The sequence below is a fragment of the Acipenser ruthenus genome, chromosome 24, assembly GCF_902713425.1.
Source record: "Acipenser ruthenus chromosome 24, fAciRut3.2 maternal haplotype, whole genome shotgun sequence".
Taxonomy (NCBI): Eukaryota; Metazoa; Chordata; class Actinopteri; order Acipenseriformes; family Acipenseridae; genus Acipenser; species Acipenser ruthenus.
The window spans coordinates 6,605,957-6,676,165 of record NC_081212.1 but is presented as its reverse complement, the minus strand read 5'-3'; the positions used below and the strand labels follow the sequence as shown (position 1 = coordinate 6,676,165).

Here is a 70,209-nt window from a genome sequence, read left to right as displayed (position 1 = left end):
ACATAAAGAAAACAAAGCATTTAAACATGGCATACCACTATGATTTACATATTTATAATCGATAGTCCAAGCTTAAAAAACAACACACGAGAGAGAGAGAGGGTAAACGCACATTTCTGCAGGTTTCATTTTTATTATTAAAATGATCATATTCATAATCTATAACTGAGCACTTCCGCATTCATAATCCAAAAGGACAACTGCTGAAGGACAATGGGTTGACTTTATCATTATACCTTATAAAGGTGTTTTTTGGCCTTATTAAAATACATTTTTACCATTACAGACCAGTTCAATATTACTCCCTATGTCCTCTAATAACAATGTGCCTTCCTTTACAACCTGAAGAAGGTTAAACCTTACAGGCCCGTGCTGTATGTTGAAAATACTATCTCTATGGGTGTTCCCTGTATAAAGCAGATCCGAGTTTTCCATTTGGCTTTGATTCTGTAAGCTATTGTGGAGCTTGCAGTTTGCAGTTGACATTCTTAAGCTCCAGGGAATAGCTGGGGCCTGCTGTTCACAGAGAGACGCCCAGGGTGGCCAGAAAGCTTCCAGGAGGGAGGCAGTGTCAGTCTGGAGCAGCTGAAACTACCTTTAGGGAATGCAAATAAGCTTGTGATCATCCAGGAATTACAGTATATTACAAAATGGGCTGTGATTGTGGGACACTGAAAATCTTAATCAATGAGGTCAATTTCCTTAAAGGCATAACAACTTCCTCCCCCTATTGTAACAAAGACTGTTGTAAACGTTGGACACACTTATCATACAATTAAGATATTGAGGTTGTGTTTCTTCAGCTGCCAGCAACGTTAATCTCATTATGACAGAATGGTTGGGATTGTATGTCCGGTCTATTGTAAATGTATCAGCTGTGAGCATCATGGCAGCATTCCTGTATGCAGGGTCTAATACATTCCTTTTCATTCCATTACTTTTGCATGTCCCTTCTCAGATCTGAAGGTTGATGTGTTAAGATGGGAGTCCAGGCTCCTTTCCAACTAGACAGAGAAGAGAGGAGAGAGGAGAGAGGAGTGCTCCCTCCTCTGGTCATTCTATCTTCCCAGGATGCCAGTGTAGAAACAGGTGAGGCATCGATCTGTCTGCTGGTCTGGCTGTGTGTGTGAGTATGTGTGTGTCGTGTGTGTGTGTGTGTGTGTGTGAGCTGCACACAGTTCCCTAGGCTTGCAGTATCTGTCCATACAACTTTCTACTGCAGATGAACTCCCTTGTTCCCCTTGTGTGCCATGAAACCAAGTTCTAAGCCGCAAAGTGGCTTCGTGCTCCCTCAGCTTAAGATAACTTCCATTGATGTTCCTCTGTATATATATATATATATATATATATATATATATATATATATATATATATATAGCCAAAAGTTTAGAAACCTGCTGAATAATGTTGAACTACATACCACTTTGTAATGTGACATTTTGAAATCTAACATGAAATACTGTACTACTATTATGGCTTCCGGTAGACTTTTGTGATATCATTTTGCAGTTTCTTTAATTACATGATGATAAATAAAAGATCTTAATTATGTTCCTATAGTTTTTTTTGTTTTTTTAATGATGTCTCAAGCCTAAAATTCTAGTTGATGCCACATTTTTGACCATAGCTGTTTAATATATGCTTAAGTTCCATTTTCATTGCTCCCCACATCATTATAAATCTGAAGTTTTTAATCTTAACACATTTTCTTCATAACTCAATAAAACAGCTGAAAATAATTTCATCAGTAAAAAAAAGAGCACTTTCATTCCTAAATGTCAACTCTGTCATATTATCACCATCTCACTTCCATTCTGAATACATCTGCAGGCATATGGCATTTCTTTTATGAAAAGACTGCAATCAGATTCTTTGAGACGCTTCTGTTTCTGCCATGTACAGTTCCTTTGACTCATTCCAAATCCAAAATAACATGTTGATTCTTAATGGGCTCAGACAAGCTATATTATCCCCTCTCTTGTCACTAAGGACGATCATTAAAATGTTCAGATCTAGAATAGAGAACTGGAGCCCTCCAAATCAATGCTGATACAGAAACATCTACTGTACAGAAAAAAAAACTGTAATGCCATTTAAAAAGATGAAAGATAGTGCAGTCATAATTTATGGAACTAGTATACTAACCATAACTAAATGACTGCAAAACCTACACTTATTCAGGCCCCACCCTTACCATCCAATCACAAAACACAAAGGCAATGCAGTGGTAATCATCATGGTGGTGCAATGGTTATTTTTCTATGGAATAGACAAAGCAATTGGTAGCAGTATTTTAGTATTTTGACTTGCCAATAGATTCCCAATGGTATAATGCAGACTATGCACTGGTAATGTATTGCAGTACCGCACAGTGCGTTGCCACTGTGTCAGGAGCCACTGAGCCCTGGCCTTTCTATTTAATTCATTGGGCTGATATGACAAGCTATTGTGGAATCCCAACAGTATTTTGCCCTGTTTCATTTTCCATTTTGAGTGTGGATTTCTAATCTCTGATATGTTCTCATTCTGTATTTCATCTGGATGTTTGATTCAGTATTCTGTTGTATGATTAGCAAACTGGAAACACAGTGAACATGGTGCCACACACACAACAAAATATCATTACAACCTGCCCCACTATTGCCTTGATTTTCCTAGGGGCTGCTGAGCTGATCAATCCCAGAATGCCCCCCTGATGTCTGGATTGATCTCCTGCAGGGGTGGCTCAGTCAGGGGTCCTGCTCCCAGATCTTTCAGCTTTAATGAGAATCGCTCACACAGAGGGGCTGGATTGATAACACCGCTGTCTGAAGTTCTCTGTTATCCACAGATCAGACACTGTGCTGTGCTTGTATTACACTCTTTTATATGCACGCCTCAACCTTTAAAGGTTAGCACCAAGCAGACGTTTTAATACAAAAAAATCAACAGGGCAGGCTGGGGCACATTGTTTATCATTTATTTATTGTCTAGGTTAAAAGATATTGCAACATCCTTTCTTTTTTTTTCTCTTTTTTTATTTGTAGTATCCAATCATTTTTTTTTACCCCAGGTGTGGTAAAGTGTAGGACGGTCAAGGCTGGTCAACATCAGGAATACAAACCCGCACTTTTAATAATTCACAAATATACAAAGCTTCAAAATAAATAAATCCCCCAAAAACCCAAAGCTACCGTGTTTTCCTTCCTTTCTCTCTCACGCTCTCCACTCTATACTCCCCACTCTCCACTCCCCACTCTCCACTCTCCACTCCCCACTCCCCACTACCCACTCTCCACTCTCCACTCTCCACTCTCCACTCTCCACTCCCCACTCTCCACTCCCCACTCTCCACTCTCCATTCTCCACTCCCCACTCCCCACTCCCCACTCTCCACTCTCCACTCCCCACTCTCCACTCTCCACTCTCTATTCTCCACTCCCCACTCTCCACTCCCCACTCTCCACTCTATACTCCCCACTCCCCACTCTCCACTCCCCACTCCCCACTCTCCACTCTCCACTCTACACTCCCCACTCTCCACTCCCCACTCCCCACTCTACACTCTACACTCCCCACTCCCCACTTCACACTCCTACACACTTTCTCACAAACATGTTCTTTATTCTTTTATAGGGTGTAGTCAGGGGTAATTGACTTCAATCATTTAAAATTCCGACCTGGCCACATTCCACACTTTTCTATTAAACAATAAAACAAACAATCAAACAATGAAACATTTTACCGAGCATGTGGCATGTTGGCCCCTGGCTGTTCCTCTGCACCTGAGCCAAGATGCCACAAAACCACAAAACATCTCAGTGTGCACCCATGTGCAGAGCCTATGCTCTGTCACACCCAGTTTTTTACAATGTCAAATTATGGTCCCTCACTGCAACTCCTCACAGAAAAGGCTTCAATGCTGCCTCCAAGCCAATGGTCTCTTCACACCCAGCAGCCTGACAGTGTATGTCAACGAGACACCAGCTCTTGGAGAATGAAGGCCAGCTGCAGGTGTCCGCTTTACCTCACCAGGTGCCTGGCCAGAAGGGGGCTGCTGTGAGGTTAGGTAGTCCATGATGAATTTGAACTCCCCACGCTTTGTGAATGCCAGGGCCAATGCAACGCCCAACCCATCGGATCCCCAGCCAAGACCTGGCACAGCCAGAAAGCTCAGCTGAGTTCACCTGATGGCATGACTCACACTGCACACCACATGCTATGCCTGTGACAGGTGAGACACTTCTTACATTCTTACCGTGCCTCACTTTATGCTCATAAATACATTTCTTTTGATAACCTCATGTCAAAATACTTATTCACCCTTGTGCTTGCCAAACCAGTGCTAGAATTCCATCTGTGGGCCTCGTACACTAATTCAAAGTGTCATCAAGTGGAATGCAGGTCCAGAATATTTCCTGTTGAGAACATTTTGGACAATCTGACCTAAATTATTAAAATACATTTTTTAATTAAGAAAAGAACTACATTAGTTCATTTAAAATGATAGAATCTGCAACTTGAATTAATACCCATCAATGAATGGAGTGTACATGCAATCATATGTCTGACCCACATAATGCGGGTCACTTGGGAGGTCTGAGTGTCACATGTCTCAAAGTATCCCAGGATCCTCGGTGGAAAATGTCCCATTCCAAGACCCCAAGATGAAATCCAGCACAGGTTAGGCTTTGAAGCACCAAGACAGTAGCTTATTAAAAACTGGTCATGGCTGTTTTTGCATTGCTCATGGAAAAGGGAGCGGTCATAAAGTAATTCCTTAGTAACAGGTAGGAGGTGTTGCTGAAACCACCACTGCTGTGGTGAAACTGGCACTTTTCATTTACAAATAATGCACTTGTGTAATGCTTAAAGGGGTGACCCTTGGGTAGTGGAACCTCCTATTTAAAACTCTTGTTCAGTCTTCATTAATAATTTAAATGACTACTGTACGTTCTCCTTCTTACTCCAGTAATTCCTCTTTCAATTATTTTTATAAGGAATCCTGAAGACTTTCTGGAGACGTGACCTCAACCGGTATGACTCGATCTTTCCAGAAATATCGCTAATAAAAAGAGAAAAACAGCAGTTCAGGCCCATTCACCTAAATATGCAGTCTTTCATCCTTAATGAATACACACAACCAAACAAAGACAAACACATAGCTGCCTTTGACTGGTGTGATTAACCAGTGAGCTTTTCAGTTTTAACATGACATCATGCTAATGAACTTGGATCTGCGTGCAGTCGTACCACTCCCAAGCAAACTGAGAGCAGGAGGACACTGTGCTAAATGAGAAGGTGCGACACACTGTGACAGGAAGGTCAGCCCTGTGGTGTTGTTGATCCTGAAGCTGAAAACCCGGGGCTGTTTCACCTGGGTGTGACATGTGTGACCATACCCCTCTTCATGTTTTAAATCCAGCCCTGTCTGTCGTCACATCAGGACAATGCTCACAATTAAGATTGGGAGGGTTCCTGAGCACTCCCCTGCTTTAAAAAAACAAAACAAAAAACACCAAAATAAATAAAGAATGTTTTTAACTGCACCTCAAAAAATTGGTTTCAGTCTCATTACAAGTCCTGTGCGGTCAGGATCCAACAAAGCTGTCTTTAGTCACCCTCATTCCCCCTGAGAGATTCAAACAGAGGGATCATTTACACAGGAGGGTGATTAGCACTGATCAGCTGTACTGAGAAGCTTTTAGTACATTTTACCTGTCCTCACGTTATCAGAAAGAAAGTTTTGGCAACAATTCCCCTTGGAATTTTCAGGCAAAAACTGTAAATTAGGGGCCCTAAAATATATATATATAAATTTATAAAACACTTCTTAGATGTTGTCGCTGCCAAAGAGAAAAGACAGCAACTTCCGCTAAATAAAAGTATCCCAAACGTGTCTATCAATGTATTATAATTTATTCATTAAAACAAGGTAAAAACAGATATGCTGACACGTTTCATATTGAAAGCAGGACTCATTAGATCCATTAAATACACCCAGTGTTTATGGATCATTTAACACAATTACCCGATTATTAGAAATAATGATATAGCAATCAATGCATTCAATTCACATTCCATATTCTTAGCAACAGTCTGCTACATATATTATTAAACATATACAGTACTGTGCAAAAGTTTTAGGCAGGTGTGAAAAAATGCTGTAAAGTAAGAATGCTTTCAAAAATAGACATGTTAATAGATTATATTTATCAATTAACTAAATGCAAAGTGAGTGAACAGAAGAAAAATCTACATCAAATCAATATTTGGTGTGACCACCCTTTGCCTTCAAAACAGCATCAATTCTTCTAGGTACACTTGCACACAGTTTTTGAAGGAACTCGGCAGGTAGGTTGGCCCAAACATCTTGGAGAACTAACCACAGTTCTTCTGTGGATTTAGGCAGCCTCAGTTGCTTCTCTCTCTTCATGTAATCCCAGACAGACTCGATGATGTTGCGATCAGGGCTCTGTGGGGGCCATACCATCACTTCCAGGACTCCTTGTTCTTCTTTACGCTGAAGATAGTTCTTAATGACTTTCGCTGTATGTTTGGGGTCGTTGTCATGCTGCAGAATAAATTTGGGGCCAATCAGATGCCTCCCTGATGGTATTGCATGATGGATAAGTATCTGCCTGTACTTCTCAGCATTGAGGAGACCATTAATTCTGACCAAATCCCCAACTCCATTTGCAGAAATGCAGCCCCAAACTTGCAAGGAACCTCCACCATGCTTCACTGTTGCCTGCAGACACTCATTCGTGTACCGCTCTCCAGCCCTTCCGCGAACAAACTGCCTTCTGCTACAGCCAAATATTTCAAATTTTGACTCATCAGTCCAGAGCACCTGCTGCCATTTTTCTGCACCCCAGTTCCTGTGTTTTCGTGCATAGTTGAGTCGCTTGGCCTTGTTTCCACGTCGGAGGTATGGCTTTTTGGCCGCAAGTCTTCCATGAAGGCCACTTCTGACCAGACTTCTCCGGACAGTAGATGGGTGTACCAGGGTCCCACTGTTTTCTGCCAATTCTGAGCTGATGGCACTGCTGGACATCTTCCGATTGCGAAGGGAAGTAAGCATGATGTGTCTTTCATCTGCTGCGGTAAGTTTCCTTGGCCGACCACTGCGTCTACGGTCCTCAACGTTGCCCGTTTCTTTGTGCTTCTTCAAAAGAGCTTGGACAGCACATCTGGAAACCACTGTCTGCCTTGAAATTTCTGCCTGGGAGAGACCTTGCTGATGCAGTATAACTACCTTATGTCTTGTTGCTGTGCTCAGTCTTGCCATGGTGTATGACTTTTGACAGTAAACGGTCTTCAGCAACCTCGCCTTGTTAGCTGAGTTTGGCTGTTCCTCACACAGTTTTATTCTTCCTATACAGCTGTTTCTGTTTCAGTTAATGATTGTGTTTCAACCTACATACTGAATTGATGATCATTAGCACCTGTTTGGTATAATTGTTTAATCATACACCTGACTATATGCCTACAAAATCCCTGACTTTGTGCAAGTGTACCTAGAAGAATTGATGCTGTTTTGAAGGCAAAGGGTGGTCACACCAAATATGGATTTGATTTAGATTGTTCTTCTGTTCACTCACTTTGCATTTTGTTAATTGATAAATATAATCTATTAACATGTCTATTTTTGAAAGCATTCTTATTTTACAGCATTTTTTCACACCTGCCTAAAACTTTTGCACAGTACTGTATATATATCATCTTTAAGCTGTTGTTCAAGCTGTAACAGAGCTTGAAGTTTCGTGTATAACCTACTACTGCTGCAAGTAGTAGACAAGGGGGGTGGGGTCCCTATAGCAAAATTTGGGAAATATAAACCAACAAAATCTGCTTTGTCAGCGCACATGAGACTAAACTATAGAAGAGCACAGTAAACAGACACCAGGGATTTACAGTTTAGTGTGAAACTGAACATGAATCTGGGACACTGCAGCGTTGATGAAGAGATTCATCGCCGTGCCCTGTGCTTCTTATTCTGAGGTAGGATTTGTTCTGCTTCTCTGCTCTGTTTATAAATAGTCAGCATTCTAAGGATTCATTTCACATTGTAGTGGAGGCGATCCTTTGGTCCATTAAATCAATGAGAGCAGCAATCTGTGAAAGAAACACAGATTGCTTATATTTGGATTATATACTAGTTCATTAAAGAAACCGTAGCAGAACCATTAGCAGGTCACAGCTTTACCAGCATTGACAACACAGTGGATTGGGAACAGCTAGTAGTCCTGATTGTTTTGTATGTCCGGCAGCGATATGGAAGTGTAGCGGGAATAGCCAAGTTGTGAAGCATTGTGACTAAACAGCCTGGCACCACTGATCTTTAATTAACTAACGGACAGCACAGCACTTTCCGATTTCAAACACAGGGAGTGAACAGCTTGCCTGTACCGTTTAAAACACAATACGGTTTGACATGTAGGGGACTAAAGGGTGCCAACGCTGTAAAGCAGGTCATTCTTCCAAGAAGGCGACCTTAAAGCTCCCTCTGTGGTTCCTTCCAGTTTGCACTGAGGTGATTGAGTGATCTGCGCTGTGGTGTGGGAGCGTCTCCAGCCCTAGACCTCACAGGGAAGGGAGGGTCCCTTTTCCTGGCGATGATGGCAGATTTTGTGTTCTCACAGACTGCCAACCTGACACACTGGCAGCCAAGCTGGGGCGGGCATCGGCTGGCACTAAGCATATCAGCAGTAATAACATGGGGGGAGCTGTAATGGAGAGGAAAACAACATATTCAGGTCTATTTTAAAGATCTGAACAGTGCTGGATCTGAATACAACTCACATTTAGAACAGTCTTTAGGCTCCCTCTTCTACGCTATGTTGTGTTGCGAATCTCTCTCTAAAACACAATTAGGATTGTGGTTACCCTTTGGTGTACTAGCTGCATTTGGAGATTAGATATGTTTGAGAGCTCTGTCCAGCCTTCATGGAGTGCTTTAAGTATCTCAGATTTTAAAAACTCACCAGGATGTGATGACTGAAGCAGAAAGGTGATTCTAGAACATTAGTTACGATATTTCAAAGCCATACCGACTTGCTCTTGTACTGCAGTCTTGCTGTATTGTTCTTCAGGGTATTTAAAGTCCCTACTCATCCACTGCTATCTGGAACAGAAATCACTTTGGGCTCAGTTTTATAGTGAGCCACCAATTAACTGTGGCTAGCTCAGGTGTGTGAGCGATGGCAGGTTAGTAATGTTTCAGCACTGGAAGCATTGTGAAAGTGAGAGTGGAATGCAGCATGTGAGCCGTGTCAGGGTGGGGAGACCTACCTGAGCACATTGAGACTGAGGCTGTTGAGGTCGCTGCCCTGACAGATACAGCCTAGACCCAGCCGTGTATTGATAACCCAGTGAGGAAATACTGGGTTAGCTATCAAAGCTGTGTTGCATTTCCATCTTCATGGAATGGAGAACGGTTATATCTGCACACCATCACTTCTGAGAAATCTCTATTTAACGCAAAGGGTTAAAATGACCCGGATCTCCCCTACAGCACAGTACATGTTTGTGGAGGCCTTGTTCTATGAATGCTTTCTGGTCTAAAGAGGTTTTTGGGTATAATAGTCGTTGTTCCCTTATAAAGGTTTAACACAGTGTTTTTGCACGGTATCTTTGCAGTTTTATCATGCTTTTCCCATGGTTGTACCATGCATTTCCCATAGTTTACCCTAGTTCACCCTGTTTATTAATATGGTTTTCCATACCTCGCTCTTCTTTACAATGCTTACCTATGCTTTACCATGCTTTCACTGTGCTTTATTACACTTTGCTATGCTTTTACTATGGGAGACTTTTAAAATAGGTATTTTTTTGGAGCAGTAATCAATTAACTATATGAACATAACTGAGATCTTTTATTTAACATCATGTTATCAAGGAAACTATAAAATTATATTGCAAAAGTCGACCAGAAGCCATGATAGTAGTACAGTATTTCATGTTAGATTTCGAAATGGCCCATTTTTCAATTTTTGTCAGTTTTTCATGAAATAGATGGAAAATTACAAATCGGTATGTAATTCACATAACATTATTTGACTTTATGAAGCAACAGTAGTTCATTTTATAGGATGATGCAAAACGTTTGGCCATAGCTGTAGGTATTGAGATGTTGAGTTATATAAAGCTAGGCTCCTGTGGATAGAGTGCTCAGTGATTCATCTGTTATTCTGTGAGTTCGATCTTATGACGTGACACACACTTAAGACTAATCATTCCCCACACAGCTCTTCAGGGTCAGACATGCATTCGTTTTATTTATTGCTCTCAATAAAGCCATTCCTTATAGTCTCTGTTTTAATACAGTGAAACCTGCTTGTAATAACTGTCTCAAAATGGTCACAATATGTTATTTAACAAGAAGAAGATCTATACAGGTGTGGACAGTCACAACCGAACTACGGTCCTTGTGTAAAGCAATGGATTTGGAAGGAATATGGCACAGGCTCTGGTAGGGTACTGCAATGGATTGCTATCTGGTAAAATATGTTATTACCACTGTGTTGCCATTTTATTTGGCAGACACCACTATAGCTGCCCTTAGTGTAGAACCACAGCAGATCTTTTGGTAATGGTGCTAGGGTACATATCCAACACAAAGCAGGTGCATATTGGACTGAATTATTTATCTTGTGTTCAATCATCTTCTCAATCCATAAATAACAACCTGCAGTAACAGGGATGGAGGGAAGTTTGCCATTGACTCAGCCCCCATGTTGTTTTGCAGTATTGTCTTTACAGTGCGCTTCTTTGCATTAACGGAAGGTGCTGACCTTCGAGCTTCCTGCTGGCTCCTCACGCTCTGCAGACATGTGCTGCCGTACTCTGATTCCTCTGCAGCTGCTTGTGTGGACGGTGCCTATCTGTGAGCCTTGTGTTAGCAGGGCTGTGATTGATAAGATAGAGAAGCGCCCAGGAGGAAGCCAGAACCACTTACGCATTCCCCTCTGTGAAACAGAGAGAGAGAGTGGGAGTGGATGAGAAGACCAGAGCCCAGGGCATGTGGCCCATACCTTGCAGTGGACAGGCTCATTTTTGCCCGATATTGTTGAGGCAAAGAGATATAGACATACAGAGGGGAGGTGTAGAGGTTTATAATGAAGTACAGTATGTTTGTTGTACTGGGTTGGTATCCCCTTTATTAGACGGGGAATGCTATGGAAAGGAGCTGAACCATGTCACGTGATCACTATATAAGGCTGTGACAGGGTAGCGTCACGACCCAGGGTGTTACCGGCAGGGAGAGAGACTCAGAACACAGAATCTGCAGTGAAGCGCAATTACGTACGTTTAATTACAAATACACACTAAATAAAACACATTAACAAATAAACAGGCGCAGTGGCCAAAATAAAAAGGTCTATAAAAACACACACACAATACAAAACAAACAGCACAGCAACACACACCTTCTCCAACACCTACATTAGCTCTAACATTAACACCCGTGAACACCCTTTTTATACACCTGTGAGTGGAGCCTAATTATTAATCTTTTATTCCATTTGCAGCTCCAGCCACATTCCCATGTGTTTTATGGCAGGATTCCCCTCCCCCCCCCCACACACACGCACGTGCACCGGCAGGGCTTTCACTTTGCCACAAAGGCTAAGAACAGTTAGCCATTTGTAAGTTAGCTATAAAATCATTATGAGAGCTTGAAATGTTTAGTGGCAGCCCAGTTACAGTATTTGTAGCATCTGCATTCCTAACTATGAGTCATGGATGTTGAAGGAAATACTCTAGAAGGAAGCGATCATTCCCACTGGCAGTCGTACTCCCACTATCCTGCCCCTTTCGAACTGATCAATCTCTGCTTCTGCCTATTTTAAGGCTAAATTACTAAAAGCTAACTGCTCATGGTCTTTTATACTGGACCAAGTGAATTGGTTCAGCTCAGACTCTGAATTGCTCCTAGTAAAGTGAACAGTGCTACTGGGACCCAACTAATTCCAGTGCAAACAGGGCTGCACCGCTAATAGGTCAAGTTAGTGACTTGCAGTTCAAAAAGTGAGTGTGTCAGTCAGTCAGTAGCTAAGCTAATCTAAAGCTCTTTAGTTCAAAAGCTCTTTTCAAAACAGTCTGTGATGGCTGGCCAGCCTCCAAAGTGCACTTGAGAGGAAAAAGAAACAATAGCAACCAGTGACTTGGCCACCAGTTCGCACTGGCACCAGTCCAGCCCTTTGCCCCTGCTGCCCTTCAAGGAGATCTGCTGGACAGCAGCTAGTATCAATAAAGCAGCTCCTGGCAGAGTGGAGGGAGCCGGAGAGGGTGTCCTGCGTGCCAGAAGAAACAGGTGTCATTTCAACATTAGCGTGGGTGTTGTTAGAGAATGAAAGTTTGTGTTTAATTTGTCCTGCTGAGGGGCAGGGCGGTCAGCTATCAGGACTGCTGGCTTGCGCTCAAAGTGGAGATGTTAAGCAATCAAACCGTTTATCTGGGAGTCAGAGGAAGCAACAGGACCAGTCTCCAGTAAATCTTCTCACTCTATCATCAGCTTTTAAACTAACGAAGTACACTCTATACCAGCAACATTTTCAGACTAGTTCTGTTTTTACTTGTTTTATATCCTATTGTGTGTGTTCTCCATAATTCTTTAGATCATTATCTACCAGGCTTGCTAACTGTCCTGGCAAAAATGTCCTTTTTCAACCACCACCTTCTGCAGGTGGTTTGAGAAATGATCACTTAGGGGTGGGTTTTATTTCTCAAGAGATATTAAATGGTGAGTGATAATATTCAATGTAATGTTTCCAAAGCTTGTCCCCATTGAATCCCATTACATGTCTGGCAGGACATTTCAATGTGCGATGATGAAAAAGCAATGGGGTAACTTGTTTTAGGAATGGTACATAGTGGAATTGATTGAAAGGAGATCCCTGACCTCCAGGTTCAGAATGCAAGATAGCAGGTCACCAGTGTTTTAATTTGCACAGTGTGACTAAAAGCAGTTAATGCCACTAAACATGACTGTAGCACAAAGCTGTCATTTAGACATGACCAGACAATAAATGATAAGACGACACAGACATAGGATATCCTAAGTAAAGTTAGGATAGGAAGATAGGAAAAACCTCCAAGAAACTGTTGATACCAGTGACTAAGGAAAGACTTCCTGTGTCAATAATACAAGATAAGTCAAGTAAGTGATTTAGTCCCAGGTGAGATCCTAATTGGACCGCGAGGATTACTCGCTGAGGACAATGCAAACATCTTGTACTTACATGGATTTACAGTGTAAACACTTATCCTATTCTGCACTTAAACCTTTAGTTTGAAAACCCCCTTTGGAATCCCATGAGTGCATTACCCTGAAGAAAGCCTAGCAGAGCCATGAGGAGAGCACAGCATTACCAGCAATGACAACCCAGTGGATTTGGAATAACGTATTGCTGTGGTCCTGATACGGTAGGGTAGAGCCTGACAGTGATATAGTACTGCTGCAGTGTGTATTGTGTCCTCACACCATTAGGGTGCCACTGGCGTGTTTCAAAATACAAACACATTATCACTGAAGCTGCCTGGTGCAATGGTGTACCTCATCTAAGATGGTTCAAGACTGAGCTCTCATGCATTCTGGTTTTCTTGAATGCGCTTGTGTGCAGCCCTTGCTTGGTGTTCAGGCTTTGAGAAGACACTGAGTCCCTGGAGATACCAGCGCTGTGTTTACACATGAGCACAGGGCCCAGGAAGGGCTGCCAGATAAGACAGCCTGCCTCGCTGCCTATCGCCAAGGATGGAGCTACTTCTAGGAATGGCCAGCTGGAGCTGATAAGGGAGCTTCCTGTGAAAACAAACTAGCTTTCATTTCACAGCTGAGCATAAAAGCATGAGGAAAAGGGATGGAAAAAACAAAAGGACATATTCAGTAAATGCCAAATGACAACGGAAGGCCACTGTACGGTAGGGCAGTATACTTGGGGCAACGATACCACAATGGCAGCTACAATAGCAGTACGGCACACCAGCGGGGAGATAAGTTGGTGATACAGACTGCTGATTCACTGCAGTTCCACGGTACTGTATCTTCTACTGCATCAGGAGCACGTTGTACAATATTTGTTCCATTGCATCATCATTGCTGCTAATGATGCGGTCTGTTTATGGTTTTGCTAGGGAGTCTTCCGAGTAATACACATTCATGGTAACATTTTTCATAAATAGAAATTGAATGGTGATGCAATTCCTTATTTACTGAAGTTCAATTCCATGGTAAAGAGGCAATATGAAACAGGGCACATAACAGTGCCAATATATCAGTATTATTCCTTAGTAAGGTTTTTCATAGTCTAAATTATTACCCAACATTTCAAAAATAGTCTGGAAGCATTTACATATACTTTGTAATTCAGAAAAAATTCAAATCATGTTTTTAAAAAGTACCGGTAGTGGCTTTTGGAAAGGATTTTACTGACATGCTGGTCCACAGTAAACAATATAGACACATTTAATGACATTAAAACCTGTAAGAGCACATGTAAAGTATGTCGATAGATTTGTACAGATAAAAGTGAGATAGTAAACAGGGAAAATAGATACTCAGTCTGAAGAAACCAGTCAAGCAAAACTAGCAACCTTGTTTAAGATATAATTTGCCAAAAATCTAACAAAATAAATATGTAGAAGAGACAGATGCAGCATTATGTAAAAGAATACAGAATCACCTCTCAAACAGAAGACACAAAAAAGTAAATGAACCAATAGTTCAACACTTTATAAAAAGTGAACACAACATGAAGGATCTAGTTTGTAGATTTAGAAGAAATAGAATTAGATAATGTACAGAATAATAAATGAATATAAATGGATAAATAGACTCAATACCTTTGACAAAGGCATGTTAAACATACCGAAACGTTGGGAAGTTGGCTCTTTTGAGCAAAACATTTTTTATAAGTCTAAAATACTTTTTTGGAGAAGGCACCTACCAATAAGTTTTAATAAACACACTGAACATACATAGGGGATATGAGCACACAAATGCAGCAGCATTCTAACGGTGGGATACACAGAAGCACCTCTATTGCATATCTGTCGACTCTGTATCAACATGGAACTGAACTTCAATAAATAATACATTCTTTTTTATGCCGACCTAAAGCGTTGCCATAAGAATTTATCACATTGTGTGTTTCTTTTTTCTTTTTTCAAATCGCAGTTTTATGTTTCCTGTTCCAGTAGGTACAAGTGAAAACGCTGGCATGGCGCTAATAATGAGTGAATCATACCCAGTGTGTGTTGTGCTCGAACCACATGATTGTTAAAGTCATTTCTGGGAAAAGCAGGCCTTTTTTCTTACAGCCTCTTACCTTCTTGGCCGGCTCCAGGGAAGTTCATTATGTGAAAAAAAATAAGCATCTTGTTTACTCCAGTTTCCTGCACAGTCGGACAAACTCAGCCCCACGCTCCATTGTGCATTGTTCTGCAAAGCACATACCCGCGACTGACAGCCGTTTTCCACTTCTTATTCATTCATTGTTCAAACTTCACTATCGGGGACACTTGGGCTGCTTGTCTAGGTAGAAACGTTTTGTAAAAGAAAAGAAAACTGGCCGTAAGACAAAATAGCTCAGAAAGTGTGTACTGCCACAAACCTACTGCTATTAATAAATACTATATACGTGGGTTATAGCAATTCTATTGATATGTGATTATACAGAGGTTATAAGCTCTAGCAACAACGTTTGGAAATGTTTTAGAAATGCTAATTATTTTAGTTTGGGGGGGGGGGGGGGGGGGGCACGTGTGATTTTTTTCTGTGAGGTTTATCATTTCACCTTTGGGACCCCATAACCCTAATAATTGTATATGTCATTGGTGCTTTTTCCTTTTATACGCAAACCCAGAAGTAAAATCTATGAGAGGTTTGTGTGTTATATTTGTATGTTATGGTAGCGATAGCCACGATCTCGCGTGGATGTATGTGTGCTGAGTAAAAACATAAGTCATTTGACCAGGTGATCTTCAATGACAATGCACCGCATGGAGAGGTAATGTCATTGAGATGAGTCGTTACTAGAATGGTGGTTCATATTTCAGCACACCAATGCAACAGTAATGCAATGCACGCTGGCAGTCCAATGTTTAAGAGCAATATTTCCTTCAGACCATTGTATTGCACTTACTGGTAATGTTGTGGTCTGCTACTGGCTCTGCTGGGTGTAATAATGACCTCCTAGTCCTAATTGCCTTTTAATCCTTTCTGCAAGGGTTAACATGTACGCAGCGTGGAAAGGGTTAAACGGTTACTAGTCCATGTGTTTGCATTCTTGGAGTAAAATAGACAATAGACATTCCATGAGAAGAAAAAACCTTCCTGAACGATTGTGGTACAGTTGGAAAGCCTTTGGGAGTTCATTGTTTCAGTGTGTCCTGTCGCTGTGGGAGTGCTGTTCTCCAGTTTCTATAAAACATCCATCTCTCTTTCCTACTTTCACTCTGAAGAAGAGCCCTTTGAGGTCTTGAAAGCTTGTGATTAATTATTGTTTAGTTAGTCCAATAAAAGGTATCACATCTCCTTCTCTTTGTCTATCATATCTGGACTGATATGGCTACCATTTCATCTGTCAAGAAAAACACTGAAATGTATTTTGTGATTAAAGACATCAGAAAGTATATGCCACTACCCCCTCCCTCCCTCGCAATCACACTAGTGTTAGCGTTAGGCATTAATAATGGTCCAATCATTAGATGCCTAACAATTAACAAACTGGTAATAATGTTGATTAAAAAACAGTTTGCAGCTAAATTAAACTGAATCAATCTATTTAAGTGGATTGTGTGATGCTCGGTTGGTCTTGTCCCTTGATAAAAAGCCCAATTGTATTTTGCAAAGCCAAATGTTGTGGGCTCACACGCAGTAAGTTTAGGTGCACTCTTTGAAAACATTCTGCATAAGTTTCTGTGGCCCTCAGTTTTGGAATCAGTGCTGTAAAACACCAAAATATATTTTCCGGTGGACTGCAATCACAGATGAAGCAACAGTGAAACTCAAATGGAAGAAGCTGTCTGCTCTAATTTTAGTGCGAACCTTCACAACTCTGTCTAACCTTGATTTAACTAAATGAAACGCTGTAGAAAACGTACCCTTACTTAGTTGCACAGGTCGTGTGCATGCAGTAATAACTGCAACTTCTAATACTGATGGATCAAAAATCTGGCTGGGATATACTCTTCATTAAAGTTTTTAAAAAAAAACTGTTTTATTTGAATGGACGCCTGTTTAGTTTATCTGCTGTTAACAAGCATCTTACTGATGCATTGACAAATGTTATTTTTGGTTAATGGTTAGTTGATAAAAACATCAGCTAAAACTGTTCAGCAAACATCAGATCCAGACTTCAGGGTTATCAGCTTTAAGTCAATCTTGTAGTTGAAATGGGGCTGCATTTATTAAAAGGCATTTAATTGGTTACTATAAATTAAACTAATAACACAAAACAAGCAAATAAAGAAATAAAACATGATCCTGCCCACTGTAACGTGTGTATGCAGCAATAACTTCAGTGCTGGGTCTGTCTAACACCTGCTCCAGTTATACTAAACAGGACTCCCAACGTCTGGGCTGCTGTACAAGTAGTGTATTGGGCTCTATTTGAAAAAGATTGCACAGCAAGACTATAGCTAGCACCACTGATATGTTAACATTATTCAGCAGGTTTCATTAGACTTTTTTGAAGCAACATTAGTTCATTCTATCGGGTGGCCAGAGCTGTAGACCCTTTCTATTAAACTTCCTGTTGACAGAAGTCAGTCTATGTTTCATTATCTCTAATTGCAGAGGTAGAGTGTGTTAATGCATTAGCTTTGAGCAATACATTAGCTCTCTGGAAGTAAGGTTTGTGTGTGTGTGTGTGTGTGTGTGTGTGAGTGCATGTGTGTGTGTTTCTCTGTTTCAATTGTTTAGCGTTTTCCACGGCTCTGTTTCCAGCCATGCACGTTCCTTTATCTGAATCAGTCAATCACAGCTCCACACTGATCTCTCAGTTTCACTTCACCCAGTGTATCAGCTTTCTCTGGTCTATTACCCTTCATTCAAACACAAAGGCTTAGTTAGATATCTAATTAATACCAGCATGAAAGACCATCCTCATGGAAAGACCACTCTGAATCCCTAATGCGCATGTATTTACTGTATGAATTAACCAGAATTTTTTGACTAAGCCTTTAGCGTTTGCAAAGTGTGTACCGGTGTAGGGCCACTCCGTAGCATAAATATTTGCATACTATTTTCAAAGCGATTCCTCCATTCTTTAATTAACTCCTGTTTTTTGGAAGATGAAAAAAAAATCAAGCTAAGCGTTTGATTGGTCAAATAAAATGATATAATATGGTGTTAACTGGACATTCCTGGGTAAATGATCACAATGTGAATCCAGTCATCCCAGCGGGACTCGCTCGCCCTACAGACACATTCTTAGGATCTCAACATTTCCACTCTGAAAAGCTCTAAGATGGACACTGCATCGCTTTGTAAATGCAGCAAGACTTTAATGTGAAAATGAGTGTACTTTCTTCTCACTTACACGTTATTAAAAAGCATACTATTGCCCTGAAGAAACCCTAGCAGACCACAGCATTACCAGAAGTAGCAACACAAGGGATTTGAAACAAACATTGCACAGCAGTCCTCATATGGCAGTATAATGGCAATGCAAAATATTGATACTAATGGAAGCTGCCCTTGTGCTACCATTGCATTGGGATTATAGGTCATGTGGTTTATTTGACATTTTCCTCATATCTTCAACAGCAGGTTTGAATGCAGACTGATTTATGCCCCGCTCAACAGCCTTGGTGCCCAGTCGCTGCTCTCTGCAGTCGCTATTGTTCACTCTTCCTGTCTGCAGGCGGCTTGCAGGCTCACAGAGGGACATGGCCAGCAGCTCGGAGTGCTAGTCTTGAGCAGCCCCAGCGCGCAGCACAATAACCATTGTTTGTGAATTAAAGTCAGATTGATTGATGGTGGAATAAGAGATTAAGACTTCATATGAGTATTTCATTTGTTAATGATTAGATTCTATTTTGGGTCCCCAGTAGGTTAGGGAGGAATATTGGGCTGGGGTTAGCCCCCCTCATCGCTCAGCAGCTACAGTACTGGGGTCTGTTCACTTGATCGAAACGGTATCGAGATGCCCATTTGTTTTTGAATTGCTTTTCAATCTGCTCTGTTGTCATTGGCACTGCACCTGCATGTTGTACTATGCAGAGCTTGGTGCCTGGAATGAAAGCTGCTCTATAAATTGAATAAGCTGTTGTGGTTTTCAAAAGCTAAGCAATGTGTACTAGCAAAGCATAGTGGTGGCAGAGCAAAGCACTGCATGTTAAAGCAGGGGAATGGGGTTGTGATTTGATGGCAGGGTCACAAGGGGTTTACATACCTGTACAGTTTAAAAGTTTACCATAGTCATTATGCAGTTTCTCCCCATGCTTTTCCCATGGTTATACTATGCATTTACTATGAGTTTACCATGTTTATTAATGTGGTTTCCCATACCGCTCTGTGCTTGACAATGCTTACCTATGCTTTACCATGCTTTCACTGTGCTTTATTACACATTCCTATGCTTTTACGACAGGAAACGTTTAAAAAAAGGGGTGCATCTTGGTCACCAACCAGAAAGAGACTGTGCCTCAAACGTGTGACTGTATAATTGGAATAGGTATAACATGTATAATATTGACAGTTGAAAGATGATTCCTATGCAGACTCTAATTGAAAGACTTCTGAAATGGGTCCAGTGTATTGGAAGAGCAGAAGGAAACCACTTGCTAGTTAGCATTAAGCGACTATTATTGTTCAATTACACAAGTGATTTTTCAGTGGCTCTTCTAAGCACGATAAACTGCAAAATTAGCATGCAAAGAGTGTGTGTTTGGGGGCGGATAATGCATTACACTGTCTATAGAAATGCTGCAGTACAGTACAACCAAATATGGTAGCACACCTTTCTGTGGTCTAGTTCAAATAGAAGTGCACATGAACCGGTGGTCTGCACGGTGAAAAGCAGTCTAAAATGCAGCCTTGCTGGCTGGCACTTAAAACTAGAGGATGTGGCTTCTGTGTCCTCCTCTTCACATCCTTCCCCAGCAGTTATCAGCAGAGAAAGCAGCTCCCGGCCTGGGAGAGATAAAGGCCTGCTGACACCCCACGCCCCTGGCCAGCTCGCAGAGAGAGGGCCTGGTCCCTGTGTCACTGAAGGGTTGAACAGGCCTCTGGCCTCAGTTCATGTCACGTTGATGTTTTTGTATTGGTTTGAAGCCAGAATATTGAAAGTGGAATTAGAGATAAAATTAGACATTTCCTGACCAATTGTCCATTATATTTAGAGCAGATTAACACAATATTTAATGTGAGACATGGATACGGTTCATGTTTTTTTTTTTTTTTAACTTTGGTCAACTAATTAACTAACGTGTTCCTGTTTAGATTCACTTTGCATCCTTTTCTGTTTCAGTCCTCAGATCCTGTTGACTATTTCAAACTTTGTAATTTTAAAGCACCTCTACAGCCTCAACAGAGCTCTCAAACATGTCTAACCCAACCCCAGATTGTACACCAGAGTGTAACCATTAACCCGTCCCCCTGCAACAGTGCATCTGAGAAATACATCATTAACATAGAGCCAATGTGGTGTAGTGGATATTTACTACATACGTCAGTATATAAATTAATTACATCATCGCAGATGAAAATATTACATAATTCAGTCAATGTAAATAAATGCAGTTAAAATACCAAGATTAATATATATATATATTATATTTTATATATAATATATAATATATATATATTATATATTATCTATCTTCAATAGATCCCTTTTCTGTTTGTAGTATATAGCTAATTTAATATTTTAAACAATATTCCCCATTAACTTAATAGGTATCATATCTTAACAGTACTTTTAACATCTGTGACGGGGTACACCCCGCCCCTGTATTATTTTGTATTATTATTTACTGTTATTATTGAAATGTATTTGTGTTTGTTTTTGTAGTTTAAATGTAGTTTGGCAGGGACGATGTTTGCTTTTCTTCTCTGTGAGAATGCGTGGTCGACAGCTAATGATTTATTGACAAATTGGCTGTCGACCTCGCGTATAAGAAATCTCTTGCAGAATGTGGCTGAGGGATAAACTAGGTAATTGATAGCCAGTTAATCTATTGAGAGAGAGAGAGAGAGAGAGAGAGAGAGAGAGAGAGAGAGAGAGAGAGAGAGAGAGAAAGAAAGAAAGAAAGAAGGAAGCAGAGAGATAATAAGCAGAGAAAGATTAAAACAAAAAATGTGTTTGCAATCTGCCTTTACCTGACTTTAAGCTTGACTGTAAATCCTAAATGCCGGGACTAACACAATAAAATATTTGTAATAAAAAATGTAAATTACATTTCAAGACCTTTCAGAAATATATGTACTTCAGCAAACAAGATTATGGCTTGGATTAGATTGTGTTCCACTCGTGTGCAGTTTCATTCTAACTTTGTTTTTTGGGTTAATGTATTCAACGCGATGGTGATGTTTGCAAAGTCTTTGTAACCTTAATGCAGCTCTCTCTGTTCACTTTGCAATGCCAGGCAGAGTTCAAAGTTTTATTCTGTTTTTTTTGGTTGCAGTTTCCTTCCTGTAATCAGTTAATCAATTAAAGTAAAGGCGACCTCAGCAGTCCTGTGGTGCAAAACTCTTCTCAATAAACTACCCTTGTTTTCGTGCTGCAAGAATGAGAAAGCAGCCTCTTATTAAGCTTCAATATTTCTTTACAATAAATAGAAAGCCGGAAAGGTTTTTGCTGTCGTGCTTGTGAATAATGATTTAGTTTTTGATGAAGATTTTAAGGTAAAATAATAATAGACATTCCCAAATATAATGAGGGTAATTTATTAGCCAGTGTTAAGTACAGATCAAAGTGCTGGCTAACGAATGCCACCCATGATGCATCGATTTCTAAATCATTTTATTGAGTATATATTGTAGCGGATTACAACCTTGAAGGAGAGAAGGAGGAAAATGAACAGGCGCTTTTATTCAGAATACAGACAGGTCAGGAGCTGAGGACACACTACAACCCCACCAAGCCCCCACTCTCCTAGATACAGGAGGACCTGGCTGAAGACAATCAGACATGAAATAATACACAGTCATACATTTATGTAAATTAAGCACAGAAAACACTGATATAGGCATAACACAACCAATAGGAATAACTCACTCAATCCACAGTACAGAGGCCATTCATATTTAAATAAAAAATGCCCACTTTGAAGTATTTTAAAAACACACTAAAAACAAGCCATGGTCCAAATAAATCACGTAATGTGTATACAATATATTCCAGTAATATATATTTCTATTACAGAGCCAGAAATGGTTTCTTAATGTAAACATTTCAGTATATTTATTCCATTTGGGTTGACTGTATTTTAAACAACGCCACTAAATTAGGCTTACCTCAAAATTAGTTTTTTAAAGAAAACATTTTTTTTATGTGGTATAATTATAGTGCAATAGCTCCACCCAGTGGTAGCTGTGATGTATTACATTTAAGGTTTTAAAATCTATTTTATACATCACTATAGTAAAGTCCTTCATCCTGACACCTGTGCTTGTTGGTCACATGGTCCTGAACTATAACACTACTTTTCATCTATAATGTTCTATTTAAAATATGTGCATATCCCAAATTAAAGTATCAAAAAACAAACAAACATCCAAGGAGGGCAATATTGTTAGTCCTAAAGAGAGATGAGAAAATGGTTAGCAGTCCTTTAATCTCCACTAGATGTCGCTATTTCCTCAATGTTCACATACAAAAATGTGCTAATATGTGCTTAACACCTCATGTTCATATCTAACAAATTAAAAATACAATCACAGCATAGTTAACACACTGGTTATAACAGTATCTTATCGTTGTGTGTTTCAGCTTTCCAATTCAACAGGATGTTTTGAAGATGCTGCCCTGACTGCCACAGTGGTCTGCGGGTATCAGAGTCTCCCATAGCTCTCTGGGAGAATCCTTTTCAAAGAAAATACTGCATATTGAGTTCCATGATCTGAGATAAAGGGTGGACCAGTTTTTCACTGTATTTCTTCGGGATCAATCTGGATTCGTTGAGGGTTTGAGGGTTTTCGTTTTCAGCTGACCACGGCAGGCTGTTGGCTGTTACCTGCAGCGATCTCCCGAGCTGTTGTTCGATCCTTCTCAACGTAGAGAGCCGTCAAGAGGAAGAACAGCCCCCCCAAAACCCCAACGAAAGGACAGAGCAGGAAACTGTACTCCAGACTCCGGAACTTCCATAAGTACGAGTCGGGATAGCTGCTGCGGAGAGAGTCCGAGATCTGAAGAGAGAAAGGAGTTTTATTTCAGTGTCGACACAAGCACTGGCCTACTCTAAACAAAACAAAAAAACTAAATATATATGGTCAAGTCCTTTTTGATTGGATCTGGCCCAAAATAGATTCAGCAGGGTAAAGGCACAGGGTAATCGCTCACTAATATTTCAAGGAAATTCACTCAGCTGTTTTGAGGAGGTCACAGGCAAGAGTACTACACCTTCCAAATTTGAAATTAATTGAACCGATATATTTATTTTTGCCCAGAGATAGGGCATGATGAGGGGAAGCGTTATCAGAGGCAGATTGGTGACCATCTCTCACATGTGCTAAAAGAAAATGACCTTCAGACACCAGGGGTGGTTTTTGTACTTCAAAATCCAAAGTGGTCCTCTGTGCTCCAACACTGAGTTTGAATTGTTTTCCCTGTATCTGTTGAAAGCAGATTTCAATTCCTTGCAGCCTGTGGACTGCTGACTGCTTTCCTAGTGCTTGAGTTTTGGCTTTGCATACTTTGCAAATATTGACTTGAGTCTCGCGGGTTGAAAATCTGACAGACAGTGGGTTAGATCATGTTAATATTATACTGTACGATAATGTGAAAAACCCAGACTATCTGTTTTATTAGTACTTTAAAACACAATGGAACCACTTCAGCAGTGGCACTGGAACCATTTTTAAAGTGGGGGTGCTGAAAGCCATTGAACAAAACTGTAACCCCTGTATATGATGGAAGCCATGCAAAGCCAGGTGTGCTGCCGCACCTCCAGCATCCCTAGTTCCAGTGCCCCTGTACTTGAGTGTTGGTTTTGTCAATGTATTCTGTATTTGTCTTAGCGATAGTCTTTGACTGTAGAAGTTACCTTGGTAATTGCATTTTATATGTATCTATTGTCCTTTTTTTGGCACACAAACTTCTGTACTGACGATTGTTTTGAAAACCTTTTTCTACAGCTATGGAACAGGCAGCACAGCGCTCAGAGACATTGCACAGTTTAATGTCTCCACTAGATGTCGCTGTTTCCTCAATTGTCAGGTTTCTCATACATTAAAAAAAGAGAACGTATACTGGTGTTTAAAAGTAGGATGCTTATACGACTCAACATTGGACCCACCAGTCAACACGGTGTAGAACATCCTACAATTACAAGAATTATAAGCCTGCCTATTAGTGTGGATCTGAGCTTGAGATTTGAACAGAACCAGACCTGATCCCCGTCACTAAGGACCTGAAGCCAGCTGATTGGATTCATTGACTCACTGTTCCAATGAGGTAGGGGCTCCCGGCGTCTCCAAGGAGATGACAGACTGTAATCTGCAAGGCCTCTGCTGTTGAACGTCGGGTCGGTATCACAACATACTGAAAGACATGGGCAGTCCAGTCCATTACAAACAGCTGCAGTGCAGTGTTGGATGTTAAACCTGCAAAAGCTAGGAGGTGCCACAGCACAGAAAACTGTGTTTGAAATGTTAAGAGACCATTTATCTTATGTCCCTAATGAGCCACTGTACATGACTATTTCCATGGTCTATGAAGTATTGTCTATGAGGCTTCCTATTGTGTGTCATATTAACTCACCAGAAGAATATCAGCTACAACAGCCCAGTTCAGAGACAGAAGGGTTTCCCCCAGAGCAATGAACACCTGTTCAACAGAGGAACGGAAGAGCAGGAAGAGTCAGGCTTGGGCTGTTACTTTATAAAACGGGCAATGTGACAAGCAAAGCCTTTTAATTATCCAGAGAATCTGACAGATTAATGATTACACTGTAATTGATTGAATTTAGTAATACTGTATAAGCTGAGACCATCACACACTTGCACAAGCCAGATTGGTCCAATTCACTCACTAAACCAGCTAGGAATCTGAATTACTTACATAAGAGGTGGCGATGCTTTTGTCAGCTGTCACCATGGCCAGATAGAGGCAGGGGGCGGAGCCAAGCATGCCCACTGCACAGAGCAGGGGGTCCCCATCAGGCATGCTCTTCTTCAGTCGCCTGGCAATGGCTGCCCCAATACCAACCCCGACAATCCCCGTGACCACCGTCACCACTCCGAATATCAGGCTGGAAAAGTGAAAACGGGGCAACTAACTAGGGTGAATCTAGACTGAAAAGAAACACTGGCTGTACCTGTCTGTGTTGCTGCAGGATGAGAAGCCAGCACTGGCTGTACCTGTCTGTGTTGCTGCAGGATGAGAAGCCAGCACTGGCTGTACCTGTCTGTGTTACTGGAGGATGAAGCCAGCACTGGCTGTACCTGTCTGTGTTGCTGCAGGATGAGAAGCCAGCACTGGCTGTACCTGTCTGTGTTGCTGCAGGATGAGAAGCCAGCACTGGCTGTACCTGTCTGTGTTGCTGCAGGATGAGAAGCCAGCACTGGCTGTACCTGTCTGTGTTGCTGCAGGATGAGAAGCCAGCACTGGCTGTACCTGTCTGTGTTGCTGCAGGATGAGAAGCCAGCACTGGCTGTACCTGTCTGTGTTGCTGCAGGATGAGAAGCCAGCGCTGGCTGTACCTGTCTGTGTTGCTGCAGGATGAGAAGCCAGCACTGGCTATACCTTTCTGTGTTGCTGCAGAATGAGAAGCCAGCACTGGCTGTACCTGTCTGTGTTGCTGCAGGATGAGAAGCCAGCACTGGCTATACCTTTCTGTGTTGCTGCAGAATGAGAAGCCAGCACTGGCTGTACCTGTCTGTGTTGCTGCAGGATGAGAAGCCAGCACTGGCTGTACCTGTCTGTGTTGCTGCAGGATGAGAAGCCAGCGCTGGCTGTACCTGTCTGTGTTACTGGAGGATGAAGCCAGCACTGGCTGTACCTGTCTGTGTTGCTGCAGGATGAGAAGCCAGCACTGGCTGTACCTGTCTGTGTTGCTGCAGGATGAGAAGCCAGCACTGGCTGTACCTGTCTGTGTTGCTGCAGAATGAGAAGCCAGCGCAGGCTGTACCTGTCTGTGTTGCTGCAGGATGAAGCCAGCACTGGCTGTACCTGTCTGTGTTGCTGCAGAATGAGAAGCCAGCGCTGGCTGTACCTGTCTGTGTTGCTGCAGGATGAAGCCAGCACTGGCTGTACCTGTCTGTGTTGCTGCAGAATGAGAAGCCAGCGCTGGCTGTACCTGTCTGTGTTGCTGCAGAATGAGAAGCCAGCGCAGGCTGTACCTGTCTGTGTTGCTGCAGAATGAGAAGCCAGCGCTGGCTGTACCTGTCTGTGTTGCTGCAGAATGAGAAGCCAGCGCTGGCTGTACCTGTCTGTGTTGCTGCAGAATGAGAAGCCAGCGCAGGCTGTACCTGTCTGTGTTGCTGCAGAATGAGAAGCCAGCGCAGGCTGTACCTGTCTGTGTTGCTGCAGGATGAGAAGCCAGCGCTGGCTGTACCTGTCTGTGTTGCTGCAGAATGAGAAGCCAGCGCTGGCTGTACCTGTCTGTGTTGCTGCAGAATGAGAAGCCAGCGCTGGCTGTACCTGTCTGTGTTGCTGCAGAATGAGAAGCCAGCGCTGGCTGTACCTGTCTGTGTTGCTGCAGAATGAGAAGCCAGCGCTGGCTGTACCTGTCTGTGTTGCTGCAGAATGAGAAGCCAGCGCTGGCTGTACCTGTCTGTGTTGCTGCAGAATGAGAAGCCAGCGCTGGCTGTACCTGTCTGTGTTGCTGCAGAATGAGAAGCCAGCGCTGGCTGTACCTGTCTGTGTTGCTGCAGAATGAGAAGCCAGCGCAGGCTGTACCTGTCTGTGTTGCTGCACGGCTCCTGTGTGCACTGTACCCTAGTTCCCTGCAGGACCTGAGCGTGGGACAGGAAGACTGGGGTCCAGAACGCCAGCGCCCCCGTCATGAAGGCCATGGCAGTGACGCCCAGCGAGGACAACACGAAACTGCGGCTGTGTGAGACAAACACTGCAAAGTGAGGGCCTGCTACTGGAAACCCAACAGAAATAGAATAGAGCAGGCTTTGATGTTTTTCCTTGTAATGGGATTTGCAATGGATCGCCTTCTAGTTAATAACACTGATATCAGCATCAGACCCATACTTGCCTCTCGACTATAGAACTCTTTAGTTGCAAGATGTTCATCTTTGAACCATATGGTTTGCGTCCAGCCCTTGCCTATTCAATTCAATAGGCTCAAATGCCAATTCATTCTACCCTTATAAAAGTTTACCATAGTAAAAGCATAGAAAAGTGTAAAGCATAGTGAAAGTATGGTAAAGCCTAGGTAAACATTGTAAAGAAGAGCGAGCTGTGGTAAAGCATATAAGTAAACATAGTAAATGATGGTAAATCCATGTCTAATCATGTGAAAAGCATTGTAAAACTACAAAAATACCGGGGAAAACTTTTACAAGGGCTGAGGTTTTTTTTATTTTGATGTACGTTTGACATGTAAGCTGGATTTAAATTTGAATTGTGCTTAAGGAAATTTAGTGGAGTATTTGAGAGCTTTAGGGAAATGCTATAATGCACAGCAATGCTGAATGGTTTTCATGTGGTAAACTCGAATGCACGTGTTGTATCATGTTAGCATTGTGTGGGAAGCCACCGCGGTTAGAGGAAGGAAGTAGCCATCATAAGTGTAGTCATCTTTTGCAATCTACAGGGGCAATAACAACCAAGGCATTTCCTTACACCTCGGCTGCAATGTGCATACCAACTTTTTCACCATGTTGTAGATGCTTTTAAAAAAAACAAGGCCACAGAGGGGGTACAAAATGTAATGAAATCCGTTATTCAAATGCTAATTTGGACGTACCCTTATAAAATCACCATGGTAAATGCAATGCATAGTTATTTTTAACCTTTTTGCCATGCATTTTCCATACCTGTACCATGAAAGGCCAGTTCTTTTAAAATATGCTTTACCATACTGTTCTGTGCTTTACCATGCTTTCGCAGTGCTTTATTACACATTGCTGTGCCTTTACCATATAGCAAACTGTGGGACCAATACAAAGCCCCTATCAGATCCCCAGCCAATCAATTGCCCTAATATGAGATAGTTTTCTTGTGTCAACGTGGACCCCTATTTTGCTTGTAGCTACAGCAGCATGCTCACTCACTTGGCGAAAAGGTACTTGATGTCCTCCCAGTAGGACGTCTTCTCCTTTAGCGCCTCCCCCTGGAAATCAGCGGCACCGCGAGGCGGCTCAGGCACCAGGGCGATGAGCAGAACAATCCCGACCATTCCCAGGATGGGAGTCACCTGCAGCAGGGGGAGGTCATGAAAAAACCTATTGTTAGCCTATCTATTATTACTGTGTGTGGCTTTTTAAATTAAAAAGTGATTTTTATGAAACTCTCACCCTGAGTGCCCAGTGCCAGTCTCCAGTGATGTCTGCCACACTAGATCCCACTATATATCCCAGGCCACTGTGATATAGGAAGGAATCTGTAACATTAACTCGTTGTAAAGCACCTACTGAAAATGAAGCACACCTGTTCCAAATTCCCTTTTATTATATTCTATTACTACCTATGACGACTATGGGAAGTTGGCGGCTGCAGATTATATTCATCTACAGTAACCCAAGTACAGTGAGCAAGGAGCTGTATAGGGAGGATAGTTGTTTGCCACTGTGCAGATTTTTGGTTGACATTGACCACATGTAGTCTTTTGGGATGTTTGCCGTTCAAAACTTTTTATAGTTAGCTAATTGACTGCTTTTCATTCATGCGGCATTTCTACTTAATAAACAGGAATAGAAAAATAAATAAATAATTAACAGCTAACTGCTCTTGGCCGAATCTATCCCTCAGGTGTGTTAAATAGTTCTAAACGTTTCCTCTTTGTGTTCCTGATCAAGTGGAGCTCTGAGATCCTCACCTTCCGACCGGGATGAATATGTAGAAGAGAGACAGCATCCACGTCCTCAGAGCTCCAGTGAAGAGGTCCCCGATAATGGTGGGGGCGATGGTGGAGTAGCTGGCCTCTCCAACCCCCACCAGTCCCCTAGTCACGACCAGCAACCAGAAGTGCTGAAAGAGAAGCATGCTGGGTCCCTTATTCACCATGGCATAGTGCTTGTTGCTTCCACCATGCTGAATGGCTAGACTACCATTAAGAAGGTAATTGTTTTTCACTTTAATTTCCTTGTTCCCCTTAGTCACCATACAGTACAGTGGAGCCCATAAGTATTGACACCCTTTGGTTCAAAATAATTTAGCTGTCTGAAAATACTGTTACTTTTTTTTAATAAATACAATCGTGTGCAAATGTATTAGAACACCTCAAGATTTGTCATTTATATCCTTTATAAACCTGCATGGGTGTGAGAATTTCAATTTCCGGTCAGTAATCAGTGATATAGAAACAACAGGCACTCATGTGTGAAAATGTTAGACCGCTTTGTTCTTTAATTAGGCATCTTAAACAACTTCTAAAAAGTCTCATGACCATTTGTGACTCTGTGTTCCTTTTCTCTTACCATTTCAAGTGAATTGCATGTGTGGGTGTCACAAAGACGGCTGCAGTGGGTGACGTCAGACCAGAAAACAGGAACACACACAGAGACTTGGGGTTTTGGTGAAGCTGAGCGTGTGATCACGCCCAATTAACAGACAGAACAGAAAATAAAAAGGTTGTAACACAAAACAGGACATGGCACTTGAGCCAAAATAAACAGACAAACAAAACGTACTAACACACAAAACAAGTGGACGAACGTTAAACAAGTACCGTGCTGGCACTTCCAGCACGCTGTAGCAATTGTTTTTTCCTAATAATCTATCTCCTCTCTCTCTCACCCATTCTCCACTCACGAACACCCAACCCCGAGTGAATGAAACGTGCATCTATATATACTGTTGTGCCGGGATTCAATTACTAATTAATTATTCACTTGAATCCCAGCACATGAATTAATTACGTGCAACCTCGTGCTCACATATTAAATACTTTAAATGCACGTGAAGTGATGTGCAATCCTCGTGCTTAAATACAATTACATCTTAAATAACTCGTGCTGCACACATCCATTTATATATCGTGCAGCCATCTCTATACACCAACATTAACACACGCATGCAACATACAACACACAAATGCACACAGGGGCGGGGCACATTGCCACAGTGGGTTATTAAAGTCATCAATTAAATTAGACTCAGATTTTTCCAAGATTTTCCAGTTCCAGTGGTTTGATTTCATATGCACAACAAATCAAAACTACAGAAGCTATGGGGTGTTCTAATCAATGTGCACAGTGCTGTACTTTCAGTGGCATATTCCTGTCATGAAAATACAAATCATTATAACAGTCTATCTTTCCTTTTCACCTCTTCACCTCTTCAGCTCATTCCTGTAGCGCTAGATTGAATACAGAACTGAAGAAGGCCTCTGGAGCAAGAGCCTTGATGTTTAATTTACTCTTTGAGCTTCACTGTGTCTCTCGTGACTAGGAATAAGGAAACGAAGGAGAAAGACAATTCCGACTGAACTTTAACACAGGCTAGAGTCAATGATCAATAAAAGAATTTGATAATGATTGAATTGCACGCATCATAATAAGGTAAGTGACTGAAACCAAAAAGAAATGTCATGTAATTTACTCTTTAGGGATATGCAGGTGTGTTTATATAAAAAGGGTGGTAATGCTAGTTTACTATACTGTACATTTTGGGTAAACCTATTAATGCATCATTAATTCCTGCTCCCTCTTCATTTAGCTGTCAAACTAAATGGTGAAATATTGAAAACAGTGATTTAGTGAAGGTATTTTGCACAGTACACTAGAACACTTGTACAATTTACTGTCAGCCTGCACTAACAGTGAATTAAGCGAATGTGCGTGTTATCGAATGATGAAATATCGAGGGAGGACTGTTCTTTCCGTTGTGCTGTCCCATACTCCTCATGGTTGCCTATGCTGTACCATGCCTTCTCTGTGCTTTACTACAATTTGCTTGGAAAGTACCAGGGTTGCCATACCGACTGAGTGACGAAAGAGCTTCCCAGAGTCACCGCAGTCCAGACAAACACTGCCAACACCATGAGCCACTTTCTGTTGTAGCGATCACCAAGGTAGCCGAAGAGAGGGGCCAGCAGCATGAAGCTACAGATGAAAACTGCAAAGAGAACACACTCTGAATTATTCTGAACAATGCAGCACTGCTAAAAACACGAGTCATTCAATTCCTATCCATCCTGCAACGAGGTAAACTGCTCCATCCCCCTCTATGAAAATTGGTGATATCTCGAGCCCAAGGCAGGTTTGAGACATGGAGACTGAACTGCTCCCTCCCTCACCCCCTAAGAGCAAGGATGCTCCCTCAAGTCCAGGGCAGGCTTGAGGCATGGAGACTGAACTGCTCCCACCCTCATCCCCTAAGAGAAAGGATGCTCCCTCCAGTCCAGGGCAGGCTTGAGGCATGGAGACTGAACTGCTCCCTCCCTCACCCCCTAAGAGAAAGGGTGCTCCCTCCAGTCCAGGGCAGGCTTGAGATCTGCTTACCATGTACAGTGGATTATTGTATTTAGCTACCAATACAGCTTTTATATTTTTTCATCAGCACAGAAATAAATATTGAGAAAAAAAAAAAAACTCATGCAGAACCTCCTGTTGGCGTGCATATACTGTATGTAAAATCTTACCATTAGAAACGCATTAAGAATTACAAAAGCCTTCTGTTGTATCCCTTTTAGCTAAATATATTGCATTACACTAACCTGTCTGCAGTAAACCAGCATCACCGTCTTTTATATTGAAGTAACTCTGGATGTTCAAGAGAACGCCTGAAAGAGCGATCGGGGAAATGACTTCATTATACAGGTAATAGATTGGGATAGCAATAGCATTTATGTATTGAACTACATATTGCCACAAAAAAAGTGTTTTTTTAATAAATGTTTGTTATAATTTTGCAGTGTCCCTGTAAGTTCAATTACTCTAAAATTCAGATTTTGATCAATAAAATTCAGACTTACCAGCAATCGTGTAGCGATCCATATAATTGAGCAGGTTGATGTAACACAGTACTGCCACAGCGAGGTAGGACCTGGTGGCTGAAATGACTTTGACCTCCTCCTGGACCTTTCTTGGGGGTCCCTCTTCATCAGGTCCATCGTCTCCCACTGACCCATACGAGCGAGTGTGGCGCGCTGCTGGAGCTGAGCCTGTCCCTCCCTGCATGCTTTCAATTCGGATACCCTCTCTCTCGTTCTCCATCAGCAACACAGACCCCTGCAGCCTCTTCTACAAGGCAGGCAGAAGCTCAACTCAGAAGAGAACAGGAAGCACTCATATCTTGCTTCATCAGCAGCGCCCAGCTGATGGAGGCACAGCAACACAGTCTGACCACAAGCCACTAAAAAGTCTTACTGATACTTGTGATATTAAAAGCTCATGAAAACTTTGGTTTTCACTAAACTTGTTCTCATTTGAGTTAAGAAATCGACAAAACAGTTTGGCTAGTGCCTTGATCAGTGACCTTTGCTAGTGTTGTTTCTGCTTTGTTAATTATTTACTAGGCTTGCTGTCTTATGCCTTGTCAGTCACTGAAAAACATGATAAGGGTGTGCAGCTGGAATGTCTGTCCCCTCTGAAATTGTGGTTTAAAAAAAGGGAGTTTAAACAGCAACAGGGAACCCATGCAATAGCACATTAAACAGGGAAACAAGCATGCTATGAAGTATCCCTATAACATGTGTCTGCATGTGATTTTAGATTGAGTCAGTCTGTAGAGAAGCACAATAAAGAACTAAAAGGGCCATGTAGCAGAACCCTGTGCACAAAGCTCCTGAATATTCTTTCAAGCAAGACAGTCAAAGCAGAAGTTATTTTATGTACCGGTACAGCAGATTTAATCCTCTAGGCTTGCAGTTTGATTCTTATGTTTTTCAATGCACAGGATCTCAAAGTGTTTATTATTTTTAGAGAGAATAAAGGACTATGTTCCTCAAGCTTTAAGAGAGAAGTTCTTACTGAATTAACAACGCTCCCTTCTTCTCCCTCCCTGCGCTGGCTTCTTTGAACAGTTCCTTATTATAACACATCGGCACAGTCTCGTGAAAGTTTTCTGTCACACGACTTCTTTATTTCTGGTTTCTTTGACTCCTTCATAGCAGATGCACATTGAAGTGATGCCTGACCTCATATTGATTGACTGATGACTACACTGATTTGATTTGCACGTGACAGATTGTTGCTACATCTGACTATAACCCTACAGTACAAATGAACCCATATGTGTAATTCACGGTATTTCATTAACAAGGGATTGCTTTAGAACAGGGGTTCTTAACCTTTTTTTTTTCAATCATGCCCCACTTTAAACTTGTATACGGTAATCAGTATTCTTGCACCACCTAGTGGCATTGACATATAATAACCTATTAAAATGTTATAGAATATTTAGGCTTTAAAAGTGCTCTTATTAACCGTAACACATGAAGATTTTGCATTGTAATCCTGTACTGCCCTGTAACACCTGTAAATCGCCTTGGATAAAGGAGTCTGCCAAATAAATTAATAATAATAATAATAATAATAATAATAATAATAATAATAATAATAATAATAATAATAATGTAATTGTATGTAAAAATAATGTGATATCTTGTAACAATTGTAAGTCGCCCTGGATAAGGGTGTCTGCCAAGAAATAAAAAATAATAATAATAATAATAATAATAATAATAATAATAATAATAATAATATATGTTGTTCACCAGAGTGAAAATAAAGTTAAAGAAAATGATAGCCTTGGTAATTACAACATTTCCGTTTAAAGTGTTTTATTTGTATTTTTTTCAATTAAATTCAGCACAGGTTGATCAGCATAGCAGCTGCAATTGACCTACTGAATATGGCGAGCTCGATGCCCGCTTGGACCTTCTCATCATGGAGGAAACCATGCCACCACACGTTCTACATGACGTCGGGCCGAGTCGAGTTTTTCTCGCCTTTGGGATTGGTGCGCCTGCGCGGATTGTCTGGCGTGTTGCACAAAACTGACTGTGAGAGTCGAGAGGAAAAGAGGGAGACTGTGCGTCTCGGTATTTAAAACGTTTCGATCAATTGCTACAATCTATGTACCCGTTTTAATTACTTAGTAATTGTTTTAAAATCATAACTACAAAACATGACGGAGCCGCAGTCAGCGCTTTTACTGAGGAGACAACTGGCAGGTAAATTTAATCACTGATAGGACAAACAAAATGTGTTTTTACAGCTAATTCCAGTTGGCCCATTTTTGTCACTCTCTCTCTCTCCAGTAATATATATTTTTACTGCAGTAAAGCTTTTCGCGTGTTAACGGAAGAAGCGGTATAGAAATATTCAGCTGTTTCAACTTCTCGTCCTGCACGGTGCAGTCGCGGATATTTTGACAGGAGTATTTGGGCCTATAACATGTTGTAGTTTGGTTTATATTCTTTCTGTTTTAGTACCACTATAAACTCTTCTAAGTATTATTTATTTAACGTGACAGGCCAGCTGGTGCGCTTCTAGATTATTCCGTTTCTGTATTCAGCATGTTAGGATTATGTAAGACGTTTCTGCAGCAGTTAGTGTAAAATGTTCATATCTGTTTTTTAAAAGTATTTTCATAGCTATAATTTCATCCTTTGTTTACTGTCTACAGAGTGTCACTTATTGCCAGCGAGCTATGCAGTGAGCGGTGCGGGGTGATAGGGGTATTAATAACACACAAGCCGGTGTCGTTTTTTAGAGCAGTACGCCGTGTTCGTGGTATTATTTCTACTTTATAGAAAATGTCGTGGGGTCTCTGTCCTCGTTTCTTTGTCCCTCTTCTGAGCAGGGCAGCTGAGTGACAGCCAGAAGGATCCGGCTCGGTTTGACACGGCCCGGCTTCATCGAGCATGCGCACTGTGGTGTTTAAACTCCCATGTGCTGCACTGGTCTAAGTGCGGAGCCCCTCGAAACCTGCATCGCATTTGTTTTACGGGACAAAAATGTTCTGTACGGCTCAGTGTTCATAGCTTCCTAGGCCCTTGTCATACACCTCGGCGAGCCATTGCTCATATTTTCCATTGTGTTTACCATGGGTTTCGTTTGGGCATTAGTGGTTTAGTGAAAACATTTTGTAATTGCTGTATCATAATTAACATAATGCCAGAAGATCTCTGTCAAGTTATGACACCGTTATGTGTGTTGACCTGATAATGAATGACAGGCTGTCCTTTTCTATGCTATCGCTATATGCTGGTCATAGGTAGGTCTGTTAGCTGTTTAAAACTGCAAATTAACATTTTTCAGATTGGATGGCAATTTTATTGTAGTGGGGTGCATATATAAATTGTGCTTCACAACAAATGTTTTGAGTCTAGATTGTCTGGGGGATTTATTGCCACTGTTGTCTGGCTGATGTCCCATGGTAAACCACAATGAAACGGTATCTTCACTCCTGGAGCAAATCCATTGTTATGTGGCACTCACAGGCTCAATTGTCAAGCTGTGATGAAATGGCTAATAGTTTAAAATTCTCAAGCACCGTCAGATATTTGAACAATGCCGTTTGGCCCTTGATAGACTAGACATATTGCACCCCCAGAGCCTTTCTACATTTGTGTCTGTGAAAAAGAAATAGTGAATGCTCCTGTTTTGAATGCTGTGTTTTCTAGTGCCTCTTGAACTGATTATCAGTTGTTGAATAATGTGTTGATTATTGCTGAGAGATTATTAATTAACAAATGCAGTCTCTCCGTATTGTAGTGCAGTTATCCGTCACATATATTCGACTGCGGTGGGACCAGAGTAAGGGCGGATATGTAAAAAGGCAGCTAAATGAATCCTCTTTTAAATACCATTATGCACAGCTGTAACAATTGCTATATTCACACAGTTGTTGTTTTGAGATTTAGCTTTTGTTAGGGAGCACCCATAAACCCCTTGTTTAGAAAGATACAGGGTATTAATGCTTGTGACAGGGTAGCCGTCTGCCGTGTGGGTGTGTGCATTCACTTCTGAGTGACAGGTGGAGACCGAGACAGAGGTTGAAGTTGATACGTCCCCCGCAGGCGAACAGGATTTATTTACATATCGACACACTGAACAGCTCACGTGACACTACCAGCAATGGCAGCGCACGGAGGACATAGAACACAGTGTATGAAAACTTTGGTGGGATCTCCAATCTCTGAACTAATCTTCTCTGTTCAATAATAAAGCTGAAGAGCTTGATCATGGTGGATAAACGGTCAGGGGGGATATGTGACTCCACAGTATTCTTTTGTTATATCTTTGTTTATAGTTCTACTGGTGACAAGGACTTGGTATACACATTCCATACCTCTGAAACTTGGTGTGGACATTCCTTAATATCAAAAGACCTTAAGGTTATCCATGTGCCCATATTTGGTGGAAATTTGCATGGTCATTTCATACAAGTTATTTCACATTATTGGCCATGAGGAAGTATTTCAAGGCACTGGCACAATGTAAGAGTTTACAGTATATCACTGTCAGTGTATACTAAAGCAATCAAGTAAAGATGCACATCCCATTGTTGCTACTGCCATACCATTACATTGTTACATGATGGTATTGGGGGAGCTTTGTCGTCTGTGATAGATACAAATAATAAATACCTTTAGCTGACAATGATTTTTTTTTTTTTTTTAATTAAGCTTCCAGGCAGTATGTCAGATTTGATAATTAGACGGTGACTGTGGAATACTCTGTAAATGGAATTTGTTCACTTAGCAGTGTTGCTCTGTGAAGTTGTAACTGTCAATGCTGACCACTGCTTTTAAAGAAGAATCTGTTCAATTTTATATGAACCGAATATGTCTAGAGAGAGGCAGTGTTTTTCATTGCAGGGTGTAAGGATATCGGTGAATCATGTGAGGTCAGATTGGGTCACTGGATAATATTGTCTGATACTATTGACTGGGATTTGGCTATATATTATACTGCGGCACCCAAAACAACAGTGCTTGAATATATTTCAATACTTCAATCAAGGCTGACATCAAACATTGCCAATAATGTAGCTCCCTACTAGAACAAAGGACCCTGTACAAAACAGATTAAATATGTATGGACATTTTTAACAAATATGATAGTCATCTGTGTTATTCACGGAGGATATTTTCAAACATGTGCTCAGTTGTGCAGCTATCCCCCCCTCTATAGAACAAGTATTAAAGCCAAATTTCAAGAACAGTCGACTTCCGCTTTATCGGGACGCCTCGGGAGAAGGAAAAATATCCTGAATAAGCGGCTGTCCCAATTAAACGAGAGGCATTTGAGACAACCTTAGTCACACTTTTTTGTTTCTTCATGAAAAGAAAAAGAATGAAATCACAGTATGATTACATGTTAAATACATCATTTAAAATACGAGTCAATGTTGTTTATTCGTAAACAAAATTAATTGCTGTTTTTTATTTCTGTATGAAATGGAAAAGAATGAAATCTCATCTTATCACCAGGCGAGGCACCTGCGATGTTGACACGCCAACTTTCTTTGCAGCAGCAGCCTGAGAAACCACAGCAGACTCCTCCTCCTCCTCCTTCAAGTTCAATGTGGTTTACGCAATTCACAGTGCAATCACATACTCGCTGCACTCTTGCTCTGAAAAGCAATCTTCATTCATCATTTGAAAATACTGTATCCCAATTAAATGAAGTGACTTCTTAATGAAAACCCCATAAATAGCATTGGGAAGAACCGTCTTCCAGAGCTGTATCCCATTTAAGCAGAAATCCCAGTTTTACCAGTATCCCGATTAGTCAGTGATGACTGTACAATGCTACAGAAAGAGTTGTAGGCTCTTGTAGATTCATAGTCCACCCCCTCTTCTCTGTAAGTCGCTTTAGATAAAAGCGTCTGCTAAATGACTAATTCATTAAACGTGCTTTTGTGCACTGAATTGTAATTGAAGATTTTACATCCCTTTTTTATTTGTATTTGAAATATCATAAATAATTTTTTGGGGTCAATTTAAACTTTTTAGCTAGTGCTGTGTCAACAAATGAAGATGGGAGAACTATTAAGAGCAGGTAGGGATTTCATTACACTTTAGAAAACCAAACCTCCTAGGTTTGCACTGTATCAGGTAGCAAGACATGCAGACATTACAGTATCTTACCTGTCTGCTTGGTCATTTTCCAGTTGTATTGCCTCATTCACTGAAGCAATTGAATTTAAGCTGCTTTAAACAACTTTAAATCCGGAACCTATTTTTAGCTAATTCAGATAAACTCAGTTAAGACTCCATACTTTTAAGCAAGAGAGAAAGAGGTAAAACATTTATGTTGCATACACAGTACAGTAGCAGGCCATTTTAATAATACTAGTAGCAGTTGGCTGAAATAAATGGCACGCTAGGGATTTCGTGCCATTCCTAACCAGTTGATGCATTCACAGTTGAAATCGGTAATTTATACTTTGGTTATTTTTTTTTTTAAGTTAAGCAATTGATGCTTTCTTCTATAAAAAAAATAAATAAATAAATAAAAATCTGTCTTCCTGCTAGTGTCTTAAAATTCAAACCACAAATACCATACATGTCGTTTTAACCACTTTTAAACATGGTAAAACTTTTTAACCCCACGTGTAAGAAACAAATAAAACAAAGAAAAAAAAAATAGTTTTGTAACTTACTGAGTTGCATATTGATGAGCAAAGACTTTACCAATCTGGGTGTGTGGTGACATGAGTAGGTTTTAGTTTGCAACTGCTGCAGTGATGCAATGCTGTAGGTGGCTGTTTCCCTGTATATTTCACTGCATTGACATGCATGTACGTGCTGAATAATGAAACACACACTATGTGTCTGAAATTCAGTACTTGGGCATTTTGGGTTTAGTCAGTTTGGCTTAGTTAATTCTAACTCATAAACCAGGCTGCATTTAGAACCCACAAAGCCAGAACTGTTTATTTAAACTTTTTTGGGGTACCCATCCCCTAAAAATGTGTGTCTCTGAAGTTCTGTTTAGTGATACCGGGGTTTAAATTGATTAGCCCAGGTTGTCAATCTTAAGGTTTTTTGAATTTTACATTTATAATGTATAGGGTACATGGTCAATATTGCACACCACTTTGGTGGAGTCCTACGACTGCTATACGTTTCTGATATGTACTGTATCGTTTTACCTTTTTAGCATTGATAATGTGAGCTAATACTCCTCTAGTAAGGATGGTTTAAAGAGGGTCAGTATAAGAAGCAACAGTCCTATTGGATGTGAACATGCTGTTTCTGACTGACTGTGTTTGTGACTCAGCCAAACACAGAAGTCCCAGTTGTGGAGCAGTCCCCCTCTTACTGTTTGAACATTAATGGAAATGATTCCGAGTCACTCACTGACTCATGTGCTTTGGGAAGTTGAGATTCCAGGGTTATGAGTCTAAACATTTCAAGACCAATACCTGCTTTCATTTCCTCTGTAGCAGCCCACTCACAACCCTCCCAAACGCAGCCCTCCAATACAGACTGCATCACAGGCTCTGCATGGTGTCCGGTTCTCTACACCTTTGACCTTACTGTTGGGCAGCACTCTGTTCAGGCTTCCGGGCTCAGATTACAGTTTGCTTATTTATAGTGCAGTGAAAAACACAAAACAAAAGTAATTCGCTCAAATATAGTTTTACCTGCTTTAACTCCTTTACTGCTGGAAAATGTGATACCCCCAGTGCTGTAATAGGATGCATCTGTTTCTGATCTGTTAGATTGTGTGATACAAACCACACGCTTTGTTCAAATATACATTTTTAACTTAATGTAATGCATACATACACACACACACACACAGAATCTATTGTGTGAGTGAGTATCTTTAACATTGCAGTGTTCTACATGTCTGCACTAGAACACTATGATTTTTTTAAAGTTTTGTGTCTAAGTATTTCTTTCCTTTTCATTCCAGAACTGAACAAAAATCCTGTGGAAGGTTTCTCGGCAGGGTTAATAGACGACAACGATCTTTACCGATGGGAAGTTCTCATTATTGGCCCTCCTGACACCTTGTAGTGAGTATTGATATTGCATTGTCACAGGCGAAGATGATAAAGTAAGTGGTGTTAGGAGAGAAGGCTTCAGTGTTTGAGTAAATTATAACCTGACCAAACTGGAATATAGTGTTTTGCAAACAAGTTTGAAGCTGATCCGTGGTGTAGGGAAGGGAGTGTGAAGTTGTTGTAATTTTGCTAAGTGGAGGTTCTTTTTAGCAAACTCATTGACAGAAATGAATGTAAATAACAAAGTGTCGTTGCTCTTACTCTGTACTAATGGCCGTGGCGTGGGGTATGTATTGCACTGACATACTTGGCTCTTTTACAGTGAAGGTGGTGTGTTCAAGGCTCATCTCACGTTCCCCAAAGACTATCCACTCAGGCCTCCAAAGATGAAATTCATTACAGAGATCTGGCATCCGAACGGTGAGACTTCCTTTAGTTTCTATGACCTTTTGACTGATCAGCCTTCTCTTCACTAATGCAGTAAACTGACTGCATTTGTTGCTTGATTTAATTAGACCGGACTTGTTGTGATACAAGCTGTGCTTGTATGGAATGTGGATGCTTTTTTTTAAATGGTTCTAAAATATTCCACCTGCAAAAGTATTCATTAGGAAATCCAATCTCTCAAAAGGGATGGTCATTACATTTATCCCTGGCAATGAGCAGTACTGGTCATTTTACTCCATGACTGGTCACACTCATTTCAGAATAGGTCTTTCCTTCTGCAGCTACTGTAGTAGGAAAGGTACCACTGTTAATATCACTACAAGTAACTGCATTGTCTTTTATATGTGTTGTGTGTTTTTATTTCAGTTGACAAGAACGGCGATGTATGTATTTCCATTTTGCACGAGCCCGGTGAAGATAAATATGGTTACGAGAAGCCAGAAGAACGCTGGCTTCCTATTCACACAGTGGAAACCATCATGATAAGTGTCATTTCAATGCTGGCAGATCCCAATGGAGACTCCCCTGCAAATGTAGATGCAGCGGTAAGAGCCTAATCTGTGGTTTACTGGCAGTAGACCCATGCAAGCTGAATGAAAGCAACAGCTTTTTAAAGACACGTCTTTAAAATGATTGAACTGGGTGTCTGTTTTAAAATGCATTTTTATGTAGTTATTCATATTATTGAAAGCTAAACATTTTGTGTTCATAATAAAGCTCAATGGAGTGATGGTTACAAATGTTATGTGAATTGATTTGATTAAAATATATATATATATATATATATATACACACACACACAGTTGAATGTACATTACAGTTCTTCCTAAACTAGTATTAGTAAATTATTACCAAGTACTGTATTTTATGATTGAGTTTTTAAAGTTATAGATTAATTGTAATTATTTGAAATTGATCTTGCAGAAAGAATGGAGGGAAGACCGAAATGGAGAATTCAAAAGGAAAGTTGCTCGCTGTGTAAGAAAAAGCCAAGAGACTGCCTTCGAGTGACATTTACCCAACAGCTAGTAGCTTCACTTTTTTCAGGGTAGGTAAAAATAGACTTTGACCCCTATCTTGGGTCTATAATCCTAGGTCTTGTGACTGGGACTAGGCCTCCACTGAAAAGATTACGCAGCCTAGTGGACATTGAAAAGGGCTCTTGTACTTCAGGAAGCCTAAGAAGCTTGGCTCTGATTTGACTGGAGGTTTGTAATCTAATTGAGAAAATCTATATTTGCATAGTGGTTTTTGTATTCAGAATAATATGATTTATAGATCTATTCAGTATGTTTACAGGAGCTTGGTGTTCTGCATACTACAGTGTGCCGTATATAGAATACATATTCTGCATATTTTGTTTACATGATGTGGAACATTCCATCCTCGTAGAATTCCGAGCTCTAGTAATTTACGTGCATTGGTGTAAACCCCGCGTAAACAAATGAAGTTTGGTGTGGATGTCTGGATGTTCTGGTAGTATTCCACCAGTATGCTTCATACTGCAACAGTGACTTTTAGAATTCTGCATACTGCTGGTATGAGGAACACTAATCCAAATTTAAAATGCAGGTCAAGCTGCTGATTTGTGCACTTGTACAGTATTTGCTAGTAATGTAACTGGATCATCATGTTAAATGTATTGAGATTGTTTTTACCTATGAACTTAATAGTTTGGCTCATATACTGTATGTATGTGTTTCTTGGTCACAAACTTTGCTGTAAAGATTCAGTTTTATTTTGGGTCTCTTTTTGATGCAGGTCTCCAACTGAGAAACAACATGGCACTGTTTTCCTGCACTCTACCCACCTATTGCCGGACTTGTCGTTGCTAAAAGTTGGCAAACACACAGACTGGCTGCAATAGAACGCAAAGCCAGTCACCAATGATGTCAAGAGCCTAACAAGTGCCAACTTAAAGATTTTGCAATTTTTTGAAGTCCTATGAACTGCTTCAACCTTCAGGAAGAATTGTAAAGACCTGTACATAGCACAAACGTGAACCGGGTAATATATAAACTGTGCATAGACATCCAGCGACACACACAGTAGCAAATGAAATGGCGCTTCTGTATAGAATAAGAATCATGTAAATTCCAAGATTTTAGTCAAATTGTTTTCCCCTTTTTTGGTGCATTTAGTTCTATTAAAGGTTACTTTAAAAGCAAGCCTTGTAGCTGGAAATTGGCAGAATCTGTCTTAGCATACAATTCTAATAAGGAAATGAGAAAAAAAAAGTTTCACCTGGCTTGAGCTTTGAGTTTTTAAAATTGCCTTTGTGGGTAGGGGTACAAGCTTTAATTTGGCTTGCCATAATTAAGCCCCCCCCAAAATGAAATGCAAAACTCAGTAAGAAAGCATCATTTTTAATATTTGTGTTTTAAGCACATGGTGCTCATGTTATGGCATAGGGTTTACCAACTCCATACTCTGGATTACGCCTTGAGCTGCCGATGGGAGAATTCAGAGCTGCCCTTGTGGGTTCAGATCAGTGGTGCTGCTGCATAAGAGCTGTGGTTTTTTTTATTTTATTTTCAGAAGTGCCTCCTGTTGAATTGCATGGTAATTCACTCTGCATAAAACAAAAATGGACATACAAAGCCCAATAGAAATTGCTACGCATCCTTTTTTTTTTTTACTTGCAAGAAAACAGGTAATTAAAGATGTTTGGTGTAGCAATAATGTTTCATTTTGTTTTCCTTCCTGTGATGCATCATTTGCATCTGTTAATTTTAAATGTCAAAGTGAATTAAGGGCCCTCAGAAGCCCATTCAGCTGCTGAAGCAAAATTATTTCTCTGAGCTTGTTTTTGTGGTGTGGTAGGGTTGTAAAGCATGCTTTAACTAGGTTTTCATTTGGGTTCATTTGGGTTTTTTCTGGGTTTGGTATTGCAGATGCTGGTGTGTGCGGCGTGTGTGTGTTTTTTTTTTTTTTTGTTGGTGTGTTTTTTTTCCTTTTTTTTTTCTGGCTCTGATGGACTACCGCAGTTTTCTTGCCTAATGTACAAAGACAAAATACTGATGTATATTTTTCATGTAATGGAAATTGTCACCTTCTGTAGTGAGTTCTTCCAAAATATAATTTTTTTTTCAATAATTGCTTGGTGTACTCTGTAAGATGGTGTGTGTCACAGAGTTCAGTGTAACTGCTCCCAAGAATTGGACAGTACATGGAATTGCCACAGCGTGGGTCCAAAATATGTCCATTAACTGTTGCCGTGGCCCAATGAATCATCAGATTGTAAAACAATGAGGAAGCACTATCCTTATTTAATGATCACCTTTAAAATCTGGACGTTACCCCCCCCTGACCTAACACAGTCAGTCCTTACACTTCCACGTTATTATAGACAAGCTGTAGCAAAGCTTCCCAAGGCTTGGTTTGTCTCTGTGGCACCCAGGTGATATTTTTTTATTGACTTAAACGGTAAAACTTTGGTCCATCTCTTCTTTCTCTTGTCCCTTCAAATCTCTTGTGGACTGGGCAGAGGGAAGTGTTTACTGCTTACTGAAGTGTCAAGTTGAAGCAAGGATGAAACCCTTACCTGTTTCAGGTACCAGGGGAAGTGTTACCTGGGTTCTAGCTCTGAAGGTGTGCTACCGCTCCAGTTTTCATGTTAAAATACACAAACTGAACTGTTTTTAAAGTGTTTCTTTACAGATACCCATACATAGATATTTATAAGGATACTGAACATTTTTTTAAACTGTACAATGGGAGTAAGACAGCCCATGTTGAGGATTACCTGGTTTGGATAAATAGGGTGCATCAGTCTTGTCATCTGATTTAAAACATAACCCACCACCCATTCTAAATTGGTGTTAAAAAAAGGAAAAGGCTGCAAATATAGAGAGTATTTATGATTTAAGAGACAAATTACATATGAAAGACATTCCTTCTTGGTGAATTACCCCTCAGTGTCAATGAGAAATACTGTGCTTTTGAGCTGTCTCTATTGAATAGATTGGGTGCATCTTCTTATGTACATCTGAAGGCGCTGCTACACCTCCTGGAAAGCATGTGACGTTCCTGCTGCTCCTGGGAAGAGCAAGTACAGAGAGGGGTGTTGGATGTATCAAATTATAAAGGAAAAGCAATTGCAACTTAATGTGATCAGCACTAGTGCTTGGTGTTCTGTTTCAATCTGCAGCATCCTGGTGCTTTCAGGAGGAGCTGGTGTACAGGGAGGATCAGCTGATCATTTAAAAGTCAAAGCTACAGGCATGGCTTGTCAATCACTATTGCACAGCGAAGGGGAGCCATGTGATATTGTAAACAGCTGCGCTGTCCTGTTCTCTCTCACTCCTACAATTTCCATACTCTGTGACGTGACCACATATCTGCTTTGTCTTTAATGCGTACCGATGTAAGAAAACAGCCCCCATGCCAGTTGCACCACTTTTATAGGCATACGAGTGTGTTAAATTATACCTGTACCTAACAGTCTATTTATCTCTTTTTTTGTTTACTTATGAAAAACCATTGATACTTATAACAAACCCTAATGTTCTGGGCATTGAATTATCTTCTGTACAATAAAACCAGACACTTCATTAGACTGAGTAGTTCCAGTCCTTTGGGATCTGTAACAGGTTTTTTTTTTTTTTTATATATGTGCCCTCCAGTACTCGGATATCCTGTGACTTCGGAATAACTGTAGTTCCAGACTACTCTATGTGTACAGTAGACCGGTTGAAACAAAAAACAAGACTGTCCCCAAGGACTGGAGTTGAATTCTTTCCCCTCTGAAATGTATGATATTTAAGATCCCACTATAAAATACTTTTATAATCCTACTCCCCATCTTTCCTTTTAACTTTAGTAGTACAGATGCCTGGGCTCAATCGTGCTGGACGGTTATTATTGTTCTGTGTTTTTCCAAGATCTCATCCACTGTGTGTCATCCAGATCAAACAAAGCACTGTTTAATATGACAATAGCATTCATGAAACCCACAGCCTGGTACAACATACTTTATGAAACTGAACATTTCCAATTTTAACCAACATTGGCACTGCCAAGCCACAGATGTCTGCAGTGTATCTGTAAAGTATTTGATCCAGATGAGGCAGTTGGTTTTTTACACACAAAAAAAATCATTGGCGCCTGAACGTTAACTTCACCTGCCCCCATTAAATGTGTGAATGCGTTCCTGCAGCATTACAGATTGCGTGTTCAAGCAACATTTTATAATTACTTTTTATGGCCAAGAATTCATATATTCATTATGCTGCTATTTTTAAAATGGTAGGGTGCACAGCACGCACATCAATTTAATAATGCGCTACATGGATTACAAAGTTGTCGACTGTAGTGGAGTCATCTAGTGGTGGGATAGGACAATGATAGGACACTTGATAAACACTTTGCTCAGGCAGGAGAATGTGGTGTGTGGATTTAGTTACAATTTAGAATTCATTACGTCTAATAGGTCGGATCTGTACGTAAGGCGATCTCTTCACTGTAAAGGAGGACACAGAAAAGTATGACAATAGTGGAATAGTTCATTTTAAAGTGCGTGAAATGAAAATGAAGGAACAAGGTCAGTGCTTGAAAAACAAGAAAACACAGGGACTAGCAACCAAACATGAAATATAAGGATAAGAAACAGGATAAAAGTGATATTAAAAGTTGTGCTTCAACCATGTCCAATTTCATGTTTAAAAATATAATAATAATTGTAACGACATATACCACCAGGGGGCACAATAATCCACGCCTTCCACTGCTGTGTGCACAAACCGAGAGAAGAGTAGGTTTCTGTTTGTCAAACCCATGAAGACAGTATGTCGGAAAGCTGAAGTCTCTTTTGAGTATAGAGCACTATTCCGGAATGATGATGTCTCAAAAAACTATTCTTCAAAACATGCTTTTTTAATTTATTTTTCTTCTGAAACTGAAAATAAAATACAGTAATGTTGTAACAATGCACAACAGGGATGAATTCCATTTGTGATTTATTTTTTATTTTTAATACAATGAAACATATTTCGCTGACGAATGACAGTGTGCATCAATGCTGGTGATTGCTGTCTGAAGCAAAATACAGCTCGAGAAAGTGAGGACGAATTTGTATTGTTGCCAAGCTGTGAGTGTTGTCAGCCTCCGCTATCTGGCAGTCAGCGCCGCCCTACCTCTCCCTGTACCTCGCCTCGCCTCTCCGTCCCCGCTGCTCCACTGCAGCTCCCGCTCTCGCGATAGAGATATTAGTGAACATCCTGGACCCAACATGGCTGAAGGTACAGTAGACGTTTCCTTGGAAATTCACACCCGTCTGTTTTCTGCACCGCCGTTGCGAACGATATTCTTTTAAGGGAGTGTGTAAAGCTCCACCTATAAAATCGACAGTTTGTGCGTGTGTGTTTTTTAAGGGACTCGAGTTAGGCATTGTCGGGTCGCTTATTTTCGTGTTTAGGGGGCTGGGTGGTGAGGGAATTACAGATTTGTGCTTTTTCTGGTAGCGGAATAACGAACATATTGCAAATTATTTAATGCAAATGAGGCGTGGTTTATTGCTGATATAAGCAAGTCTTTCGTAATGTCGCCTTCAAAGATATGTTTAAACAACAAAACAACGGGGGGGGGGGGGTGTTTAAATTAAAGTTATATTGATTCACAATGGGAGTATTTCTGACGTTGTGAATGGGTATAAATACACCCACTGTTATTTAAAACGTAAGTGTTGTTGTTGTGGTGGTGTTTTTTTTTTTTAAAAAACAATGTAGTTGTCAAATGCAGAAGTTCATTATAAGGAGAATTGTACTTCCAAACCGGTTCGGTTAAGTCGTGATGTTGCGCAGGGTCGGAATTAACCGCAGAGTAAACCGGTTCAATGGCCTGGAATGCCCTCGGTATATATTAATGATGCGCTCCATTTTTTCTCCCCAGGTTTTACTTATGATTTTAGTCGTGCTACACATTGAATGTTAGTGGGATGGGGCGTGCTTGTAAAACAGTCAGCTGATGACACATTGACAGTGGAAGTAGCGAGAGGTTGGGAATAAATAGTCTTTTCAAGTATTCTTGGGCAAATAACTTTATTTACATTTATTTGTATACATTGTAGCGAAAATAAATGTTTATGAGGGCCATTGGCAGGTTTCATAGTACTGATCTTGTTATTTTAGGTATGGGGTTTGGGAAACTAGTGCCCAGTGCAGGAAATGTTTGGCAAGCTAGAGTTAACTTGTTGGCACTTGTGAACTGTTGTGCTGTAGTCTAAGCAGCAGTGAAGAGTAACATGGGATAACTGTCTTTGTTTACCATAAGGCTGTGCAGAGATTGCACCTGGTTAAGTTGATAAAACAACTCCTGGTTTCCTGTTTATCCCAGTTTGCGGCTGATCTTAGTCAGCTGCACTTGTGCAACAGTGTCCCTAAATATATAAGTAGCCACACAGTTGCTGTATACTGCTGGATGTTGTACATCTGATTACACTTACACAGGGGTGTAAGTGTATAATCCATTCCTGGTTTTACTGTGAGTTTAATAAAACTCACCTGAGCTTGTAACCTGTACACTGATGCTAATCAAACATGTAGTAAAACATGGGTGAAACTGCTATGCAATAGGAGTCTGGTTTCCATCCCTGCTTGCACTGGTGTAACTTAGGAGTGTCTGTCATGTGACCTGAGTGATGTTCCCGTCACTCTTGTGGTTTTCTTGTCAACTGTTGTTCTGAGGAAGGTGTTCAGTTTTGTATGCATGTTGGGGGAGAACAAAGTTCAAACCTTCTGTTAAACTACAGCTATGGCCAACAGTTTAGCATCACCTACACGTTTCATATAATCAGATAAACTACAAAGTGATATTGCAAAAGTCTAGTGGAAGCCATAATAGTAGTACAGTATTTCAGGTTAGATTTTGAAATTTTTCAATTTGTCAGTTTTTCGTTAAGGATATGGAAAAGCGGTATGTAATTCAACATGTTAACGTAACATTGTTCAGCAGGTTTCATTCAACTTCATGAAGCACAAACAGGTGATACAATACTTTTGGCCATAGCTGTATCATGCCCATAACTAAAAAACACTCAGTGGTGGTACACGGTATATGTTACAATACAAAGAAGTTGTTATGATAAGCCTTTCTCAATGTATTGAAGACTTTGAGAATAACTTACATTTTTTAGCATCTTGTTTTTACATATTTAAGAAAGTTGTTTACCAGGAGCAAGATAATGGAGGTCGGGGGAACAGCATTTTAAACATTGGAAAAAGCCTGTTCGTTTCAGTCAGCGTTTATTTTCACTATGCTGTGGATTTTCTGGTTTCCTGCTGTGTATAAAAAGCTGCAGGTCTTTGCTGAGTAACTGCTGCTTCAACATTTACTGTATATAGAAAGTGAAACTCTTAGGCCAGCCAAGGAAAGGGAAACATGGAAGTCTTGACCACATGCAAATCAAAGCTTTATTTATTTTTTTTTCTAACTGGGCAGAGCTGAGTGTCGCATACTCTAGTTTTTGAAGGCTTGCTTTTATTAGAAGTCAGGAAATATGTCACCAAGACTAGATCTGCCAGTATTGTGTGTGATTTTTGCACCTTTTATTGAATAGGCATCTCGGTGCCGCTGCTTTATTTCTGTATTTTATGTCTGTTTGTTTTTTCATAGCTGCAATCTCAATAGTCACTGTACACTGGAACAGTGTTTTTTTTTTAAATTTGGTTATTTGTTCCCCTTTGAATGATTTAAAGTCATTGCTTTTGGAGGACACACACATTTTTATTGGAATGGGGAAATTCTAATAGCAAAATGATGGTCCGCTAATTGTATTCTAATTCAATGAAGACTCAATGCAAGCAGAAGCATGTTTTTCCTTTTACAAAAAAATACATTTATAAACAGATGGAGACCCCAAATGATGGGCAAGAATATACTACAACTGCCACTGTAGTTCTTTCAAATACCAGGAAAACAATTTGTACCATATTACAGTAAAAAAAAACAAAAAAACTCCTCTGTACAGTAGAATGTGTGTTATTTGACTTCATTTATGCATTGATTTCCTCTGCATGATGTCTTTTTGAAAGTTATTTATAAATGGAGGCTGTGTGGTCCAGTGGTTAAAGAAAAGGGCTTGTAACCAGGAGGTCCCCGGTTCAAATCCCACCTCAGCCACTGACTCATTGTGTGACCCTGAGCAAGTCACCTAACCTCCTTGTGCTCCGTCCTTCGGGTGAGACGTAGTTGTAAGTGACTCTGCAGCTGATGCATAGTTCACACACCCTAGTCTCTGTAAGTCGCCTTGGATAAAGGCGTCTGATAAATAAACTTAAAAAATAAAAATAAAAAAAATCCTGTTAAGAGCAAATATGAAAGTATTTTGTGCCACAGAATACATTTCCAGCAGTCCAGCTCAAGAGTGCAAGAGGGGACTCTAGGGGTGCGATATTAAAACAGCACAGCAATAGCAAGCGGTGACTATGGTACTAAGAGCAAACGAGGGGTTGAAAGTGGATTTTAAAAAGCTGACCACTTCCCTGTAGAGTGGATTGCAGGCTCGGTCCTTCAGGCTGTAGCGGTGCAAACGTTTTGGAGTGATTTCAAATGGAAAGTGACGAGTGGGTGTTCTTGTGTGCAGCTTGTACTGCGTTCTTTGTGTGGGGTATGGATATACAGAGATTAGATGTTCTGTTTACATGACTTTTCTATGTGCATTCAGTAAACTAGTGCCTTCAAACTAAAGATTCATTGTCTTCCTGGTGGATGATAATATGAGCTTGGCTTAGAATGGTTCCAGATGATGTATGTTTTTGGGCTACATATAGTCTGAGGTCTAGTACTAAGACCCTGAGGACCCCAGTTCTGACTCGCTGATTAGTGATGAGTCACTATGCCTTGGTCACATCCTGTAAACTTGTAAAGGTAAATATATGAACTAAGTTACATATTAATGATATCTGGGGTGTTTAAGAAACATGACACTTTTTAAACAAGGTCCATTACATCTTGTATGATACTTGTGTTGCTTCAGCCCTGTAAGAATGAATGGTTTCACCAGTTGTCTTCTCATTTCATTCAAAGCGGTCATGTGGTTACAAAACTGAGCTGTCAACCAACCAAAGCCCTGGCTACCAGTATAATTCCAAATAACACATCAGTTGTTCACTTCCATTCACTGTAAAAAATATTTAAAAAAACACACAGTTTGGCAGGAAACATGTAATTTAAACATGAGGATCTCTCTTTGTTAAAGAAAGTTATCAGTTTACTTGCCTTATTTGCAGGAAATCTGTTACTGTTTCACTTCCTGGGTCGTTCCACCTCAGCAGTGTCTTCGAGGTGCAAGCATGGGACTGGCTGCAAAGCATGTTGGCAAATGACAGGAAAGAAAATGTTGAGGATTGGAGATAGTTCCACTGTCCAGGTTAATGGTCAAGGACTGCCGGGACAGCCTTGCAAACAGAGACTTCTTTAATAGAGTGCAATAGCAGATATGATGTTTTAAAAGGAAAATACAATGTCGTTTCAACATGTGTGCTGCAACAACACTGCACATTTCAGACATATGTAGAGAACTGATGTGCAAGATTTATGGCATTATTGTATTTGCGGCAACCACTTAAAAGACGTACTGTACACCAGGGCTTCCCAAACCTGGTCCTGGGGACCCCCTGTGACTGGTTTTCATTCCACCTGAGCTCTCTGTTACTTAACTAAACCCTTAATTGAACTAATCATTTGCTTAATCAGACCCTTTTAATTGTTCTCAGCTGCTAAAAAGTTGTAAGTTTCAAGTCACTTATAAAATGTTATAGTTAACTTGAAATCTCCAACTGTTTAATAAAAAAATGTAAAAGGTCTAATTAAGCAAATTATTAGTTCACCTAAGGTTTCAGAAGGAACAAAAACGTGCAACAAACGCTCCATTACCAGTGCCCTGTGTGCTTCCATGCAAGCTTACAGCCGGGTTGTTCTTGTCGCTCTGCAGAGGAGGTGGCCAAGCTGCAGAAGCACCTGGCTCTGCTGCGGCAGGAGTACGTGAAGATGCAGCAGAAGCTGGTGGAGACGGAGAGGAAGTGCGCCATGCTGGCAGTGCAGGCCAAACAGGAGAGCGCCAGCGAGTCCTTCATCAGCCGCCTGCTCGCCATCGTGGCAGATCTGTACCAGCAGGACCAGTACAGGTAAGAGCACACCAAGGCTGCCTCCAGTGCCTGGGTTACCATTCGCTTTGAGAGCCATACGAATGAATGGCTTCTTACATCTGAGGCTGGATTTCAATACAGAGGTGTGTGTGTGTGTGTGTGTGTGATAGTTCAGTGCTGGCATTGTCTGTTTCTTGAATTTTTGCTGTTGCTGCTAATTTGAATGAACAATGTGGAATCGGGGTACCTGGCACCACATAAACAAATTGCATTCTGTTGTGTAGAGTAACACAGAGTCACGGGAGAGCGTGCTTTTGAATCAAAGCAGTCTTGTGACATAAAGAAAACTCACACAAATACAGCTTTCATTTTCACTTCAGACTTAAAGCTTCTGGTTTATTGGTCACAATGAGAAGTGATTCATGTTGTGTAATGTTTTTCTGTGATGCTACAATATCTTTCTCTCTCTCATTTCCCTGTTCTTTCTTTCTTTCTTTTTGTCAGTGACTTGAAGGTTAAGGTGGGGGATGAACAGCTCAGCGCTCACAAGTTTGTGCTGGCAGCACACACTCAGAGCTGGAGCCTGGCTAATCTGGCAGCCACCACAGAACTAGACCTATCAGGTGAAGCACCATGCACTTTTATATCACATTTATACAGTACATGTATCGAAAACAATACAAAGCACATTTCATCCTCGCTCAGTGTAACTGTATTCCTCGCTCTCTCTCTGTGATACCAGATGCCAAGCCGGAGGTTGCCATGGCGATGCTGCGTTGGTTGTACACAGATGACTTGGAGCTGAAGGAAGATGATGTGTTCCTGACTGATCTCATGAAGCTGGCCAATCGCTTTCAGCTGCAGCTCCTCCGGGAAAGGTGAGCTCCACTAGGGGCACTGTTTTTTTGCTGTACTTTGCTGTACCTAGCAAGGCTAATTGATTGGTCAATTGAACTAAAGTGCTTTATTGGCTACTGAAGGCTGTAGTGTAATTGATGCTTTAAAAAAACATGCCACCCACATGAAGGCAAATAATGATGAAGCATTAAAATGGGTTAAGGGTGGCCAGCTTTTGTACTGCTAACACAACATCTACCCTGGAACCATGTTCTTCATCACAAGGGGTTCCTGTATCGTCACAATGGTCCAGATATATTTTAAAAGTACATCCTGTAGTTCATCATGTATAATTTTCAGTGAAGGTTTAGTTCTTGGTGCACTTCATTTTTATTTGTGAACACTGTGATTTATTTGTTTGTTTCTGTCTTCGCGACTGTAATGAAATGCCCCTTGTTGGCAGGTGTGAGAAGGGGGTGATGTCGCTGGTCAATGTCCGGAACTGCATTCGCTTCTACCAGACAGCCGAGGAGCTCTGTGCCAGCACTCTGCTGAATTACTGTGCTGAGATCATCGCCAGTCACTGGGTATGTAGCCTGACTCGGCATGAGAGCCGGAGAACAAAAAAAACAAAACACTTACCTGACATGTGGCAAGATAGAACACAAGTGTCAGTTAAAGGTGTAGGACCCAATATATTTTAAAAAAACATTTTGAATGTGCTTCAGGTCAGGTACCATTTGACAGGTGCAACATGCTGTAAAGTATAGGGTGTCAATCCTAACTATTAAATGGAATGGTGCTAAATTTAGAAATTTAAAAGAAACTCTACATTAAATATAATTTATTATGATTTTGTTTTGTATTTCTGAAAATATTGCGTGTGAAGAATTGCAAACAGCAGCTAATACTGCAGGACTCTCTTCACCCTCTCTCTTCCCTCGACAGGACGACCTTCGCAAGGATGATTTCAGCAGCATGAGTGCCCAGCTGCTGTACAAGATGATCAAATCCAAGACGGAATTCCCCCTGCACAAAGCTATCAAAGTGGAGAGGGAAGATGTGGTGTTCCTCTACCTCATTGAGATGGATTCCCAGGTATGAGACCAGTGCTGCGTCATCTAGGATGGGAGCATTGGGGGTACAGAATACCAACAATTAGCTTAGCGGGTGGTGACCAGTGTAGTCATTGGTGTAAAAAAGCAATTCTTGGTACTGTAATTGTGAGAGAGAAATATTATGTCCCTGGTGGTATTGTCCCAAATGCCCTTAACCCTTTGCAGATGTCCCATTATAATTCCGATCAAATGAGTTCGATGACGTAATTGCAGACAACGCTGTGACAAGTGTGTTATTTTTTCTTCTTCAAATTAGCATAAAGTCAAGTCATGTCAGTTGGACCTCAAAAGGGTAGACTTTTTACAGTTTACAGAGTTAAGCAATAAGTGCTGAAAATGCTCATGAAAGGAGAAGTAAACTAGAGAGTAGCAAGGAACAAGTCTAGCTTATAACTCTAGAAAAAAAACATGGAGAAATTAACTGTTTCTTTTAGTATTTCTAAATTTACCAATAGTGAGTATTTTCCTAGCTTTTAACAGAGTATCCCCCCCCCCCCCCCCCCCCACTGTCTAGTTACCTGGGAAATTGAACGAACTGGACAGCAATGGAGATCTAGCCCTGGACCTGGCTCTCTCGCGCCGGCTGGACAGCATCGCCTCCACCCTCGTCAATAGCAAAGCTGATGTGGACATGGTTGACCAGCATGGCTGTAGTCTGCTTCACAAGGCTATCCAGAGAGGTAAGAAGGCCTTCCAACACCTTTGGAATTTGCAGTTATTTTAGCTCCAATCTCATGCTTACAACAAGAATAAAATACAGTTTGATATTCAAGGTAACTGTTGAGTTCTTTAACAACAGTCTCACCCATGACTATAAAACACTTGTTTAGAAATACTAAACTTAATAAATTCAATGACGTTTTTTGAACGTTTTCAGTTTAGTATTTATAAATTAAACTACAGTCTCTTACAGTGCCATGAAAATCCAACGTTAATTAATTCAGGAGACATTCAGACTTCTGTTCAGAACTGATTTTGTTAGGATTCTTTTGGTATTACTTCATATCTTTAAATAACTCACGAGTGAAAGCTCTCGGTATCGGGTCCCTGTATCTAAAGCAGGGAGTTTTCTTCCGAGGCATCGCAGAAATCCACTACACAATAGTCAGGCCTCGGAGACTGAAGTACCCTCTTCCTCTTTGTTCACGTGCTGTTCCAGGGGATGAGTTTGCCTCCACATTCCTGATCCGCCACTCTGCCCAGGTGAACGCAGCGACCGTGCCCGCTGTGGAGACCCCCCTGCACCTCGTCTGCTCCTACAGCCCCAAGAAGCACTCAAGCGAGGTGATGGCAGGCGTTGCCCGCATCGCAGAGGCCCTGCTGAAGGCCGGCGCCATCCCCAACATGCAGGACAGCAAAGGGAGGTGAGTACTGTGTGGTCCAGTGGTTAAAGAAACAGGCTTGTAACCAGGAGATCCCCGGTTCAAATCCCACCTCAGCCACTGACTCATTGTGTGACCCTGAGCAAGTCACTTAACCTCCTTGTGCTCCGTCTTTCGGGTGAGACGTAATTGTAAGTGACTCTGCAGCTGATGCATAGTTCACACACCCTAGTCTCTGTAAGTCGCCTTGGATAAAGGTGTCTGCTAAATAAACAAATAATAGTACCCAGCCAGCGAGCCAGGCACTGCAGGGGCAGAGCTTAGAGCACAGGCGTCGCACAGGTGTCCCTGGAGCTCCTTTTACATGTTCTGCTGGCAGCAGTGTGAATGCCTTACACCATTCCAATCGTAACTGAATGTTTTTCTGGAGGTTGGGAGGGGTGGTCTGTCCTGATACATATATGTTTTATCATCAAAAAGTGAGATTGCCACTAGTCTGAAATTGAGGACTTGCCCAATTTAACAAATATTATCTTTTCATGACATTTTAATTGCTTCTGTAATAATCTTTAACCTTAACACTGGAAGGAAGTCAGGATGCCAGCCTACTAACATGATCATGATTTGTGAAATAGACTTTGAGAAGCCAAATACTTTGTCAACAGTGGGAATCAAACCATTTTATACAGTGGGCGTGAAGGAGTTCAGTCATGTTATTTAGTTTTTATTAATTGAATAATATTTTATCTTTTTTTTTTTTTTGTATGGTTTTGACCTTGTGTTTCTCTTCTTCCACAGGACACCTCTACATGCAGCAGTGGTTTCAGGAAATGATCCTGTGTTTAACCAGCTACTGCAGTGCAAACAGTAAGTGCAGCAGATTAGCTACAACAGTCCTTTCTTCATGGGGAGTGGGGGTCAGGCGCTGCTGAGAGGGCAGTAGTGGTGCAATCTGCACTGAATAGTGTTGATCAAAACCAAGAGCAATGTAGTTAAGTGTTAACAACACGCCAGAGCCAAAAACCATTGATTTATTAGGTGCAGTGTACAGCTAATGGTTTATCAGGTGCAGTATACAGCTAATGGTTTATCAGGTGCAGTATACAGCTAATGGTTTTAGACTTTTGGCTTGCATGGAAAGCAGAATCAGTGCTCGTCTAAGTAATGACAAATTCGGTTTGACTGGCTTTCCCTAAAATTCAACTAAGTGACCTGTTGCACAACCGGCACTCTTGTTATAAGGCCATGGGGCCAACTCTAGCTGCTCAATAGTTATAGACCTTTTACAGACGTGCACAAATTTGTTGGTACCCTTACAGCTCATTGAAATAATGCTTCATTCCTCCTGAAAAGTGATGAAATTAAAAGCTATTTTATCATGTATACTTGCATGCCTTTGGTACGTCATAGAATAAAGCAAAGAAGCTGTGAAAAGAGATGAATTATTGCTTATTCTACAAAGATATTCTAAAATGGCCTGGACACATTTGTTGGTATCCCTTAGAAAAGATAATAAATAATTGGATTATAGTGATATTTCAAACTAATTGGTTTCTTTAATTAGTATCACACATGTCTCCAATCTTGTAATCAGTCATTCAGCCTATTTAAATGGAGAAAAGTAGTCACTGTGCTGTTTGGTACCATTGTGTGCACCACACTGAACATGGACCAGAGAAAGCAAAGGAGAGAGTTGTCTGAGGAGATCAGAAAGAAAATAATAGACAAGCATGGTAAAGGTAAAGGCTACAAGACCATCTCCAAGCAGCTTGATGTTCCTGTGACAACAGTTGCAAATATTATTAAGAAGTTTAAGGTCCATGGAACTGTAGCCAACCTCCCTGGCCGCGGCCGCAAGAGGAAAATCGACCCCAGATTGAACAGAAGGATAGTGCGAATGGTAGAAAAAGAACCAAGGATAACTGCCAAAGAGATACAAGCTGAACTCCAAGGTGAAGGTACGTCAGTTTCTGATCGCACCATCCGTCGCTTTTTGAGCGAAAGTGGGCTCCATGGAAGAAGACCCAGGAGGACTCCACTTTTGAAAGAAAAACATAAAAAAGCCAGACTGGAATTTGCTAAAATGCATATTGGCAAGCCACAATCCTTCTGGGAGAATGTCCTTTGGACAGATGAGTCAAAACTGGAGCTTTTTGGCAAGTCACATCAGCTCTATGTTCACAGATGAAAAAATGAAGCTTTCAAAGAAAAGAACACCATACCTACAGTGAAACATGGAGGAGGCTCGGTTATGTTTTGGGGCTGCTTTGCTGCGCCTGGCACAGGGTGCCTTGAATCTGTGCAGGGCACAATGAAATCTCAAGACTATCAAGGCATTCTGGAGCGAAACGTACTGCCCTGTGTCAGAAAGCTCTGTCTCGGTCACAGGTCATGGGTCCTCCAACAGGATAATGACCCAAAACACACAGCTAAAAGCACCCAAGAATGGATAAGAACAAAACATTGGACTATTCTGAAGTGGCCTTCTATGAGTCCTGATCTGAATCCTATCGAACATCTATGGAAAGAGCTGAAACTTGCAGTCTGGAGAAGGCACCCATCAAACCTGAGACAGCTGGAGCAGTTTGCTCAGGAAGAGTGGGCCAAACTACCTGTTAACAGGTGCAGAAGTCTCATTAAGAGCTACATAAAACGTTTGATTGCAGTGATTGCCTCTAAAGGTTGTGCAACAAAATATTAGGTTAGCGGTCCCATCATTTTTGTCCATGCCATTTTCATTTGTTTCATTATTTACAATATTATGTTGAATAAAAAATCAAAAGCAGTCTGATTTCTATTAAATATGGAATAAACAATGGTGGATGCCAATTACTTTTGTCAGTTTCAAGTTATTTCAGAGAAAATTGTGCATTCTTCATTTTTTGTGGAGGGGTACCAACAAATTTGAGCATGTCTGTATAAGTGATGGAGACAATTAGTTGTGATGACAATGAAATTTAAGCCTGACGTGTAGTGTATGTATAATACGGTACTTTTAGCAGGTGGTGGATAAAGGTCATGCTTTTTTGTTTGTGTTTCAAGTCATGAAAAATATTCTTTGTGATGATTCCATTGTTTGGCGACAAATGCCACTAATGCTGGTTAGTGATATGTCAGGTCGTTGCCTAAGTAAAACATGAATTAGCTAATCTCCTGCAGCCTTCAGAAATGCTTCAGTTGCCAGTTTCAGTGCAAACCAGCTGTGACATTTTTTCAATGTTTAATATAATGGTTTTTGGCCACGTTTAACAAAATGTAACTCATTAAGCTTCTGGAAAAGAGAAGTCACGAAAGGGATTTTGAAAGTCCTGGATTTTGATGGTCAGTGAAAGCTTATGAACCATCTTGCGGTGGGTAGAAGCATCCTCATTGAAACTGGAACCATCTGACCAGGACATGTGACCCCATCCCAATAGAAGAGGAGTCCAGCTGTGATTATTGCGGATCTTCTTTCCAGGCTGGATCTGGAGCTGAAGGACCAGGAGGGGAGCACAGCGCTGTGGCTGACCCTGCAGTACATCACTGTCTCCTCGGACCAGTCTGTGAACCCCTTCCATGACGCCCCGGTGGAGAACGGCACTTCCTTCGATGAGAACAGCTTTGCAGCCAGGCTGATCCAGAGAGGCAGCAACCCGGACGCTCCAGACACCTCCACAGGTAAAACAGTGCCGAGGTGGAAAGAGCTGGGGGTCTTGCGCTGGAGCAAAGTTTAGCTTAGAAAGTGCAAAGGTAGTCTTAGTGTAGCTGCTCCTTCCTGGTATACCGTTACAGTAATCCCAGCCCCTGGCCAGTAACTATAAGTAATGAACACTCAATGTTCACTTTAAAGCTGGGGAGCTGTGTGTGCTGAGAATCTTTAGTTTCACTTGTTTAAGTTAATTCAGGAAATGTAAATATCTCATACAATGCTATAGATGCTGCTACATCCTGGTACCTTTGCTGTAGGTCACATGGTCTGAATGCAGAAATTGGAATGAGATTAAACACATGAAGTGACTGAGTACCAGGAAACTTTTCATCTTTATAGCGTTGTACTTAAGATACCTGCAAGCGTAAAATGTAATGAATGGACCAACATTTCGGAAAAAAGGGGACCAGCTCCTTGTGATTTGATTCCATGTGTTTTTGTTCTGATGCTTTGTTTCAGGAAACTGCCTCCTGCAAAGAGCAGCCGTGGCAGGGAACGAGGCTGCCACCCTCTTCCTAGCCACACACGGGGCGAAGGTCAACCACACCAACAACTGGGTATGTTTCTACCAGAGCAACTGGACTTGGCTTAACCATTACATTGATTGCTGTTACTGTGTTTAACTGACGTTCATTCTCCGCTTGTTTTTGTAAGGGTGAGACCCCTCTCCACACGGCTTGTCGAATTGGGCTGGCGAACCTCACAGCAGAGTTACTGCAGCAGGGGGCCAACCCCAACCTCCAGACCGAGCAGCCACTGCCGGGAGACAGCGGGGCGTCTCCGGAGCAAGGGCAGGGCATCTACCTGCAGAGCCCACTGCACATGGCCATTGTTTACAACCACCCCGACGTCGTGTCCGTTATACTGGAACAAAAAGGTCAGGGCTGCTGCTGGTTCACATTAAACCATTGTGCAGAGACAGACACATTCATATGGGTATTCTGTAAGCAATGTCCTACCCAAGCCAGCTCTTGGAGCTGTATCTACTGATACCATTTGTTAAGAAATCCTGGAACAGCTAAGATGTATGGGCTTGCATGTGCTTATCAGTATTGTTACAGGTGAAACACAAACTTAGCAATAACTTTAAAACTTCTAATGGATTTTGTTTCTCCTTTTGCAGCTAATGCACTTCATGCCACTAATAACCTGCAGATAATCCCAGACTTCAGTCTGAAAGACTCCATGGACCAGACTGTCTTGGGCCTTGCACTTTGGACAGGTAGGGAAACGGAGACCTCAGTGGATTCTTCTTCACCTCTTTATTTCAGTCCAGTACTTGCTGTTTCAGGAGTGAACTGTTACAGATGAAGAAATGCAGATGATAAAATAAATATTTAAAAATGTCACCCATGGTGGCTCACCTGGTAAAAGCACGGCCGCGTGGTGTGCAGGGTGAGCCATACAGCCAGGGGAGAACCGGTGGGAGTGTCGCGTTGGCGACTCAATTTCTCTATCGGCTTGTATTGCAATGAAACGGGCAGCTGAAGAACACATTTCTAAAGCAGTATTGAAAAACTTCTTCAGAATCGTTTTAGCCTCTATCTAACACTTTGGAGCAATCGTCTACTTTTCCAAGTAACTACCACACCACAAGTTAAAAACATACAACACCTGACCACCACCTGATTAATGCTATTCCAAGTAAATAAGTGCAATATTGGTAATTTTATAATGTGTGTAACTGAAATTCACAGTATAGAAAATTAACTTTCCTTATTTTTTTCTTTTAAGGGATGCACACAATTGCAGCTCAGCTGCTCGGCTCTGGCGCTTCCATCAATGACACCATGTCTAATGGACACACTCTGCTGCATATGGCTATCCAGAGGCAGGACAGCAAGAGTGCCCTCTTCCTGCTGGAGCACCAGGCTGACATCAATGTCAGGTGAGTCCCGGGACGGCAGGACGCACCGGAGAGGAAGGGTGCAGTGTTTCGTTAGACACTATTTCAAGTAAGGGTGTTTTAATATCCTTTAATAATATACACTCTGAAATTTCCAAGTACAATGCAGAATTCAGATTTACAACTGAAGTAACCAACAATCAATTCATCTTTAATATGATGAATATAAGAATGAGCATTGGTAATTGACAAATCCCAAGCACAGACTCATTGCTTAGTTTAGTTTTAAAGACGCGGATAGATTTAGGATTACCTACTGGAAACACGTCCTTTTCATCATTGCTAATTTAAAGTAAATTAAGATTTTACACGGGCTGTATAGTTTAAAATGCTCATTTTTAATATAACAAAATCAGCTGTGAATCAGTAAAGTATCCCATGTAAAGCATCGGCTGTTCCTGTGTCTGCGCTCACAGGACCCGTGATAGGGAGACGGCCCTGCAGCTGGCCATCAGTAACCAGCTCCCCCTAGTGGTGGATGCGATCTGCACACGGGGAGCTGACATGTCTGTGCTGGATGAGAAAGGGAACCCTCCCCTCTGGCTAGCTCTGGAGAACGGGCTGGAGGACATTGCATCTACTCTGGTAAGGAAGGAAGCGTGCTGAGAGGTGGCAAACCTTCATAAAGTCAAATAAAACCTGCTGAACAATGTTAACATATTGAATTATATACCGCTTTGTAGTTTTCCATATACTTAACGAAAAACTGACAGATAACATTTAATTACATATAATGAGAGAGAAGTAAAATTCCTGAAATTGGGGGGATGAGCAAGATAAACTACCTTGGTTCACTAAAATATATATATATACATATTTAATTCTTTTTACTAGAACAAGCTGTTGAGTGTACTTCAATTGTGCGTGTTTTATGTAAAGGTCTAATTTATTAACCTATTTTTTCATTTGTTAAAAAAAAAAAAATCTGCATGCAAATAAGAGCCCAAACTGCCGTAGTTAATGTGCGGCCACCATAAAAAATCCCCCCATAGCCTGGGGAGAAAGCTTTCAGTATAAACCCATAGGTTGTATAAACATCTTCTCTATAAGGTGAGGCATGGCTGTGACGCCACCTGCTGGAGTCCTGGCCCTGGCGGGTGTCTGCAGACTCTCTTGCACCGAGCCATTGATGAAAACAATGAGAGCATGGCCTGCTTCCTCATTCGCAGGTAAAAAGCGCCAACTAAGGGTTTCAAATCCATCTGCTTGCCTCTTATTAGCACGAGCAACGTTGTCACTGCCCCCCTTTTTCTTCCCTCAATATCCGTACCATTTCCAGTGGTGCTGCAAGGCATTTCAGCAGTTGCAGCACTTGCTTTTTAAGGATTTGGTCCTAATCAATTTTTGTCATGCATCTTACCCCATCAGCACTGTGGGTTCGGTGTTATGTTTCATATCAGTGATAGAAATAGCTAGGACCAAATCAATTGAGGTCTTCCGTTTACTGTGAACCAGCTAGATTTTATAATATATATATAAATAATGTGTGTAATGTGTAAAATAAAACCTGTGTGCATCGTTCTGGAGAGAAAAAAAGCATACATCCTGCTTTTGAGATTGTGAGTTGCTGTGTTTAACTAAGCAGACCTGTTTGTAACCCATGCTGCTGTTGCCCCTGCTCAGTGGCTGTGATGTGAACAGCCCCAGGAAGCCGGGTCCCAATGGAGAGGGGGACGAGGAGGCCCATGATGGGCAGACCCCTCTGCACCTGGCTGGGAGCTGGGGCCTGGAGGAGGTGGTGCAGTGCCTCCTGGAGTTCGGAGCCAACGTCAATGCACAGGTGAGACTTCTCAACAGGGGAGCCACCTCCAGCACACCCCGTAATTTCAATTGAAAATGTGGAGCAGTAGTTATTTTCCCCTAACACGTTGATAATTACTTTCCAGCACCAAGTAACTTTACAGAAAGACTACCCCAGAATAAGTAAATAGTTTGAGAGACGTACTGAAAATTAAATACAAATGTATATGTTGTACTAGTGTATTAGATTAGTCTGCTGTTTCTTTCCCAGACCTTCATACAGGGATGCTGAGATGAGAGTTAAATAACAATGTGCTTTTTATAGTTTGAATAAATCTTACATGCCTGTATATAATATACTGTACACTAACAGGAAAAAATATCCTTTTTGTTGCAAAGCACTGGATGTAATTGTGATGGCCGTGGTTTATCTCTGTAGGATGCTGAAGGCAGAGCCCCAGTCCATGTTGCCATTAGCAACCAGCACAATGTGATCATCCAGCTCCTGATCTCTCACCCGGATATCAGGCTCAGCGTGCGGGACCGGCAGGGAATGACCCCCTTCGCCTGCGCCATGACCTTCAAGAACAACAAGGCTGCTGAGGCCATTCTCAAGCGAGAGGCTGGAGCGGCAGAGCAGGTACTGGAATCCAGGGGCTCCCGGCCCCTATGGTACGAGACATCCTGACTGAGGGTCCCCACCCAGACATGGGAAGTGTTGTCCTTACAAGCATGCCCTTTATTGCTGTATGATGGTTTATACTGTTATCACGGGCATTGGAAATCAGTATTTTATGATAGAGCTGATGTCAAGGGTAGTACATGCACTTCATGTAACCACAAGCAGAGTCTTTTCATGTAAATAAATTGATCCCCCCTAGCCTGGGGAACATTGCTGTGTCAGGATCGTATGGGGAAACCATCACACACCCCACAGCTTGGGAACCACTGCTGTAAACCATTGTAGAGTCATAAACCTTATGCATTCACTGGTGTATAGAGCAGGGGTATAATCTAAATGGCAACCTATAGACAAGGTTCCAGTCAGGGTAGTAAATGATTGGTTGATCTTTCCGCAGGTGGACAATAAGGGGCGGAACTTCCTCCACGTGGCGGTGCAGAACTCGGACATCGAGAGTGTGCTTTTCCTGATCAGCGTCCAGGCCAACGTGAACTCCCGAGTGCAAGATGCTGCAAAGCAGACCCCCCTCCACCTGGCAGTGCAGGCTGGCTCGGAGATCATCGTCAGAAACCTGGTAGGGCCCGATTGCGACACGCTGAGGGGAGGAGTGGGGTTCAGTCAGACAGGAGGAGCACCATCCAAGGATTTTCAAAGTACATTAGAATATAAAGAATTTTATACAACTATGGCCAAAGGTTTTGCATCACCTAGAATTTTAGGATTGAGACATAAATTTAAAGAAAAACAGTAATTCATGTTAGATTTCAAAATGCCACATTTTTCAATTGTGACATCAGCAGGTTTCATTACATTTTATAAAGCAAAATGTGTTAATTTTATAGGGAGATGCAAAACTTTTGGCAATAGCTGTAGATTAGTTGAGGTGATTGAGATTGGAGGATAATCACTTTACTTTCCTGTCCTAGTAGAGGGTAGACATTCAAGCATAAATTCTGAGACTGGATCGCGGTGCAGTTAGTTCCTGTCTTCTGTTGCAGCTCCTGGCCGGTGCCAAGGTGACCGAGTTGACGAAGCACCGGCAGACAGCACTGCACCTGGCAGCCCAGCAGGACCTGCCCACCATCTGCTCCGTGCTGCTGGAGAACGCAGTCGACTTCGCAGCGGTGGACGAGAACGGAAACAACGGTACAAACGCTTGTGACATTACAGCTGCCTGGAAATGGGTCGGCAGTATTCACTACCAAATCTAACTGTCCAAACATTCTTAGTGTTAACAGGGTAGTGAGAGATATCCCTTTATTTCTGTAAACTTCCAACTACACACTTTTTTTTAAAATCACAGTTCAATCATATTTAAGTTGATCAAATGTAAGTACTGTGTTTTATTTCAACAGAAATATGTGAATTATAGGCTCCCGAGTGGCGCATCCAGTAAAAGCACTCGCTAGAGTGCAGGATGCACTCTATAGCCTGGACGTCGCCAGGTTCGAGTCCAGGCTATTCCACAGCCGACCGTGGACGGGAGCTCCCAGGGGGCGGCGCACAACTGGCCGAGCACCGCCCGGGGGGAGGTGGATTTAGGTCGGCCAGGGTGTCCTCGGCTCACTGCGCACCAGCGACCCCTGTAGTCTCGCCAGGCGCCTCCAGGCTTGCCTGTAAGCTGCCCAGAGCTGCATTGTCCTCCGACGCTGTAGCTCTGAAGTGGCTGCATGGTGGGACTGCAGTGTGTAGAAGAAGCAGTCGGCTGACGACACACGCTTCGGAGGACAGCATGTGTGGAGTAGTGGTTATGGCTCCGGACTCTTGACCGGAGGGTCGTGGGTTCAATCCCGGGGGGGGGGGGTACTTTACCTAGATTGCTCCAGTAAAAGTCCTACTGTATAAATGGGTAATTATATGTAAAAATAATGTGATATCTTGTAACAATTGTAAGTCGCCCTGGATAAGGGCGTCTGCTAAGAAATAAATAATAATAATAATAATAATAATAATAATAATGTGTTCGTCTTCGCCACTCCTGAGAAATATGTGAATTATTACTGTTAAAAAAAATAATGATAAAAAAAATCCAAAAAAAATCCTTAACTATCATAAATTGAGTGGACTGTATTTTCTCGGTTCAGCCCTGCACCTGGCAGTGATGCACGGCCGTCTGAACAACGTGAGGGCACTCCTGACTGAGTCCAACATCAACGCGGAGGCTTTCAATCTCAGGTACGCTCTTAAAGGGACTCCATAATGTCTGTGCTGTCTTAAGCAGTGAGACCCAAAGAGGAAGGCTTTACTGTCTGGTAAGGCTCGGGCATTTCATATAATGAGAAGAACTTTAACAGATGGTAAAGCCCTCTTCTGAAGGCTCGATTGTAATAAAAACTAACACATGCAGTTTTTCTGGTTGTTTTTTTTGTGGTCTTATGCAGCACTAGTTTTTGTTGGTAATGAATACAAACGTTTCCCTCAATATTCTATGAGTAATGCGGTTTGCTCAGAATTCCATATGTGGTCTGGAAGCCTTTAGGCTTCAGTGATGAATGATGTTGCATTGTGGGTATTTCCAAGAGCCTAAATAACAACTTGGTACTAAAAAAAAATCTTCAGATCAGGTACCTGGTACACAAATGTGAACATGGTTTTATCTACCTCTTGTAAATTTAAAACATAAAAGAATGAAAGTACCGGTAATTGTACGGTACACATTAAATTAATTTTTGGTTGCTTTGAACGTTCACTGTAAACTAAAAGAAAACATACAACTACTCATTAAGTATTGTACCCGTGGTCCTTAATGATAAACACTGAGAAAAGATATGTACTTTTAATACGTTATGTTATTTGGATGTTTGCTTCTGTGAAAACTTGTGGCTCTTGTAACGAGAGAATGACTTGTTGGATTCATTAGAAAATGTGTATATGGCTTCATGGTGGGGAAATGCAGATTGTTAATAAAAAAGGGTTCTCCAAAACCTTCAAAAACACAGCTGAAACATCCTTCTAGTTTTCAAATAAAAACAATGTAATTGTTTTAAATGTCTAATATTAAAATATGGTGTTATAATAGTAATTGCTATACTGCAAATACAGTAGTTTGTTTGTTTGTTTCGCTGCCATGTGCAGCGCGCAGCCCTCAAACAAACTGTCTTGACAGTGTAGAAATTCCACCACTGCATGATTTCTGATAGCAGTGCAGAGCCTGTGATTTTTCTGATTTGGAAGCGTGTTCCGCTGCAGGGGTCAGTCGCCGATGCACATCCTGGGACAGTATGGGAAGGAGAATGCAGCTGCCATATTCGAGCTGTTCCTGGAGTGCATGCAGGAGTACCCCCTGGATAAACCAGACAACGAGGGGAACACAGGTACAGGGACACTGATGCCTACTCGCTTTACACTATGCTAGCAGGATTACCTCGACTAGATGGGAACAGCTCCTTAGTGTTATTCAATGAGACTATGAGGTCTAAGCAATCCAATCAGGAGAAGTGAGTGTGCTGGGAAACGCTTACAGTAGTGATTTTAAGGTTTGGTTTTGTTTTCTTGCTCTTACTAAAAGGTTTTTAAATGACCTATTTTGAAGTGGTTTCTTAATAGGCCCATGTTGAAGCTACAGTCGTTAACAAAAGTATAACAAAAACACCTTTGGTTGTGGTGAACTAAAAAGCAAACCGCATTTTAATCTTTATTTATTTACTGACTCAAACCAGTACCAAATATTTATTTTAAATCTGCACATGCCTCTCAGTACTGCTGTTTGTTGGATAATGATGTTAATAAGTTTCATGGATGCTTTTATTAGTGCTAGTTTCCTGTAAGGCGGCTCCTCTATGTATTGGCTGCTCACTGCCTCTTGCCTCATCTCTTGCAGTGCTCTTGCTGGCGTACATGAAAGGAAACGCTAACCTGTGCCGTGCCATTGTGAGGGCCGGGGCTCGACTCGGCATCAACAATAACCAGGGAATCAACATCTTCAACTACCAGGTGGCCACCAAGCAGCTGCTGTTCAGGCTCCTGGGTAAGAGGACTCTGGCAGGCTAGTGCTGCTGGAATCAGTTGCGGTGGTGGGTGAGCAGTCATTTGTGCAGGAATGCTTGATTTCTTCTGTTTCTCTTGGTAGATATGCTTTCCAAAGAACCCCCATGGTGTGACGGGTCCTACTGTTATGAGTGTCTCGCAAAGTTTGGAGTTACCACAAGGAAACATCACTGGTAAGTGTTTCTCCCTCAGTAGTGGTGTGACCCAGCTTCCATAGGAATGAGCCACAGCTGTGAGCCTCTTCAAAACTGAATACACACATTTACATAGACTGATAGGCCATATAACAAGACCTCAAACCTGTACTGAAGTCATTATTCAGAAGTCCGATAGAGACGAGTCCAAAATGTCGTGTGTGTTGTAGACATTAAGGTTTCAGTGAGTATGCCCGTCATGTTGGGGTAGTCTCTATGTTCTTTCTGGTTTAGCAAACAGTTTCATTTATGTATCTTTATCGCAATGGACCAGTTCACAAGCTAGTCAATGTGCAAGGTAAACCCATGCATATTTGCAATATAAAATGTAACCTACCCTCATTATACTGGACATTTGATGTAAATGGGGTACAATTTATAATAAGATGGACTTCATTTCTTTTCATTTTCATCATCACCATTTTCCCCTTTCAGTACAGTAATAATTCATTTATCTCGCCCAATATATATATATATATATATATATATATATATATATATATATATATATATATATATATATATATATATATATATATATATATACAGAAGATGTTGAAGATGTTCTGGTTTTACAGTGGTTAACATGCAGGTTCTTTCTCCCTGGTTTCTCCCTCAGCCGGCACTGCGGTCGCCTGCTGTGTCACAAGTGCTCCGTGAAAGAGATTCCCATCATCAAGTTCGATCTGAACAAGCCAGTGCGGGTGTGTGACATCTGCTTCGACGTGCTGACCCTGGGAGGGGTGTCGTAGTGCCGGCCCCTTTGCCATGGAGCAGCCAGGCCAGGAGCACTTCCAACATCCTTCCAACACCCAGGCCAAAACTAGGACCACATTTCAATGCTATTCCAGTCTAGACTTTATAATTAGACTCAATTATAAATGTGTTAGCGGACTTCCAGTAGAATTGAAATAGCGATTAATTCATTAGAAGACAAAAACAGGGCCCTTGGAAGCCCAGAACAGGGTTGTGGGGGTGGGGTTAATTGGCACCTGATCTTATTAATTAACAGTAATTAGCAATCATGTAATCTATAAATAATCGTAACCCTGGTGTCATGATCTAACTAAAGCCTTAAAGCATTCCTGCTGACGACACTTGGGTAACTCTCTCCAATACAAATCTGTAACTCCATTGAGGAGCTGATTTCCTAGACTGTAGAATCAAAAACTGTGAGTGCCGGTGGCTGCTGGTCTGCTTTAATAATTTACACAAGAAGTAGCTGCCGTTGCAAGGGAATGGGAATGTTTAAGCTACTGGTTTAGAGATCCTTACCTTACTGTGTGTGTTTTTATAAGGTATTCTGCTCATTGCTTACACATGTATAAGATCTATGTTAATTAGTCTACACCAATTTGGGATGTGGCTTGCCCTGTGTACCCATGTAACTGTTTTAATTGCCAAAATTATGAATAACTATGGTTACAAAACTTTCTTTCCACTGCTAACTATAGGTGTTTCAGGCAAATTCATGATTCAGCATGGTACTTACAAAAGGGATTTTAATGCCAAGATGCCTTTTTACGAGGGGTTTTACAGGTTTTAAGGAGAGACACAGATATGCCAGGGGAAAATGACCCTGGGGAAGAGGATGTCATGGTTTACACCTTCCGTTACAGAGAGTGCCACTGAGTGCATTTCTGATCACATTGAGCACCTATAGGCTTGCTGTGACTGTGCCCATTGCACTGCATGGTTCCAGCCATACCACCCTCTTCTACGTGGTCTACTGGAGCCAAGTTGTTTAAATGTGGATCTGTTTCCCTTGGCATATCCAGGAACAAGTCAAGCAAGTTAAATGACTTACTTTTGCAGTAATACTACTATAATAATTATACAATTAACTTGGCTGACATAGGAAAATGTGTCCGTTTCTGTTTGGTCTTTTTCTAGCCTGATCGTCCTGTAAAACTTTGTTTTGCAAATTGTGTCCAACTTGGCTGAAGTTACTGTCGTAGCAGGGACCGTGTTTTATAAGTAGCATGCACTCTTCTATTGTACAAAGCCTGCTGTTATCTGCACTGCACAGAGCTGTTCTAAGCTTAAGTACAAGGGACTCTCTCTGCTCAGTGCTGGTGGAAGAGTGTTTCCCCTACAGCAATTATAAGAGTTGTAATATCTATGGAGAATGGGCTTCAGATTTTAGTTACAGCATGACCCTATACAGCTAACAGAAACTGGGGGGGGTAGTGGGGTGTCAGCACTAGATATTGTTAAATTGTACAGATAAATGTAAAATATTTTTTCGACCACTACAGCTGTTTTGTACTTTTAATGCAGTTTGTGTTGATTTTTTTCTTTTTTTCTTTTTTTTTGCCACTGTGACAAACCTTAATCTTGCTTCTGTTGATCTTTTATGCACATTATAAAGCCTGTTGCTTCCTTTAAAAGGCATAAGAGATACGATTTTGAAATGTAGCTTCCTTGTTGATGGAACCCATAACTTTACATAAAGAAAGATAAAAAAATAACTGTTCCTAGTCCTTTTGTTATAGGTTCAAAAAAACAAAAGAAAAGGTGTATGACAGCTACACACAGTAATACAATCTAATACAATCCAGCTGGGAAACGGACACAGTTTACATTGCAGTACTAATATGTAAATGCATTGTCTGGTCTTTTGATGTTTCTGATACTCTCCCAACTATTTATTCACAAAATCCATAAGCTTTAAGTTGGCTTTTGACTACGGGAGTCTGCTGTCCAATATGTGGATCACACACACAGACACACTCACTCATTTCAGTACTTTTGTGTATGATGGTCTAAATAAATGTGATGTTTGCTAAACTTGCATTAGCTGATGAGCAGATTAGTGTTTGAGTTGTTCAGTTGTTTGTTTTATTTCTTATGTTTTATTTTTCTATCATTTCCCCTTGGCTTCAAACACTTTGGCGATAGTGAATTGATAACATTTTACCAATGAACACCAGTCAAAAAAAAAAAAAGGGGCGGATTGAAACGTG

The 70,209-nt window shown here is 41.2% G+C and overlaps 3 protein-coding genes and 1 long non-coding RNA gene across 6 annotated transcripts; 3 read left to right on the top strand and 1 right to left on the bottom strand.

Annotated features, from left to right (window-relative positions):
* Nucleotides 1-21,940: 21,940 nt before the first annotated feature.
* Nucleotides 21,941-34,207, bottom strand: LOC117429420 (protein spinster homolog 3-like). 2 transcript variants are annotated; one of them, XM_058998240.1, is made up of 12 exons: nt 34,117-34,207; nt 32,242-32,509; nt 31,984-32,049; nt 31,246-31,382; nt 29,143-29,294; nt 28,622-28,688; nt 28,379-28,521; nt 27,051-27,203; nt 25,212-25,401; nt 24,912-24,977; nt 24,594-24,692; nt 21,941-23,338 (listed from the first exon to the last, which is right to left on the bottom strand). In XM_058998240.1, the coding sequence occupies exons 1-12, from the start codon at nt 34,168-34,170 to the stop codon at nt 23,135-23,137; spliced, it is 1,599 nt and encodes a 532-aa protein (XP_058854223.1). In that variant the 5' UTR covers nt 34,171-34,207; the 3' UTR covers nt 21,941-23,134. The 2 variants fall into 2 exon arrangements, with proteins under 2 accessions (XP_058854223.1, XP_058854224.1); XM_058998241.1 differs by lacking the exon at nt 34,117-34,207 and adding an exon at nt 33,104-33,480.
* Nucleotides 27,101-31,252, top strand: LOC131700518 (uncharacterized). Its single transcript, XR_009308392.1, has 3 exons — nt 27,101-27,226; nt 29,123-29,384; nt 29,753-31,252. It is a non-coding gene; the product is annotated as an uncharacterized LOC131700518 (long non-coding RNA).
* Nucleotides 34,208-34,218: 11 nt separating the features above from the next.
* Nucleotides 34,219-43,783, top strand: LOC117429508 (ubiquitin-conjugating enzyme E2 G1). The gene is made up of 6 exons (XM_034049044.3): nt 34,219-34,443; nt 40,148-40,250; nt 40,561-40,658; nt 41,052-41,230; nt 41,610-41,733; nt 42,447-43,783. Exons 1-5 carry the CDS (start codon nt 34,398-34,400, stop codon nt 41,694-41,696), a joined length of 513 nt encoding a protein of 170 aa, XP_033904935.1. The 5' UTR covers nt 34,219-34,397; the 3' UTR covers nt 41,697-41,733; nt 42,447-43,783.
* Nucleotides 43,784-46,791: 3,008 nt separating this feature from the next.
* On the top strand, nt 46,792-69,991 carry LOC117429507 (rabankyrin-5-like). Of its 2 annotated transcripts, XM_058998239.1 has the most exons (26): nt 48,737-48,755; nt 50,404-50,549; nt 51,616-51,808; nt 52,274-52,392; nt 52,512-52,647; nt 53,070-53,193; nt 53,555-53,704; nt 54,239-54,404; nt 54,884-55,088; nt 55,845-55,913; nt 58,504-58,703; nt 59,194-59,291; nt 59,389-59,611; nt 59,858-59,956; nt 60,469-60,622; nt 61,057-61,225; nt 61,691-61,809; nt 62,264-62,420; nt 62,820-63,020; nt 63,460-63,636; nt 64,061-64,208; nt 65,147-65,237; nt 66,252-66,376; nt 66,883-67,029; nt 67,132-67,222; nt 67,863-69,991. In XM_058998239.1, the coding sequence occupies exons 3-26, from the start codon at nt 51,672-51,674 to the stop codon at nt 67,993-67,995; spliced, it is 3,438 nt and encodes a 1,145-aa protein (XP_058854222.1). In that variant the 5' UTR covers nt 48,737-48,755; nt 50,404-50,549; nt 51,616-51,671; the 3' UTR covers nt 67,996-69,991. The 2 variants fall into 2 exon arrangements, with proteins under 2 accessions (XP_033904934.3, XP_058854222.1); XM_034049043.3 differs by lacking the exons at nt 48,737-48,755; nt 50,404-50,549 and adding an exon at nt 46,792-46,924.
* Nucleotides 69,992-70,209: the final 218 nt, after the last annotated feature.

Excerpts from the sequence above, each read along its gene's own strand:
- LOC117429420 (XM_058998240.1), bottom strand. The coding sequence starts at position 34,170 with ATGGTTTCCTCCATGATGAGAAGGTCCAAGCGGGCATCGAGCTCGCCA. Across the intron at positions 28,522-28,621 it reads ACTGGCACTGGGCACTCAGG|GTGACTCCCATCCTGGGAAT; the intron begins GTGAGAGTTTCA and ends CCCCTGCTGCAG. Across the intron at positions 25,402-27,050 it reads CCGTGCAGCAACACAGACAG|CCTGATATTCGGAGTGGTGA; the intron begins GTACAGCCTGCG and ends TCACTTTTCCAG.
- LOC117429508 (XM_034049044.3), top strand. The coding sequence starts at position 34,398 with ATGACGGAGCCGCAGTCAGCGCTTTTACTGAGGAGACAACTGGCAG. Across the intron at positions 40,251-40,560 it reads GGCCCTCCTGACACCTTGTA|TGAAGGTGGTGTGTTCAAGG; the intron begins GTGAGTATTGAT and ends GCTCTTTTACAG. Across the intron at positions 40,659-41,051 it reads AGAGATCTGGCATCCGAACG|TTGACAAGAACGGCGATGTA; the intron begins GTGAGACTTCCT and ends TTTTTATTTCAG.
- LOC117429507 (XM_034049043.3), top strand. Across the intron at positions 53,194-53,554 it reads AGATCATCGCCAGTCACTGG|GACGACCTTCGCAAGGATGA; the intron begins GTATGTAGCCTG and ends TTCCCTCGACAG. Across the intron at positions 59,957-60,468 it reads GGGCCTTGCACTTTGGACAG|GGATGCACACAATTGCAGCT; the intron begins GTAGGGAAACGG and ends TTTTCTTTTAAG.